General features: G+C 38.7%; 9 protein-coding genes, 1 long non-coding RNA gene and 1 other non-coding gene across 17 annotated transcripts; 6 read left to right on the top strand and 5 right to left on the bottom strand.

Annotated features, from left to right (window-relative positions):
• The first annotated feature begins 1141 nt into the window (after positions 1 to 1141).
• LOC136785191 (AF4/FMR2 family member lilli-like) lies at positions 1142 to 18823 on the top strand. 2 transcript variants are annotated; one of them, XM_066746202.1, is made up of 14 exons: positions 1142 to 1233; positions 1641 to 1677; positions 13387 to 13420; positions 14081 to 14135; positions 14208 to 14260; positions 14658 to 15111; positions 15238 to 15995; positions 16132 to 16921; positions 17081 to 17238; positions 17316 to 17510; positions 17595 to 17672; positions 17757 to 17853; positions 17932 to 18223; positions 18334 to 18823. In XM_066746202.1, the coding sequence occupies exons 1-14, from the start codon at positions 1147 to 1149 to the stop codon at positions 18441 to 18443; spliced, it is 3198 nt and encodes a 1065-aa protein (XP_066602299.1). In that variant the 5' UTR covers positions 1142 to 1146; the 3' UTR covers positions 18444 to 18823. The 2 variants fall into 2 exon arrangements, with proteins under 2 accessions (XP_066602299.1, XP_066602300.1); XM_066746203.1 differs by lacking the exons at positions 1142 to 1233; positions 1641 to 1677 and adding an exon at positions 10165 to 11264.
• A 5198-nt stretch (positions 18824 to 24021) lies between these two features.
• On the top strand, positions 24022 to 27195 carry LOC136785196 (histidine--tRNA ligase-like). The gene is made up of 3 exons (XM_066746209.1): positions 24022 to 24157; positions 25089 to 26025; positions 26096 to 27195. Exons 1-3 carry the CDS (start codon positions 24059 to 24061, stop codon positions 26569 to 26571), a joined length of 1512 nt encoding a protein of 503 aa, XP_066602306.1. The 5' UTR covers positions 24022 to 24058; the 3' UTR covers positions 26572 to 27195.
• Positions 26775 to 38316, bottom strand: LOC136785195 (open rectifier potassium channel protein 1-like). 2 transcript variants are annotated; one of them, XM_066746208.1, is made up of 8 exons: positions 37961 to 38316; positions 35047 to 35510; positions 30979 to 31152; positions 30530 to 30904; positions 29885 to 30147; positions 29660 to 29815; positions 28500 to 29561; positions 26775 to 28434 (listed from the first exon to the last, which is right to left on the bottom strand). In XM_066746208.1, the coding sequence occupies exons 2-8, from the start codon at positions 35186 to 35188 to the stop codon at positions 27289 to 27291; spliced, it is 3318 nt and encodes a 1105-aa protein (XP_066602305.1). In that variant the 5' UTR covers positions 35189 to 35510; positions 37961 to 38316; the 3' UTR covers positions 26775 to 27288. The 2 variants fall into 2 exon arrangements, with proteins under 2 accessions (XP_066602305.1, XP_066602304.1); XM_066746207.1 differs by having other exon boundaries at positions 35047 to 35491.
• A 592-nt stretch (positions 38317 to 38908) lies between these two features.
• On the bottom strand, positions 38909 to 41721 carry LOC136785188 (zinc finger protein 76-like). 2 transcript variants are annotated; one of them, XM_066746199.1, is made up of 8 exons: positions 41678 to 41721; positions 41003 to 41092; positions 40723 to 40897; positions 40293 to 40654; positions 39761 to 40222; positions 39461 to 39664; positions 39282 to 39398; positions 38909 to 39213 (listed from the first exon to the last, which is right to left on the bottom strand). In XM_066746199.1, the coding sequence occupies exons 2-8, from the start codon at positions 41072 to 41074 to the stop codon at positions 39115 to 39117; spliced, it is 1491 nt and encodes a 496-aa protein (XP_066602296.1). In that variant the 5' UTR covers positions 41075 to 41092; positions 41678 to 41721; the 3' UTR covers positions 38909 to 39114. The 2 variants fall into 2 exon arrangements, with proteins under 2 accessions (XP_066602296.1, XP_066602297.1); XM_066746200.1 differs by lacking the exon at positions 41678 to 41721 and adding an exon at positions 41313 to 41635.
• A 3569-nt stretch (positions 41722 to 45290) lies between these two features.
• Positions 45291 to 46118, top strand: LOC136785193 (uncharacterized). The gene is made up of 5 exons (XM_066746206.1): positions 45291 to 45312; positions 45356 to 45445; positions 45513 to 45584; positions 45653 to 45823; positions 45903 to 46118. The coding sequence occupies exons 1-5, from the start codon at positions 45291 to 45293 to the stop codon at positions 46109 to 46111; spliced, it is 564 nt and encodes a 187-aa protein (XP_066602303.1). The 3' UTR covers positions 46112 to 46118.
• A 26-nt stretch (positions 46119 to 46144) lies between these two features.
• On the bottom strand, positions 46145 to 47275 carry LOC136785190 (UPAR/Ly6 domain-containing protein rtv-like). The gene is made up of 3 exons (XM_066746201.1): positions 47144 to 47275; positions 46709 to 46876; positions 46145 to 46640 (listed from the first exon to the last, which is right to left on the bottom strand). Exons 1-3 carry the CDS (start codon positions 47208 to 47210, stop codon positions 46438 to 46440), a joined length of 438 nt encoding a protein of 145 aa, XP_066602298.1. The 5' UTR covers positions 47211 to 47275; the 3' UTR covers positions 46145 to 46437.
• A 345-nt stretch (positions 47276 to 47620) lies between these two features.
• On the bottom strand, positions 47621 to 49700 carry LOC136785192 (uncharacterized). The gene is made up of 8 exons (XM_066746205.1): positions 49401 to 49700; positions 49228 to 49331; positions 49005 to 49163; positions 48856 to 48926; positions 48589 to 48774; positions 48368 to 48501; positions 48199 to 48303; positions 47621 to 47787 (listed from the first exon to the last, which is right to left on the bottom strand). The coding sequence occupies exons 1-8, from the start codon at positions 49549 to 49551 to the stop codon at positions 47621 to 47623; spliced, it is 1077 nt and encodes a 358-aa protein (XP_066602302.1). The 5' UTR covers positions 49552 to 49700.
• Positions 48045 to 48151, top strand: LOC136785197 (U6 spliceosomal RNA). Its single transcript, XR_010824591.1, has one exon. It is a non-coding gene; the product is annotated as a U6 spliceosomal RNA (small nuclear RNA).
• A 437-nt stretch (positions 49701 to 50137) lies between the features above and the next one.
• On the top strand, positions 50138 to 53249 carry LOC136785186 (protein lin-9 homolog). Of its 4 annotated transcripts, none has more exons than XM_066746194.1 (6): positions 50138 to 50227; positions 51052 to 51385; positions 51476 to 51781; positions 51866 to 52633; positions 52720 to 52966; positions 53051 to 53249. In XM_066746194.1, the coding sequence occupies exons 1-6, from the start codon at positions 50209 to 50211 to the stop codon at positions 53240 to 53242; spliced, it is 1866 nt and encodes a 621-aa protein (XP_066602291.1). In that variant the 5' UTR covers positions 50138 to 50208; the 3' UTR covers positions 53243 to 53249. The 4 variants fall into 4 exon arrangements, with proteins under 4 accessions (XP_066602291.1, XP_066602294.1, XP_066602292.1 ...); XM_066746197.1 differs by lacking the exon at positions 50138 to 50227 and adding an exon at positions 50332 to 50388; XM_066746195.1 differs by lacking the exon at positions 50138 to 50227 and adding an exon at positions 50455 to 50739.
• A 22-nt stretch (positions 53250 to 53271) lies between these two features.
• On the bottom strand, positions 53272 to 56944 carry LOC136785187 (nuclear pore complex protein Nup50-like). Its single transcript, XM_066746198.1, has 5 exons — positions 56602 to 56944; positions 56266 to 56443; positions 55290 to 56179; positions 55086 to 55226; positions 53272 to 55007 (listed from the first exon to the last, which is right to left on the bottom strand). Exons 2-5 carry the CDS (start codon positions 56428 to 56430, stop codon positions 54701 to 54703), a joined length of 1503 nt encoding a protein of 500 aa, XP_066602295.1. The 5' UTR covers positions 56431 to 56443; positions 56602 to 56944; the 3' UTR covers positions 53272 to 54700.
• A 278-nt stretch (positions 56945 to 57222) lies between these two features.
• LOC136785194 (uncharacterized) lies at positions 57223 to 60447 on the top strand. Its single transcript, XR_010824590.1, has 3 exons — positions 57223 to 57907; positions 60260 to 60292; positions 60382 to 60447. It is a non-coding gene; the product is annotated as an uncharacterized lncRNA (long non-coding RNA).
• The last annotated feature ends 5159 nt before the right edge of the window (positions 60448 to 65606 follow it).

The following is a 65606-nucleotide window of genomic DNA, read 5'->3' as shown; positions in this document are numbered from 1 at the left end:
GCGTTCGTTTCGAGTACTCAACGAGAGCTTTTGTCTCGCGGTGCTCTTTGTTCGGCGTCGACGGCGGACGTCTCGACGCGACGGGTCAATGAATCGGTCTCCAACGATTCGCTCCTGAAAACGCATTTCGTTTGGCGCGCTGCATTCTCCGTTCTTTCCAACTTTGCATTCTCACGCATTTTATGTCGTCCGTACACAGAAAAATACGTTGTAAACTTATATACCTACCCCCGCCCCTTCAAAATCAATTTCCCCGTGTTTGAAATTTACAAGAAATACAACAACGAGAAAACCTTGGCAGTTGAGTAAGAAAACTAATCAAGCATCGTTTGAATTCCTATCCCGATACCTTCCACAGCCCGTTCTCGTCCTCTTAATGCTGCAATAGTTGAAAGCTCGGTAGAATTTGACATTGAAAAATTAAACGAGCCAACTTACGGAAGAGTAACACGCGTAAGAACGCTGAATGAATATAAATGGATATAAATGAAACAAGAGTCGATACTTGTACAACGCGAGGTGAGAATGAAAATGAAGACGATCGAGGAACGGATATAATTGTTCGTAATTGTTGCTGTTGCGTGCGCGAGCAATTGATATTGTTGTAAGAATTAGTGGTGGTTCTGGTTCGAGGGGGGGGGGGGGGGGGGGTGTCGATCGGGATGATGCACGCTCTTGCGTAAGACCTGCCTTCCGCAACTGGAGCGCCCCGATTACGTCAGATGATTCCGTCCGATTTGTTTACGTCGAGCAAATTCCACGTGTCTGCCACTCTACGCGCTTCTCACTCCTGTTTACATATACATATATATGTACTCCATTTCGACAAGGAATCTTCTAAACTGATATAACTTTATTTTTGTAAAATTTAAATCTCTCTTGAGAGTTTTTTAGGAAATATTTATTGTGCATAAATGGGATTTTAAGTGGGATTTAAATTTTATACAAATTTTTAATGTTCTATAGCTATATTGCTGCGTTTACATGTATTTAAGAGTAGTGCTATATATTAGTTTTTTTGTGCATGGTCTTCCATTTATGTATTTATAGAGAAATTTGTTTAATCGTTCGACGAAAATTTATCATCGTGCTAATAATAGTGTACTTTGTATATCTATATCTTTTTGTTTATTTCAGGAAATGACCATGCCTCCCACACCTTTAACGGCGATCGCTCAAACGCCGAGAAAGGAGCTTGAATCGAAATTCACGTTTAATCCTACATTGGCCAAGGTAATCATATTACACTGTGCTATTTAATTATAATCTATTAATAGTAGCGGTATTTGTCAAACATTTTTTCGTCGGTGCGTGATCCGCAAAATTGCAACTTTACTATTGTTACGTGGAATAGAGTAAACTGTAATATATTCTTCATCAACGAGAAACATGATTCTTTCGAATTGTTTCATTTCGCAAGTCAGCAATCTTCTTCGAATTTAAAGTGAATCGTTAGTTTCATTAATTTTCAGTAATGATCATGGATCTATTTAAAAATTCACGATATTTATAAAATTGTTAAACTCATAGTGTAGGATGATAAGAATTTTTTTTTTGTTAAACATAATGATATTAAATTGACACTTTGTACTATAAACTTTATCAAATGGAACAAACAAAAAAATGTTTTTATTTTACAGCTAACAGAAGTCTCCCCGTCAGAAGTAGCAAAGCCTCGTAAGTAACCTTTTTGTTTTCTCTTTATTGCTGTAGAAACAATCAATCTTGCCTCCCAAAAGGAAATCCTGAACCAATAAAATCCGACTTTTTAAAATTTCACTTTTTGCAATTTAAACGCTCGAGATTTACAATGAATACCTTTAAACGGCTAATCGTTGCAAATTAGTTACATAAACAGTCGTCTGAAAACTATTAAATATAATGGACAAAAGTGATTGTACAAAAAGTGATATTAAACAAAGCTGTGATTTTACGGTTAAATGGATTTTTATTTCTAAAGGTCGATAAAGCTAATTGCGAGTGAAATTTGTACAAAATGCAGGATATGTGGGAAATAATATTTTAGTAAAGATTAACCGATAATAACGATTTTTTGAGTTCCATTGAAACAAATGTATAACACAGCTTGCCAATTATTTCTCCACGCATAAAAATACTTTAATTCGTTAGTGTTAACGATATAGCTATATACAAATGGGCAAATGCGTTTTTGTTCATTTCTTCTGCACATTCGTAAGAATTCCCCGCCACTACCACGATTAATTCCAATGTTCTTCTTTTCTAATTTCTAATTAATTTAGTAAATTATATAATTACAAGGGAGCGAAGATAGAAGACTTTCACACTTCAGTCACTCGTAAAGTATGGAGATTCATTGAAATTGGACATTTTTTAAGCTGGCCTGAGTTTCATGAATTAACCATTTGACAAGGCTCCCCCCCCCCCCCCTCCTGCCCCTAAGAATCAACTGCATTATAACGATAAGATGAGGATGAAATCCGAAATCCCATTTACACGAAAGATTTAATAATGTATGTACCACCAATTTTATCCTATTTTATTCAATAATTTGTTTATTAATTTTTATACAAGTCAAAGTATATTACACGATAAAAAATTAATGTCAACTAATATTATTATTATTTAGAGTATAGCACAACAAAGATGAGCAATTTAAGTCAATTGCGATAAATTCAATTATTTTCTTTCCACTTTTTTACCAAGGACAAAGAATGAATTTACGATAATTATACTTTCTTTCCTATTTACCAGTAATTAAACGAAATGTAATGATTAAACAATTAAAATATTCCCTATACTCCAATTAAGCTAATTAATCCCAATCCCCGAAACGACTGAATTTTCTTAACGTTCGGATCAGCGATTTTCAATCGATGAAATTGCTTTAAAAATCTCCGTGCGTCCAATAAACTTTCCTCATTTTCTCCTGGGATCCTGCACCATTTTTGTCCCTATTATCACCTTTCAGTCAAGTCATTTTATTACCTTGCTTTTTAAAACTCGTTATTTTAACACGCATTGTAGATCAGTTGGTCGTGAAAGGTTACGAAACTTATAAATTGCTTTCTGATCGACGAGTGGTGGGGAAAAAAAAAAAAAAAATTCCTTGTATTTTAAAAGTAGAAATCTAGGCAGAATTTAAAAATAGATGTCAATCGATACCCGACGACGAAACCGCATCGACGTGAGCGGAAACTGGATGAGAAAAAGAAAGAAAGCTAGATCTGGAATTTTCTGTGAATACCGCATATACGACACGTGTATACTGTACTATATATGTACATATATATAGATACACATGAGTTTGCTTTGAGAGCACAATATAGCGATTCATGAATTCTCCGAAGTTTGTTCATCCGTTTTGTTCATTTTTAAGCATATATATATATATATACAATTTGGATATTCCTCTACTCCTCTCTCTCTCTCTCTCTCTCTCTCTCTCTCTCTCTCTCTCTCCCATTTAGAGCTGCACAGCTATGCTATACAGCTTTCATCCTCATTACTCGTTCGAATCTCTTGCTTCAACGAAATTCTAGTGTCGAGCTTTTATCGTCCTTGTCTGACTACAGCATTATGCGCCAGGGCCAGGAATGGCAGTGACTGCGAGGGGGCGATGTGACGAGTAGGTGCTGCTGGTTGTCATGGAAACCAACGAACCAGCATCCTCTGCCAGCATATATCCCAGTTGAACGCCTATCGCCGCTCTAGTGCGCCAGCTCCAGCCAGTCCCAATAGCGAGCACCAACCTCAACAACACTACCACTACCACTACCAAGCGTGTCCTTATAGCTTCTATCACTCCCCCCCCCCCCCCCACTCTCTCTCTTTCTCGTTTGTTTGCTTTGCTTCCTTTTTCCTTCCTTCCTTCCTTCCTTCTCTCTACTCCCCCCCCCCTCCCCCACCATATCACTCCCTTTCCAATCTGCCTCAATTCGCTTCATCCCACGCACGCACGGTGTCTCACCTCGCACCACCAGTGCTCGGATAGAAGAAAATTGGTTCCGAGATTCTTTGCTGCTCTTACCTCACTCGCTCGCTCACTCAGTCAGTCAGTTAGTATAGAAAAGCTACATGAAAACCTTTAAACCACCGGCACAAAACTTTCCACCCTTTTGACGCGTTTTTCACAATTGTTCGAGTCCCGTGCCACGTACTCTTTTTATGTCCCTGTTTGATTATTATACCCCCCCCCCCCTCATTCTTTTGCTTCGTTCATTAAGAATAATTCGTACAGCTGATTTCATTGAATTGAATTTTACCAACGATTCTGGATTAAATTTGTTTACTGCTCGAATTTATGATGTTAAATTTTTTACTCAAGGGGGGGGGGGGGGGTTCAGATATGCTGACAGTATAGAATTATAAGAATGCTCGAAGTTACACGCAGTTTGCTTAGCTTCGCTTTTCCTCCGAAGCATCGATGAAATTTCAGCGAGTAGGTAGTAAGTACGAGCCTGCTCCGAAACACTTAATATTCATTCATTTAAGCACTCGAGTAGCTTCGCGTGAAGCGTATTGAGCAAACGAAATCGATAAATTCAAGTTTGCTGATAGTGCCTTTGGCAAGTGTAACGATGACGAAGTTAATGTTCTTGATAGTAAATATTTCTACGTAACAGAAAGGGGAGAAGAAAATATTTTACAATCCTATGCATCTCTTGTTGTTCAGCTTTAAAAAAAAATCTGAAAACTTTTCCATTCAATTCTCCTATTTATAAACCTGACGTTTCTTCTGGCATTGAAATATACACATTTTTATTATATAATTTGGCAAATGAGAAGGATATACTATATATTAAAAATTTTACGCTCTGTCGTGGTTATTTTAGATTAATTTTCCATGGAATAGATCAGCTCGACATAATTGCGTCGTGCAGTGTGTTCCTGAATCCCACGTATATATGCATTTACGTGCACGTGTGCGTTTATGTTTGAAATATGCAGAGGCTTTCAAACTAGCTCGAAACTCGAGGAATTGGTAAAGTAATAACGAGGTCTAAAAATATACAGCTGAATTTTGTATTCCCATTGATTTGTTTGTGATCCTTGCTCGATAATGAGTAATCCTACAGCGATTAATAACGAGACTACCCTTTGACGCCAAACTCTCTCGATATCTCTTTCTGTTCTGTAATATCGATTAGAAAGTGGAGCAAACTTTCACTGATTCGCATTTTAATAACTACTCACTTTTTAATTAAACAGTCTTAAAGATCAAGCGAATAGACTCTTGCAAGAGAGCAAACTCACCTTCGACATTGACTCGTTGGGATAAGAATCTTACAGAGTAATAATTTATTTAAATATGCAGTTTATAATATCGTTTTATCATTACTAATGCTAATTAAATCCCTCGTCGAATTTCGTTAAACCGATTCGTCAAACGCTGATATCAAATTTATACGTTCAATCTGCTATTATTAATTTGCATGGAACGTGGATTAATCCAGTCGAGTTAATTTTGCTCTATTTGGGGATATTTCTGATTTTTCACTCGGTTTCTTCAAAGATTAAAGCAGACGAGGTTTTTATAGAATTCATCAAATTTTCACAACGCAAGTGAAATAACGTTCAAACTCCTCGTTTTACAGGCCCTTCTCGAAGAGCTTTATAGAATGTCGCTTGAAGTCGATCCAGAAGCCAGATTTTGTAACTCGATTAATTAACTCGATAATCCTAACCGAGTCGTCGCTATTGGCTTGTTTTACACACGGTACATTGGATTTTCATTTAAGTATACATAGCAGTACGGTGAATAGTGTGTCAAAGGAACTCGGAAAATCCCTTTATCCGATAAAAGGGACGAAAAAACGAGTGAAGGTTAAAGGATTTTTCCCAGTGACATATATATATTAATTCTCTCATCACGACTCTCAGATTGTTGCTTTTGTTTACAAAGTTAGGATTTGGAATATAGACAAGGTGGAGAAAGATGCACTATACATATAGTAATTATGGATCGCGCACAGAATTATTGTTTACCTTAAATTCGATAAAAAGCACTAGGTTATTTTTCGACCAATCGGAGAATAGCTTCTCGGATCGCACTTGGCCAATACTTCTATCAACCGAATGGCATCTGATCATCCACCGTCTGCCAATTTAATAGCGTTCAATCACATGTGCGCTGACACATTGACGTGCCCCAGGCGAAGCGAGTCGATGCAACCGACTGACGACAAATGACGTCTTGATTTACTTTCTATTATCAAACGCGAAACACAAGAAAACACTGCACGCGCGGAGACAGGCGTTCTTCCTGTGTATGGATCGATCCAATCAATAGCTTCCACCCATCAGGATATATCCCGTTAGCCCCCAATCAATTTTCCGTCCATTTTCATATTCCAACATTTCCTGTACCTCGTCTGATTAAAAATTCAAACCGTATTTCATAGTTCCGACAACTTCAAACCAGACGAATTAGTCTTTTTCGAAATTTACTCTAAACATTTTGTTGGAAAAGCACCGGTTTCCCAGTGCCACACTGCAGGATAGGGGTCAGCGCGGATGATTATTTATAAGACGGTAGTGTGCCGTTGGACAAATGCTAATCAACCGGAAGTCAGCGATGAAGCGAAATGACAATTCATTCACCGCACTTATTTTCTCCTTTGGAAACAAAGCAAATGATTCCAACGACTCGATTAAAGCGTTTTATAGTTTCTAAATGCTTCCACTCTCACTCTCGATTAGGAAATTGGATTGTACACCAATAATCTGCTGTCAAATAACAAAAGTAAAAATAGAAGTTGTTGTCGTGTGTGTGTGTGTGTGTGTGTGTGTGTGTGCGCGCGAATGTTTTATAAATATATTTTGCAAGAATTAATAAATATATGAAGTTGGAATATTTTTGGTACAGTCGGTTAGGAAATTTGCAGCTGGTGCCTCGATTGTCTCTTCAGATTTGTCTATTGGGAAAATATCAATGCGACTGAGAATCTGGTCGATGCGAAGCATGCGATGCATCGCATATTCGATTCGCTGTGAGCAAGCAGCCAAAAATAGAGAATTAGAAGTATAGGATGGGAGGCAAAGGCAGGCATGATAGGAAACCCAGTGGGATGCCTAATCTATGACGAATAGACGAACAATAGGAAAAATAAACGAATGCTAAAACTCGGGAAGCTTGTACGGCCTTCACCGAGTATCGATTGATCACAGTCTTAACCGTATAACTCGACCTAATGCTAACCTACTTGTGTACTGAAAATTTGCATCTCTACCCAATCATCCCTTTATTAAATATACAAGTAATTATACAGGGTGTACTACTTAAAGCGCCCCAGAACATAGATACAAAAACACGCGTATCTTTTTAACTGTAAGAGATATTCAATTTTTGCATAGGACCTTTTCGGAGTCTCTTGTTTTTTGCTTTGGAAAAAGTCATGCAAAAATTGAATATATCTTATAATTAAAAAAATACACGTGTTTCTGTACTTACGCTCTGGGGCGTTTTAAGTGGTACACCCTGTATAGTTACACTCTCTGCTACGTAGCTGAATTATCCTGCTTAACCGATGACGAGTCAACGTGAAATTGCTGAAAACAAACATTTAAGATAAAACAAAAAATAGCTATTACATAAATCAGTGCAGTATACCGAGTTACATCAGAGATGTAAGATTAGTTGGTGGCCGAACGAAATAAAAGGAGACTTTAAGAAGGAAGCTTATAAAATTTTTAATTTACCCCACAATTGTAAAGTTGCGAAAGGATTAAAAATTCTATGTTTCGACGAATCCTATTAGTCTCGACGAATTTATTCTCTAGCCAATGTTTTCCACTCAGACTCCATTTCCCCATCCAGAGGTCTCTCATTGGCGGGAGTTCTTTTGTGGAAGTTTAAACGAGTCTTACTGAAAACTGCAAACTTACTCCAAAAGAGATAATAGGGGGGAGGGGGGATTTACCAGTGGTGACATCAGTTTTGTTCATTTTAATAAACAATAACTCTGAATAGCAAGTATATAATTATAAGAAATATTTTTACCTTAAATAGTTAAATAAATTGAATATTTTATGCACTCGGAATATAAATAAATTTGAAACGTAATAAGGATGTGCACAGAATGATGAAAATAATGAGGAAAGAAAGAAAGGTCTGAGCAGCATGATGGGCTCAAGCTGGTCGGTCGTGTCTGATGAAACAGGTGCTGGTTTGTCGACCGTCTGGCGTGGCTCGTGCACCTTGATAGCCCTACCTAAAAAGGGCTATATGTATTCGTACACATTGCAGTAAAATGTAGAATACGTAAAAAGTTTTGTAAAAATAAAAATAGTAAAGAGCAACTCTACGCACGTATTCCTTGACAACTGGCAGCTTTTCGTGTCTCAATAACCGAGCTCGAATGTGTAATTTACATCGCAGCAAAGTCCGCGCGAGTGAATGAAACGAATCTTATAATTTTTATGTCTTGCGTATAGTAAGAATCGACAAAGTCCCATACGGTGAAAATGATGATAAAGTCACTTTAAAATAAGTATACGAGGACAAAGGCAGAATTATAACGCGTGACACACGATAATGCTGAGCGAAGACGACGCACACAGACAAGCGTGCGCGCGCGAGCGAGTCCGTGCGCGCATACTAGGTTAGAATCGTTTAAACCTTTCGTCCGCGCGCATGATTACAACGGGCAGCATTGTACCGAAACGATCAAAGTCAAGTGTAATAATTTTTCTTTGGACGATTAGCAGCTAACTTTAATATTTATCAGAAATTTCACATTAAATATTATATCTGTACGATAGGATTTTTTCAATTTGTACGAGGATATAGTTCTCTTTAAAATGTGGCTGTTTGTTGTGGAATACTCGAAAATGTCAATCCAGGAGTCGAGAATTAACACAGCTTTTTGTACATACTATTTACCAGTTTTTATCGATACTACTTTTTTTTTTAATGGAGTGTTTCTCGAGGCGTTAGGTTTTAAGCTATTCTAAACCAGCGAAGGATCCTATACGTATCCGGGTTAACGACTACTCGGACGTAGGACAATCCTTCCTGCACGCGTGCGAAGAATTTCTTTCAATAAGTTTAAGTAAAAGAAGAGAAAATTCTAGTTTCGACTTGCACGAAACGCTTCGAGTGTCTCTAGAGCTCCACACTATTCGTAATGGTTAATAATATAATTAATTGCAAAAAAAGTCGTTTGCTCAATCGCCGACTATTTATGTTAATGATCGTTGCACTTTGACACGCTGAGCCAACACAAATTGCCAATCGTTTATTGCTGCGACGGAATAAGATGCAAGCGCTGCTTAATCTTGATATTTTGAAAGAAATACTCCAAATGACAAAGGAGCTTCTAACTTGTATTTATAACGTTCGCGTTTATCATAAAATGTTATAGTCAATAGAAGAAATTCTATATTTATCAGTGTTTATACCAAGCAGCAATTATGCCTTCGCCTGCGAAAGTTATTACGACACACGTAAACATTACCGGTCATTGAAAAACATCCATAGCATATAGAAGCACAAAGACGCGTATATCTCCCTAACCATAAGAGATACGAAGTTTTTTCACAGGACCTTTTCGAATGCTCCAAGCATTTGCTTTCGAAAAGGTCTTATAAAAAATGTCAATATCTTTAATAGTTACCGAGATAAATGCTAATGTTTTCTTACGTGTATTCTTCGGAGCGTCTCGAGCGTCGAAGCCTGTATAGGGAGAAGGGTTATGAGAGAGAGAGAGAGAGAGAGAGAGAGAGAGAGAGTGGTGTAGTAGGGAAGTGGCAGTAGAATTCGGGAAGGGTGGGTAGCGGCAGTTGCACGAGGAACGAATCGTGTGTGTTTTGCGGGAAGAGAGGGAGAAATAGAGAGGGGCGCGGTGGGGGACAGAAGCAGGGCTGTCGGCGAGTGTCGTTAGCAAAGCTGGTAGAAAAGTAGGCAAGCAGGAGGCGAGGAACAAACGATCGAGCGCACGAAGCGAGATCGCCGGTTGGCGGTGCTGTATATACAGCTATGGCAGCCATGCACTATGCAGCAGCAGGCATGGAAGGAGGAAGGGTATTGGGGGGTATAGTTGAGTTCGAGACAGAGAGCAAGCGGCAAGTATGTACAAGTAGCAAATGGGCCTGCTCTCCTCTGCTGCTTGCTTGGCTTTCTTTGTCAGTACGTTTACTACGTAGAGAGGGGGGACTTGGCCGACTCGGCAGAGCCACACCGGGCACCAGAGGCGCACGAGGCAAGCGGCGCGGCGTGCGGCGGCCCTCACCTCTCGGTTAACTCAGTCTTCTCACCAATCTCGCCACTACCGGCGGTGACCACCGGCTGGCTCGCGCTCGCCTTCGGACAGCTCGGTCCTGTTCGACCTTAGTACCTTACGGCTTACACCTCGCTTCGTCGTCGGCCAATCGAGCAGTCTCGCTGCGAGCACGACCGAGCAACTCGGCGCGTTTCCTCCTCGCAACGCGCAATTTCCTGCACACTGGTTTCTTCCCCCAACGACGACAACCACTCTGACCAACGCAAAACAAAACGCCTCGATTCCACTTGGCCGAGCGTTCTCTACACAAACCTACCTCTCCCCTTTCTTCGCCGAATCGCGTCGTTCGACTCAACCACAACGGAATGCCAAAGATTTCCAGGAAGCGTAACGTAAACCGTGCACTCGCTGCTTAGCCGTGTGTTTTGGTTATTGGAGAAGAACGTACATATATTCGGTATGAGAGTGGATTGCTAGGTGGATCCAAGTGAGAATGGTTAATCGTGGATTGCGTAAGCGTTTGTTCGAGCGAGTGACCTTGGATATCAGAAGGAAGCGCGTATGTGCAGAAAGGAAGAAAGAACAAGGGAAGGAGCGAGGAGGGGATTACTAGTGTGTGCGCGCGTGTGTGTGTGTCACGTGTGCCAGCAGTTGTAACGTGCAAACGTTGAGCCAGTGCTATAGCTATATATCGCGCTGATGGTTGATTGGTTGGTTGGTTGGACCGTTGCTCGACTCGAGGAAGCCAAGTGGTTGCGTAGATGCGTCTGCGCACAAGTTTTGTGTATTCTTTCTCGCTCGTGTGCGACTCGATTCAGTTGCCCATGTGCCGTGATGCGTTAATGCCTCGTTCGGGGCTCGTCGTCTCACCTCTGTGTGTGTGTGTGTGCAAGAAATGTGGCTTTGCGTAAGCGCGTGTTAGCTATGCTGCCACCAAAGTGATAACGCAGCGGGGAGATCTCGCGTGTCGCGTCGCGGTGACAACCCAGTCAGCGCGTCCGTGAGTCATGTACAGCAGATTCGAGCTCCTTCAGGGTGCAGTTAGCTATCTCCTCCTATCAGGTTCGTTCCATCCACGTCCAACGCACGCCACGCGCTCGCTCGATCGCTATTAGCGGAGGGCACGAAACTTGCAAAATATATAACGTTTAATTCCCATTGGGAAAAGAAATATTTCTTCGGTGAATTACAGTCGGACACTTCTCCTCCCATCCGCCATAAACGGAATCATTAAAAGCAGCTGAAAATTCTCTTAAACTCGGTTATTTTCTTTCAAAAGTTTCTCTTCTGTTTTTTCCTCGGTTTTAACTCTGCCAATTGCACCTCGCAGCGCAAGGTTATAAAACTAATACTAGTTATGGCTTTTATAGCTCGCGGACTAACGATGCTTAATTGATAAGAAAAATGGAAGAAAAGGGACGATACAGGCTGTGGACGCAGCTTGTTTGGAAGCGTTAGGAATCACCGGAGTATCGCCACAACCTTGTTTTCTCAAGCGGGCTAAAAATTATTCGATTAAAAATAAGTTGCGGCGAATCGATTCGCTTGGCTAAATAACTCTTAATACGTACTCCCTGGCTCGCTTCCCTCTTCTTTAAAGCGACTAGCGGTATAAAATCCGTTTCCTTTCTGCATACCCTTCTCTTTCGCCTCTATTCACTCCTTCGAACCTAAACGCAACGCTGCCTTTCACATCGTTCCTTTTTTATATTCCATCTTAACCCTCTTCTTTTAAACCTACCCCCCCCCCCCCCTAAATATTGTCAATTTCAAACTCTTCCAAAGCAACAGGTGCAAGTTTTCCTTCAAACGCGTCGCAGTTGTCGATGAAATTTAAACTTTATAATAATTGAAACACTGTGTAAAGTGTGGCTATAAAAAGCTCATTTTTACGTTCGTAGGAGTCGTTAGCAAAGATGATCGGTATGGCTATTAAAGGGTCTCCATATACGCGCTTTTTATCCCCCCCCCCCCCCCCCCCCCTTTTTACAAATTTAGCCTCTCTTCGCTCATTAGTCCCGCACGGTAGTAGTTTCACTGCGAATGACCGACCGTGTGACGTAAGAGTTGTTTCGGGATGTTATTGCGGTGTTGCAAGGGTCTCTTTTAAGCTAACGATTCTATTCGTTGAATAGAACCCAGCACCCTTAGCTTAGTCAACGCTAGAGCAGAGCATCCCTTTCAGAACCGTTTCTCATTCCACCAACGTTGACAATGCATTTCGTTTGTTAATTCTTCCAAACTACCCGTGTTATATATATATATATATATATATATATATACTCTTTTGTGCCAGCTCTTTTATTTTTTACCCCAATTTCGATCGTTTTTTTTTCTATTATCAATTATACATTTATACTTTATAAAATAATTCAACGAGGGATAATTAGGATGCAAAATAAATCCCACGACGCTAATCAATAAAATATGCGGATAATTTTCATTGACAAACTCGGTAATTAAATATGATTATGGATTGACTAGTGGAGCAATAATGCGACACCTTTAATGTTTGCTTAAACCAGCTTATTATATCCATCGCTATATCGTCTTTCAAATGCATATTTGCGTGGATGCAAATATGTATATCTATATTCGTAGCTGCACGAATCAGCTATTATAAATTTTAGTCGATACTACACTCTGTATATTTTAAACAAACGTAACTTCTTCGAGATATATGCTTATTCGATCAATAACGAAATTACTTGCACGATTATGACACATTTTCAATGAACCAATATTGGGGTTGGAAATTTTTACCAAAAGTTTAGCAACGTCGTGATTCATCAGCACGCACAAAAATACTTCAGTAGAATAAGTAAACCATTCGATCACCATTGCAAATTATAACGTTAATACTACTTAAAAATACTTTTTTTTTCTCTCTAAATTTATCATGCTTGGCGGAAATTTCTAAAAATTCTTGGATACATTTATAGGAGCTAGTGAATCGTTACAAAAAATTGATGGATTTTTTTAAGTTCTTTTTTAACCCAAATTTTCAGTTATATCGCCAGTAAAATCGAGGTTGTACTACTTTTGGTAAATTTTTAAAGTACAAATAATTGTGGTTTAAAATCGATAGGAATTTCCTTTGTATCCTTTAGAAACTTCAGCTATACTTTTTTTATTGGCATTGACTTGATTTGCTAATTAATTCCATTATTTTTCTTTGTTTCAGAACGAGAGAGACATACTGCTACGAGGCCATCCGCGTAAGTAATTATTCATTCGAATCGAAGAACAGCAACTTATATTTTTTCAAACTAACATTTGAGAAACCCTCGAAATTATTTCCATGTGGCAAAACATTGTGCTTTGAGAATGAGTTAGAGCTGACCGCAGCGCTTTGTGAAATTGCTCAACATAGATTTGGCACACTTTAGCGCCTTATGTTTCATGTTTTTGCTCTTTGCTGGATCAAACTCGCTCGTTTTCCATTCATCAACCTCACATCTGAATAATTTGACAAATAAATATCAAAATTAGAATGACTTAAATCGATGCTCCTTTCATTACTCCTTTTTTAAGAAACGGAGAAAAATGTTAGAAATCAATTTGGTGCTGTATTATTAACATTAATAAAAAACGCGTAAATTATTATTGAAAGGTTTTAAAAGATAGAAAAAGAAAATACTACTCGAGCATCACATCGCTGTTGTCCTTAATTATATTTAAAATCTTAGCTTGTCATAAATTCTAATAAGTAGTATAAGCAACTTTGGAGAAACGTTCGCGCTTGGCGTCTGACGGGAAACTTGATCAACGTTATATTCACTTTCGATTTAAAATTTAATCCATATACTATAATTCTCTGGAGTATCCTATCCCTCAAGGGGTAAGATTAATTATTGTTTGTTTTGAATCTGTTGCAGGGACTTGGAACGAGATTTAAGCTTATCTGAAGATAGCGAGGATGAAGAGAACAAGGTAAAATGATTGGATTCATTATTTATTGGTATAATGATGAATGCTAATATTTCTATCGCTTAATCTTTACAGGGAATATCATCAAGATCAGCCGAGGAAAACAGGAGTCCTGATTTTACGGTTGAGTAAGTATTAAGTTGCCGCTTCGTTATTTGTTGTTTTGGTCATTCACTGTGGACTGTCAGTTTTCTATAATTAACATGTATGGCTTATTGTCTCTTGATGGCAAATATATTATGCTGGGTAAAATATTAATTTACACCTTAGTCCTGTTTATTGATAATCGGTTCTCGTTAAACAATAATATTAAAATTGTTTAACAATCCCCGAATACAGATAATATTGTAATTATCGATAAACTCGATTGTCTAAATTTCAAGATGAGTCTGTCATTGTATCGATTTATTAATATTGTGGCTCATTTGGAGCAGTGGTATTTGTTGCCAGTAAAAGTACTATAATAAACAAAAGAAATTATTCAAATGATAAAAAGTATTAATAATAACAACGATTCATTTGCAGTTTATCGACACCGTTGATACCAGCAATGACTCCTGCACCTCCACCGTTAGCGCCTATGTCACCGATGGGAATGTCACCTGTTAGATTGACACCAGCCCGAACTTCACCACTCTTGAGGTTATCGGAAATAGGCGACGCAGGCATGCAATCGCCAGACTTTCCACATGGCTGGGAACCAATCGTTATACCCCCTCAAAGCTCTGGTAGCGCCTCCTCCAGTTCCGATTCAGGATCAGACTCTGGGTCGGACAGTAGCGATGATTCCGACGACGATGCGACTGAACCAACTGAGAAAGATCCGGCGACACCGTCCATGGTTTCACCCAAAAACACCATTATCGAAGATCCCGTACCGGCTGTTGAAGAGTCCAAGACAAGGTGGAACCTTAGCTCTTTCTTTAACAAAGCGGCGGTACCTCATGGCGATTCAAATAATGAAAACAAGACAGCTCAGGTAAGTTGTAGTGTTTAGATTGTGTAGCTTGTACTCTGAGAGTAATTATATAGGATATATGCAGCAGTATACGTGCGATCAGTTAATTTTTTATTATTTTATTGATATTGGCATTATTAATTTTAGGATGGAAATCGCAGGGATGTTTCCGTGGAAAGTAAGACCGATACCAGAACGCATAGAGAGAAGGGACGAGATTGGCAGTTGGACGAAGCATTGAAAAGGAACAATACAACCTTAAGTGGCAGCGTGATCAGTGATAGTAATCACAATTCCGATCACAGTAAAACTCAAATGACCGAGGAAGGTCGTCCTCAGATGGAAAAACCAAAGGTACCTGATGCCAGGAAACGTGGTAGACCAAGGAAACCTCCGGCAAAAAGCCCGAAAGGAAGTCACAGAACGGCAGACGAAGGCTTGAAGAATGGGAAACCACGTAGTAGAGTGCGCGCAGCGACTAGTCCAACCAAAAAGAAACAATCAATCTCGAAGTCTGTAGTGGCAACTAGCGACGATGCCAGTGATCCGGGATCACCAGACATGTGGAGTGATACTTATAGCGATAAATTAGTTTCCAACGTTTTACCATTGCCTATTGCTGACGAAGTAGTGGAAATGATAGGATTAGACGTCTCTTCTAGTGAGGACGATTACTCGCAGAACGCAAAGAATAATAATCCGTCAGAAGACGAAGCACATTGGAAGAGGACTTCTTTTAAACGTACAAAGTTGACTGATTCGCCCAAGAAATCGGAGAAAAAGAAAACGTCGGCTAAAGCCAAAACCCGAAGATCCAGACCCAGAGTAGCCAGTGTTGCCGATAATTCGGAATCCGAAAGCGAAACTGAAGTCGCAGTTAGGAATAATAGGATTCAAGTAGCGAGGTTAGTGTGAAATATTTAAAGTCATTATACTTTTCAAATGCAATATTATACTTTTACATTTTGCTTCTTCCTTTACTTGACTATTCTTTGCTTTAAATGTCATTTAATGATTGTTTATTTTCTTCATCTTATTTAGAGTTCCGCCTAGACCAAGAGCTCCACCTACCAGAACTACTTCTCCCGATAATTCGGATAGCGATAACAGTCCCGCCCCAAAGCTGCAAGAGGACGATGGGGGCAATGTACAAGATAAGAATAAGAGTGATACTTTACGAAAACTATTTTCATCTTCTAAAGGTGGTGGTAAGGGAGGTGGTAAAGGTGGAAAGGGAGGCAAAGGCGGTGGAAAATGTGGAATCTATGTGGAGGAATATACGAATTCAGCTAATACACCTGCAGGAGGTGATAGCCCGTACAAAAGGCCATCTTCGCAGGCATCAAATGTACAATCCTTCCCAGCAATTAGCTATGTCAACGGTGTACCAAGTCTCCTTTGCAGACTTGATTTAAACAGGCTGCCTCATATATCGCAGCTTTCCAGGGGCCAAGAACTTAGACAACGAACTGAACTTCCTAATACGAGGCCATCCTCCAGGCAAAGCTCGAATCTGCAAGTTCTTAGACCACCTACGCCCGAAGACGGTGAAATTGTAGATACCTCGCCACCACAGCAATGCGACACTCTTTCGATAGAAGATTTGACTAAAACTCGTTCAATGGTTAAAACAGAACTCACCGCTGATTTGAAAGACAGCTCTGCTAATACTTCAAAGAGGAAGCGTAATCCTAGCTGTAGTTCGGTTTCTAGCGTAACCACGATTTGCTCTGCTGACTCAAAAGTTAAAAGCGAGCACAAGGAGAAGAAGAAGAAAAAGAGAAAACACGCAGAAACTGATGATAGTACACCTAGGCCTTCGTCCAGTCAGGTAAATTCAAATATGCACTAGTCGGTATCTCAAATTGTCTTTTTGCTATAGGCTCGACACTCTTTCAATAGTTGTTTCTGTTAATTTAAGAACTTTACTGCTGTCTCACTGTTTGATATCAAAATTTTGTTTATACATAGTATTCTTTTAAAATTATAGCACGGTGAAGTACAGCCCACGAACCATGAGCGGGAAGAAAAACCGGAAGCGAGTTTGTTTCCACCGCCACCTCCGCCTCAACGTGTCTACTATTCTTACTTTAATCATCAAAACAATTTGATCGACGATGTGGATAAAATGGTAGACGGTGTAGATAGGTAGGCTGATTTCATTTCAGAAAACTCTTTTAAAAATTGAATATGCTGAAAGCTAATGGACAATATTGTAACGACAGGGACCAGAACCAGTACCTGACAGAAGCAAAGCGACTGAAACATAGCGCCGACGACGAATGCGAACTCACAGCACAATGCATGCTGTACCTCGAGGCTGCTCTGTATTTTGTACTTACCGGTCATGCCATGGAGTCTGACCCTCTTACAGAGAGAGCGTCGTTCACCATGTACAAAGATACTCTTAGTCTCATCAAGTAAGTAAAATTCCAGCTTACTATCGGTTAAACCAAAAGTAAACTTTAATTAAAGCAATGTCTAATTGTCACACTCTTTTCAAGATACATCTCCTCGAAGTTCAAGAGTCAGCAAAACAACTCGCCCGAAAGCACTATACATAATAAGTTAGCCATATTGAGGTGAGTCAGTGTTTAAAAGAATACAAGATTTATGTAATATCGGCAGTTGTATTCACATCTACATTTCTATTTTTGCTTTTTTAGTTTGTGGTGCCAATCTCTTATATATATGAAACTTTTCAAAAAGCGGAGACACGAAGTCAAAGAGTATCAAAAAATTCTAACCGATTATTATCAGAAAGTGAGTGAGGCCAGTTTTTGGGATAAACCAATTTTGTACCTTGTAATAAATTTATAATGCATTTCTTTAACTTGATAGCCTGCACAAGCAGCGCCAGTACAACAGGAAGGTCAAGGAACTCCCTCTTTGTCCCCTACGCCTTCACCCGCTGGTTCCGTTGGCTCTGTGGGGAGTCAAAGCTCTGGGTACAGTAGTGGGGAGTTAGCAAACAGGGGAGTTATAGCTGGACAGCCCCAGGTTGCTCCTTATATCACTGTGCCTCTGCACGTTCATAATGCTATGGCAAAGCAAAATCAACATTTTAGCTTATTACTCAATTGCCAGGATTTATGGGACCAGGCCACAGCTCTAGTAACGGATAAGAATCGAGGTATCTATAAGTTTTGTTTCTTCTTAAAATAATAATTAAGCCTTTAATCTTACCACTGATAATATTTACAAGTGTTAATAGTTAACAGAAAATTTTAATATTTTTTACAGATTTCTTCATAGAACTCGATGAAAAATTGGGGCCTTTAACATTGAAGAGTTCCTTGTGCGATCTTGTACGTTACGTTAAGGCCGGCATAAAAAAATTACGTGCCCTCTGACCACAGTGGCAGAGCCCCAGACCACCCACCCCAAACTATATTACTTCTCTTCCTCATAACATAGCTACGTACCCAACGATATTTGCATAGCTTTTTCGCACTTGAAGATTCTTGCAATTTTTCACGGGTGTATAAAATTTATATAGCATCTTGGTCGATAAAAGGCGAAGGAGAGGGAAGTTATGAAAATATGAGGACTTGTTTAAAGTGGGGATTAGAGTGACCCTGGGAATTGTTACATAATGCTGAATATACTTATTATTCTTGAAGAATTGTACATGCATTTGGAGAATGAGAATCAAGAAATTACTCCTGCACTTGAGATTTTCTTATTGGTGCATTATACTTGTAATCACAAAATAGAATCATGTAATAGTCAATTTTATCTTAACTGTCAAAGTTTATGACAGCAGAATAGAAATTTTTCCACATTTCTCGTAGACGGCTATAATTTTCGTTTTAAAACTAATGCAAACTATTATATTGGTAAATCGATTAATGAAATTTTATTGTCACGAGGAAAGAAAGGTATAAGCTTAGAGCTGGGGTGAGGGGAGAGTAAATATTAAGTTATAATCGAAGTGAATAAGCTCGACAAATAGAATAGAAGAATATAGGAATAGTAGACGAATAATAATCTATCTCTATTTTTCTGAGATATCAGCTTTTGTAACTAAATGCTTTTAGACGGAAAAGCGAGGACATTAACAAAAAAGCGTTGACTGTGCAAATATAGGAAAGTAACATTGAAAAATGTTATAACAACGTGAATAAGGTGTGTTAAACAGAAATCAGGTGTGCCACACAAAGTGGTACATCATGCAGTCAGCGTTACCTGAAGTATGGTTTCTACTTGGTAATTCGAGTGCGATAAATATATAAGGATATATTAATATATTTAGTTTATTACTTATACAATAAATAGATAATAAATATTTGAATTTCAACGCGTTTAAGGAATAATGTGAAATGATACGTTGCATTTTATGCGTAGAACTTCTGGTTTTTAAATGATTTTTAGCTGATCATTTCAAACCAAAATATAAAAAATTAAAATTACGCAAGACAGTGATTGGATGAAGAGGGAGAAAAAGGTAGGAAGGAGAGGGGTAGTCAAGTTTTAATGTGTTCGTCGCAGAAACACAATTTTCTGTAGATATCTGAGAGAGTATATTATAATAGAAGATTCGTACACAATAACAGTAATAATAATAAAATTAGCGTATATTGTTTACGAAAATTAAATAAAAGGTTTTAATGAGAATAAAGCTGCAAGTATAGTGCTTACATAAACATATAACATAGATCAATTTCATAGAAAATCAGTTGAAGCAATGAATGTGTAAAGAATAAATTGTATTTACACAATGCATAAGTGAGCATTTCATAACGGATAAGTAAGTTGCTCATGTATATATTTTTGTAAATAGCTATTTGTGAGTGCAGCCGCCTTGAGGGCGACTTGTCGTAGTAAAACTTATGACAAATCGGCCCGTCCCAATTTTTGCTACAACAGATCTTATTAAGAGTCAACCCCTATTTAAAAATGAAATTATTAAATTTACACTTAATTGACCCAGTTTTACGAAATATCTCTATTCTGTTTTCCTTATTTTTTTTTATATATATAATTATTTAGTAGCTTTAGCACCTCTTCTCTATGGTTTAATTTTTAAATATTTTACACTTGGTACATAATATTTATAAAAATCAACAATAAATGGAATATTTTCCTTAATTGATAAACGTCTTTTAAGTGATTGGGATTTTAAAGCTTGAATGCAATTTTTTTTAATTAAGGAGGTTTAGAAAAGCATTAGCAAACGCAATCAATAACATGTTTTTATGGAACAGTTTAGCACGATTTTTTAATTTATATACTACTATATGCATAGGTTACACACAATAGTCAAAACATATCTAAATTAAATAGAATTTGTATAGTAAGGCAATAAACTTGTTGCTATGGATCAATTTTAATTAATTATATTATTCTTAACTGGTTGGACCAATCTTCATTGTTAGAGATATACATGTGTATCGCGAATGTTATTATTTTAATTTGAAGGTTTTGCTAATACTTTTCTTTTAACGGGTCATTGTTTCACGAGAATCATCGTTTTGTAAGGAAGGCAATGATAGTAAGGGGGAGGGTATATAAAATGGTGAAAGGGGGCCTGCAAAATTATGAATGCCCATAAGTTACTAACGAAGAGCGGTCCAATGGTTTATGGGATACAACTTTACACAAATATTGCGCGAAAGTATGTTGCATACTAAATGGCTAAATGATACGACAAATTTAAATGAACCGTTTTATAAAATTTCGATATTTTCGAGATACATATTTATAGAAGAAAATAATACGTAAATATTAGGCTCATTCGACTAAACTGTATTAAAAAGAAGAATAACTTGTTGAAAAATGTCTTTTAATATATTTTTTATTAGTAATTGTATAAGTTCAAGCTTTCTTAAAGAAAACACACTTCTCAAAAGTATCCCATTCATGCGATTATAAAAACAACCGAGATAATTATTTCTCACCGATTTAACAACTAGCCTACTGCCTCATTATAAGAAATTTTATTGTATACTTTTAATGATGTAAGCTGGGGAAATTTAGTTAATGTCATATTATTGTATGTTTCTCTTTGGCTAATCTATGTTCCTACTGACCACCAAAGAATACAGAAATGGGTGCTGTCGGTGTGGATATCAATAGAAAAGACATTAGTTTTTATAACTCGCACGCTTCTGTCCCTATGTTTCCTGGTCTCCCTCATATCGATTGATCAATCGATAAATTTAACAAATTGTATTACATGACTTTAGTTACTTTATGAATAATTATTGATATTAATTATTAATACTGCTTTTACTACGACTACCGCTACACTATTACTACTACTACTATTACTACTATTACTACTACTACTACTATTAAGAATAATAACTAGTACTACCACACCACATTATTATTATTATTATTCTACAATCATCTCTCATCATCATTACCGTTATTATTATATTCTTTATTAATGTATAGCCCCTATTACGTTGTAGTTAATATACTTAATAATTATTTTTTGAAATATATTTATATTTGAGTGAGAGATAGATCAGATTCAGGAAAATAAATATTACATAAATAGGTGAAAAATTAGTTTTATGCAAAATCAATAACTATTATTAATGCGGTCAATTATATCTACCTTGTTAAAAGATTTGGCTACCCATATCCTAATTCAATTAAAAGAATTTAATAAATTCTCTTCCTGTTATGTTTTAACGGTTACATTATTGTGTAATTATATTCATTATGAGGAAGTATAAAGAGTTAATAATAAATAACGAAATAATCAGTATGTTTGAAAAAAATATTTCATGAAATGATCTTGTATACTTGTATATTACAAACTCGCAGGAATCCAATTGCTATGGTTTTTATTTGTCTTCTTTACCCATTGTAAGCCGTACTTGTAATATATTTATAAATATACCTGGAATAGAAGAAAAATATACCCATGTGTTTATAAATACAGCGTTTTGGAATATTCTGGAAACATTCGAATGTCTCGGAAACTAAGCGTTTTACGAATGATATCCGTAATGAACTTATTTTTATTACTTGAAAAACGTTTCAGATTTTGGATATGGTTTAATCTTCTGTGCGCACTTTTTAACAACCTTTCCATAAGCCCTTTAAGAGTACTCACAAACACATACTTAATACTGATTTAATGTATATAGCGCTTATATACAAGTTGCCGAAATATTTGAGTGTTTCCAGGCACTTCTGACACCCTGTATGCGTGGACATAAACTTGCAATCTCTTTATAATTGCAATGTTATTGTTATTATGGCGCATGATTACACTTTTAATTAAATTACAATTATTATATTTTATTAGAACAGGTACGTAATGTACAATTCCATTTGCGATAAAATATTTATTAACGTTAAGGAACTCTATCAGTTTTATTTGTGCCAAATCACTGATAGCTGTTCATCAATTAAATTTTTTTAATAAACATATATTTATATATGTGTTTTATCTTTAATTAGATTTTTTAATCAGGGCGCATATATATTTTATTTCTTCTGTAAAATTAAATAAATTTGTACAGTCAAGGCACAAATTCATAATAAATTAAGTGTGCTGCAACACTATAGTTTAAATGATTTTATGTGATTGTAATTAATTTTTAATAAGTATCGTTTATAAATAGCTCAATGCACAAAATTAAGTCGTAACCATATAATTTAATTTTGAAATCAGAGAATTAGTTTCTTTAATTTTTAAATATGTTAGTTTTAATTTTTACTTTCATTAGTTTTATTTTACTCTAGATTTGAGTTGAAAGTTGAAATATATATTTCATTATTATCGAAACAAATAAAGCATACAATCAATAAATTAATAGCAAATACTCAAGTTTTTATTATAATTATTGTAGGTATACAAATATTTTAAATGTTTCCACTAATGTAAGAGCTGGTAAAAAGATGTAAATTTAAAGGTACAAAACGGAAAGTTGATTCGTGGATATATACAGTTTCTGTTTGCCCAATAATAGTATTTAAATTGCTGAAAATGCGTGTGAAGACCAGTATATGACTGCTACATGAATGAGGACCTTGTGAATCCCGGGGAGGTACTGAGAACATACCACACACTGAAAATAAATTGTCTTCACGTTCATAGTTTATTTAAATAAATTAAATTCTGAAAAAATATCTTTATTATAGTTAAATTGTTTTTTTTTTTTTTACTAAAATTACAAAACGATCTCTTGGTGCAATAATGGATAAATAATCATACAACTTTAACATACTTCATGATTTATATAATCTTAGGGAAAAAATTTACAAACAAAACATTTAAAGCCATGCGTACCCACTTAATCACTAGCAGCTTTTAAATAAAATCTTACTGATAAAATTAAAGCTCCAATTCATATAAGACTTAGACTACTTCTCAGTAACTCAAGTTATTAACTTCAACTATTTCAGGGATTAGCACAAAATTTTGGAATCATGTAATTCATAATATAAATAATTGAAAAATAATTTATTAATATAGCTTCAATAATTGGTAATTAAAGATAATACACATTATCAATTACTCAGATATACTGTTATTAAATTGAACTCTATTTTCAAATTCGTATATGGATCTACGGATGAGTCACTCGATTGTGTGATTATTGTGAGTATTGTGACTGAGACCAGTCAGATCAGTGAGTCCTCCTCAGCTTGAAACTTAATTGAGTGGAGGAGGAGAGTCATATTCACACGGATACGGATTTATCAAATGTGTGTAGTACCCCCACCACCCTTACGCTACAATAGCTGATGCTCACACGGATAGGCTACACAATAGTGTGTAAGTGCTGACTCAGTCTCGGCATATTCAAGTATGTTGGGATATCTCGATATCTCCGGGTTGGCTGGCGGCTGGCATCACTGCGGTGATAGATTGTCGAGAAGTACGGAGTGAATTTAGCTGAAATGGGAGCAGATCAATTTGGCTATTTGGCACAGTGTAGAACGTACGGAATTGGATGTTTGCTGTTCGCGCAAGAAGACCGCGTGGTTCACGACGTTCACGATGAATGACGACAAAAGTCGAGAGGAACTGTTTCAAAAGATTAAAGAGCAAGGAGATCTTGTGCGAAAATTGAAGGCTGCCAAGGCTGAAGGATCCCAGGTGAGACACTTACATATTTTACATTTTTCAAATTTCATTCCAATTTTCTATCGAATTCTCACACATAGTAAACTTGTCAGTGTTGTGTCAGTGAGATGAGGCAAAAACTGAGATATCGTTGCCTGATACCCATTACCATTTAACTTTCACCTCGACTTTCCATCAAATTTCCATTGTTCGACACAGTTTCTTTTATTCGAAAGCGTGATAATATTGATCATAGTTCCAAAGCATGGGAAGCTCTCGTATAGGTTAGGATTGTTAATGTTGAAATGTGGTTAAATCATGTATTTGATCTCATGTTATATTCGATACTATAGGGAGTTAAGAAATCAGCAGATCTTACAGCTGTACTAACAACTAATAACGAAATACCAGGTGACATTAGCAATACGTGTAGATAAATTCTAACTTTTAAAAATAAAGATTTTTTTGACATATGTTCTACTTTCTTGAATGGAGAGCTTGCTTATGTAGTACTAGCAGATGTAAGGATTTTAGGATTCAGCGCTATCCACAACTTTACCCCTACTACCAATGATCGGATGTTCACCTACACATCGGTAGCTTCACTTATCCATGTGTAGGTATAGCCCTCTCAGGTTCCGGTTGGTAATGGTGGTAAAACTGTGAACTGCGCCGAATCTTAAAGTCCTTTCATTTACCATTACCACAGCTATATCACCTTCTACAGTCTACTTGCTGGCTGCTGCCAGCAGTGGTCCCTAGTTGCTCTTTTTTCGTAAATCGTGATGTTGAAACTGACACGTGCTAATTTCATCGTTGCCTACAAAAAGTATTACACTGCATTAACTACCTCAACTAGGCAGGTATAATAGTTGCAAAGGTGCTCCTTAAAAATTTAAAAAGATTTCCCCCATAGTAGTCCACATTACAATTTAATCATAACAATTCTCTGTGTTTCTCACAGTTGTCTATGGAAATTGCAACCTTGTTAAAACTAAAGGCACAAATTGAAGAAAATAATGCAGTTCCACACAAGTTTGTTCTCAAAACTGCAAAGGGCACAAGGGATTACAACCCAGAACAAATGGCACTACGCCTGGGAGTGTTGGAAAAGATAATAGCAGTATTTAAAAAGCATGGTGCTGAGACAATAGATACCCCTGTATTTGAGTTAAAAGATGTACTAACAGGAAAGTATGGTGAAGACTCCAAACTTATCTATGACTTGAAAGATCAAGGAGGAGAGATTCTTGCTCTTCGCTATGACTTGACAGTACCTTTTGCAAGATATTTGGCTATGAGTAAAATATTGAATATAAAAAGGTATCATATTGCAAAGGTTTATAGAAGAGATAATCCTGCAACGACAAAGGGAAGATACAGGGAATTCTACCAATGTGATTTTGATATTGCTGGTCAATATGATTTAATGTTACCAGATTCTGAATGTATACGTGTTGTTTCTGAAGCTTTATCAGCTTTAGATCTCGGCCCTTATCAAATCAAATTAAATCATAGGTGCTTGTTGGATGGAATTTTTGCTGCCTGCGGTGTCCCTCCAGAAAAATTCAGAACAATATGCTCAGCTGTGGATAAATTGGATAAAAGCCCATGGGAAGAGGTGAAAAAGGAAATGGTTGATGAAAAAGGTTTGGATGATAAAATTGCTGATAGAATTGGGACCTATGTATCTAAAGCTGGTGGTGTAGAGTTAATAGAAGAATTGAGAAAAGATGAAGAACTTATGAAACAAAAGTCAGCTGTCGAAGGGCTTGAGGCTATGGAGCTTTTGCTCAAATACTGTCAAATCTATAATGTAATTGATAAAGTAAAATTTGACTTAAGCCTTGCAAGAGGTCTTGATTATTATACAGGAGTAATTTATGAAGCTATATTAACTGGTAGGAATTGCATAAGAGATTTGTACTGTAAGTAATAAAATAATCAATAATGACAATAAATTTGTTTCAGGAGACGATGTTGGAGTGGGTAGTGTGGCCGGTGGTGGGCGCTACGACAATTTAGTCGGTATGTTTGATACCAAAAAGAAAACCGTACCATGTGTGGGAGTATCCCTTGGGGTTGAACGTATTTTCAGTGTATTAGAAGCAAAACTTTCAAGCAAGGGATTAAAAACGAGAACGGCGGAAGTCGAAGTTTTCGTAGCAAGTGCTCAGAAGAATTTATCGGAAGAAAGAATGAAACTGTTGTCAGAACTTTGGGATGCTGGAGTGAAGGCTGAACATTCTTATAAAAAGAATCCCAAGTTACTGGCCCAATTACAGCATTGCGAGGAAAATGGTATTCCTTTTGCTATTATCCTTGGAGAGGGGGAATTAGCGAGAGGCGAAGTCACACTGCGAGAAATTCCTACTCGTACAGAAACGTCAGTAAAACGGGACTGTCTCATTCAAGAATTACGAAAGAGATTATGTAGCTCATCTTAGTCAAAATACAATTTTCACGCACCTCTCTATTTAGCATTAATAATTTTATTTATGAAACCATAAATGAGCAATGCATTTATACATATGACTCACCTCGCATTTATTAAATGTCGTTTTTCATTGTGGTTTTTGTACGTTTGAAAGAAATAAGCAAGAGTTTTACTGTTGCTCGAAAGATAATATTTAAATAAAAAAACATGGCAAACGATCATTGATGATTTATTCAATTACATTGTCAAATGTCTAGCATCGTCATATTCGTTACAACAAGTTCTCCCAGAGTTTTGACTAACAAGAATCTTACGCACCTTTTGTATTCTATATAATCAATAGTAATTTGTTAACATTTATTATTGCAACAACACAAGTTTCTGACGTAAGCTAAAATGCTATTAAAGGAATCAAAACGTGAGTAATGAAATTTTGCTCGGTCCGGCCGAGCCTGTAGATGGCGATAAATATGTAATGAACCTACTTATGGTACTATCACAGCGTTCAGGATTTTACGTTTCATACGAATTATAATTAGTTATTACGATGAAATGTCATCTAACGTAAAATGTATAATTTTTATGAAATGCGAACGTCACGCTTCGTCTTGAATAAAGAAATATCTTAAATTAATATCAGCGTGGATCCACAAAATTTTCCCGGGGTTTCATTAAAAATTAGCACCGAGCTTAACATTAATCTCAAGAGAACAATGGCTATATTTGGTTACTGCTCCGTCTCTTTAGTTTCCGGTGGAGTTTTCCTTCGAGGTAAGCTTCTGTCAGTTTTGATATCTGACAAATTGGTGTCCTCCGGCTTATCAGCACTCATAGTGGCTTTGTACTGTTCGAAAGGATTAACACTGGGTTTTTCCACCTTTATTTCTATGAGTGGCTTATAGGAATCTATGGAAACTCTCGGTTTATCATTTGGTGACTTGGCGGTTGAGCTTTTTCTACTGCTCGCTGAATTCTGGCTCTGCTGGGAAATTGTCGATACTTTCCTGCTTCTCTGAGAATCTGCCCACGTCCCAATGGAAACCGCAGAAACTTTCCGCTGTTTTTCCTCGCTTTCGCCTTGCCTCGGTCTCTCTACACTCTTATCACTCAAAGGCAATAAACTATCCTTAAACTCCCCTGTACTGTCTAAGTTTTGGGAAGCACAAGTACTATCTTTTGTATCACTAATATTAATCTTAACGCAACCATCGGAATAGCCCGACTGATCATCCAGATTCTTAATTCTACCATCCGTTTCCTTGGAGCTCGAGTCAATCGCTGTTGCTGCAGCCTCAGGAATTACTTTGTCGCTCGAATCAACGAAGGAATTGGAGAAAGGATTCGTAGGAATATTCGTCCAACCGTCATTTTGCTCGACCGAATTATTAACATTAGATTGTACATCCGCAGGTTTCAAGATCTCACGTTCGGGCGATGCAATCGTAACGGTTTTCTGACCGGAAGTTAAAGCTTTCGTGGACTCTCTACCACCGGAGTTTATTGTTTTGGAATTATCCAGCGCCAAAGGACTGATTCCCCGGTCCTTCTCTCTCGTGTCTGCTTCCACGTCGCTCAGACTGAAAGCTCGCACTCGACGCTGGATACTCATTTGTCCTATTTGACGCTGCAGCATTCCAGCTTTCCATCGAGGAATGGCCTTGATGTGAGGGGCTTTTGGAGTGGCCGGTGCTGGAGGGACGCCGATTTGAGCGGGTCTCAACGAGAACCGTCGCGTATTCTGTGGAATCTTCACCGGGGACGAGACACCAGGTGCACCTTCCATCGGGACCAAAGGCTCCTTAGGCGAATCCAATATAAACGCGTTGCTCGTTGGATAGGAAGTGTTACCAATGGTCGTGGTCCTTCGTACGTTCTGCAAGAAGAAAGAGACGAAGTAAAGAAAAATTCTAATTTTCTCACCTAGCAATGAACACTCACGGATAAATAAGGTGAATCGTATCGTGGTGGAGTACTCGAAGGAGTGATTACCGGTCTCAAAGAGAACCTTCTGGGTCTCGTGGTCACTGCATGATTGTCCCTCTTCGCGTAATTCGTCGAATTGTCCGAATTGTCAAAGTTTCTTAGCGAGTTTCTTCGATCAGCCTGTGCAGCCGTTACAGTCTCCTGGCTGTTCTGCGATCTATAGGGTGGGGAGAACAAGGTGAGGAGACTGGGAAGTTTCGGAGGGGTGAGACTGGCGGTACCCATTTTTCTTTGCGGCTTTCTCACAAATTCATCCGGCACTGCACCCACCCTCGTGTGCAGAGCTGTCAATGCCCTCAGGAAGTCCGCCAATGACGTCTCTTCCAGCAAATTGTTCCCCTCCAAATAACTCGGTAAATTAGCTCCGGTGTGAGTGAAGTAGGGTCTGTTGAAAATTTCCGTTCTGTCGTTCTCGGTCTGCGAACAATAATTATCACCGTTCTCCAGATCCGTCACCGAGGCGGTCTTGGACGGTTCTTCGGTCTTCTTATTGGAGAACTGCTTCATCCACTTGGGGAAGAGAGTCTTCGGGACGGATTTCGGTAGAGTGATCGACGGGAATTTGGATTTGGCGTCCTTGATACCGGACAAACCAGTTCTACGCGCTTTTATCAATTCCTGGAGCTTCTTGGATGCCGAGGGACCGGACCAGGTCCACTCTCCGTTTTGCTGATTGATGTTCGCTTCGTTCTTGAACTCCAATCGCACCTCGCTGGCAGCCCTCGGCCTTGGCTTGCCGAAGAACGGTCTTTCGTTACCGATCCTCCAAGTGTTTTCGTTCCAAGTATTCTCGTTCCCCAGGATCTCTTTGTCGGTGAAGCCTTGGACACCGGCTGGTTCTTCCTGTTCCGGAACTTCCGGATCTGGCTCATTATCGTCAAGTGGTGGAATGTAACCGAGGATGTTCACCAGGCGAGCCAGGAGCTCCGCTGGTTGTACCATGGCGTGTGTGGCGAACGTTGCAGTCTTGTCTATACGCTGAAGGTCAGTTTCCGATACCACTCTGGTCACCTGATCCTGAAAACAACGAGAGAGCAAATTGAACCATTGATCTTGCAGTGTTTCTACCACTAATGCGTATCGATATGTGTACATAGATATACTATATGTATTACCATTGGTACCACTTCGCTATTGGCTCTTCTTCGTGGATGCGGAGGCTGAGGAATCTCCAAACCGCCGTAAACCAGATCTCTCAAGTCTGGAAAGCTGCTGCTACGAGAGTGCTTAGTGATTGGCGTATCGTAGTTAAACTCGTCCACGTAAATTCTCTGCGATAATTCATTTAAATTTATCAATTAGCGTTGGTCGTTTATGCGAGGATCCGTTGGTTCACTTACCTTGACCTTGGAAAGTTGAAGCTCGTTGAAAACTCTTCTTAAATAATTGACCTCCTTGTTGAACTCGTTCCAGATCTTGCTTTGCGTGTGTTTTAAATTCATCGCCAGCTTATGCTCGATTCTAGTAATTTTCTTGCTACGCATTCCTCTAGCAATAAAAGTCATTATCATCACGAGATAGCCCAATCCAAATGAGATCCAGAGAATCAAGAAGGTCTTGTACAAAATGAAAAAAACCCCGCTACCTTTTTTATTATCTTGACCTGAAACAATCATTGATTTTAATGACCGTTATCGATCTAATAGTTCGTTATAGCTTATTTATTCTTTCAAGTGCATATATATAGCACATACCTCGAGTCATCCTTCACCAAACGAAGCATGTACAAAAATTAGAGCGTTTAAATGGATAAATCGATAGGACGTACGGAATGTTATATATATATATTTCATAATAATAAATTAATACCACGGTTCATGGATCAAGATTAATGAGGATTTTGCAGAAAAGAGGACTGATAATTGAGAAGCGAAATCAAGTGGGGTAACGCGACACACTCTTGTTTACCAGTGAGATAAAGCCTCAATTTTTTCAAGAAACAAGAGAGCTCGATAGGAATAGATTAAGATGACATTTTCACCGACCTGCTACGTAATCTCCGAAGCCGATGGTCGTCAGGGTAACGAAAGCATAGTACACGGCTTCCTCGTAGGACCACTGTTCGTAGTGGGAGAAGAGAAAAGCTGGGAAGAAAATGAACATGATAATTCCAGGTGTGAGGTACATGCAAATCTGTGCCGCGAATCCGGCCTTCCTCGTCTCCAGATGCACCAGCTTCTTCTCGTCATCGCATTGGCTGTTCTTGTAAGATTTATATTTCTGATGAGCACGAACGAACGCCAGACTGAAAAATTCGCCCAGATGCGACAACAGGATTCCGTTCATGGGAATACCGATCAGACCGTAGAAAATCATCAGAACTCTGCTGAGCATGTTCGTCGGTGCCAAATTTCCATATCCTTGAACATTATTATTATTATTACGATTTTTAATCATGGCATCATTCAACTGGTCTCTCTTATATATTATTTACCAATCGTGCTGACCACGGTATAGGCGAAATAAAAGCTGTTGTAAAAATCCCATTTCAAATCGTTATCATCCTCAGTGCTGTTGTTCAACGATTTACCACAGTAACTCGCCAGTTTCTTCAAAATGTCATCCTGGCTTTGAGAGTTTATCGGCATGTAATGCTGGTGCAGCAAAGCTGAAAAAGTAAATACCGATTTGAGATGCGCCAGAATGGAAAAGAACTCGATCGGCTCGTGGATTTTTTGCAGACAGTCGTGTCAGCTTTATATATACGCACTATACATATATTTTATAATTTTCCTTGGTCGATATAAAACCGATCGATTAGAGTAAGCCGCTGAATCTTTATTGATCGTCCTCGGGATCCCAGCGAGAGAGAAGTATACCGCGGAGATAACGATCGTGGAAAATAAACAAACGACGAATCGCGAGATTTTCCAGCCCTGATCCACTTTCAACGAGGAAGCTACGAGGAGTACGAAGAACCGATCGTTATTTCGTTAATTAACGATTTCTGGAAGTGCCCGCGCGCTGACGATCGTTCTCCATTTCGAGGAAGATCCAGCACGATCCCCATTACTTCATCTCCTCTTCAAACGAGGCTATCTCTCGGCCAATTGCTAGCCATTATCTTATCAGCCGATATTTACCGATTCTCTCGTTGGCCTACTCAATTGGTTGGACCTTAGGCGAGCGTACAAGGTGCAACTAGCCAGCTTTTAATAATTTTAATTACCATCGATTTATCCAGGAGACCGTTCTAGGCCTCTGGCTTCGTCGACCAACAGCTCCCTCGACAAATCCATCCTATACCTTGTGGCAATAAACCGATTAAACCAATCGTTTCCTAGTTCTAAGCTTAACGATGCTATAATCGTTTTATTGCGTTCTTCACGGCTAATCGGGATGCTTCGCGCAATCTCATCCGCCGCGACAAGAAATCACAAACATTAACGTTTCCTCATTCGTCAAATTTTTCCGTTTTTTGCCCGTTTATTTCCGAGACCCTTTCACGCGTTTAAGCAACTATAGGTAATTACCGATTAATCGAGATCGATTCTTGGTCCGAGCTTCCATCGACCGATCACCGCGCGGGTAAAAATTGTCTTACGGTATTATTATTATCGGTACATTATGTCACGGCTGATACGTGGTCGATAATCGTTGAAACTCACGAGCAAGTGGTCAGGCGATATTGACACGCTGATTTGGTCGCATAATCATTGAACCGTGTTAAATATTGATACACGCGCTTCCTAGTCAGAAAATTTTGCCTAATATATATATGTATATATATATATATAGGTGTACGACTCTCGTTTCTTTCCAATATAACAAAACCGCTCGATTTTTTTCCTCCAGTCCTCCTGAATTTTTCCCCCTTTCCAGGAGGTGAACGCTCGTCAGCAGTGACGTCACTCTGGTCACAAGACTCTCGGCATATGAATATTTCAAGATTTTGCGAGGAGTTTCTGCGAATCGAACTCCTTGAGAAAAACCATAAAGCCCGCAGTAAGAAGGAGCGTACAAGGCTCGGTCAGCTGCATCGAACGTGACAGAAATTTTTGATTCATTCCTTCCCTGCGCTGCATTACAATCCGCGACAATTAAAATCCACCGCGTTTCGCTAAACTCCGTTTCAACTACTTTTTTTTCCTCTTCCAGTCGCGATACGAAAGATACCATCCAGAGTAGGATATAGAGGAATTTTCATGAATTCGAGAATACGAATGGATAAACAAAATTTCTGATTCTTAATTATTTCGTCATACGCTGGTTTTGCGCTTGGAATAATTAGATAACTGGTTTCTATGAATAATGGATAATTGCTCTGATTATTATCAATTGACAAGAATGAGGGGGAGGGGGGAAGGGGTGTGGGACGTGTGCCTGATTAGAAATCCAACAAGAGCAATGGGATTGTGTTTTGGATCGTTACGAATTTTTGGGAGTGGTCCACGTTGATTTTGCGAGCCATCTAATGACACTGACAGTGGTCGTTGTAACGTTAGAGAGAAGGACGCTATGGCCTTCCACAACAATAGCACGGGGCACGGCTCTGCATACAAAAATCAATGCCAACGTTTCCACAGAGCAAATCGCGTTCAGCTTCCTCCTACGATTTCGAGTTTCGATTCTCAGACGTTCGAACGTGAGAATGATGTAACATCGAAGTAACTAAATATCGTTTATTGTAAATATATGTATATATATATATATATATATGTCGTTAGACCGTTTCATTGAGGAAACGAGAGCCATTACGATGCATGGGGGTGACGTGGCGGCTGACCGTGAATGTAATAGAATAAAATTCCAATCTTTTATCGCGCGAATCTTCGGGCTTATCCAGTGATTCTGCAGCAATAGTAGTCGAGTTGTTTCTTCGATACGTGGCACGATGGTTCTGTCATGGATAAACGTTGCTTAAAATAATCGAAAGTTTATTTCTCGAATTAAATTTGGGAATTGATATATTGAAATAAATTTTCTTTATAATTTAATTGTTTCATTAAAAAAAGTATAGGATCTATTATAAGGATATATTTGAATATAATAGAATAAAATTTTAATCTTTTATAACAAGAATCTTCGAATTTATCCAGTGATTCTCCAGAAAAAGTAGTCGAGTTATTTTTTTGAAACATGGCACGATGGTTCTAGCATAGATAAAAACTGTTTAAAATAATCGAAAATTATATTCTCGGATATAATTTGGGAGTATGATATACCAAAACAAACGAGAAATACAATTTAATCGTTTCTTCGAAAAATCAGAAAATCATTACGTTGTATTTGTATATAATAGAATAAAATTCAATTTTAATCGAGAATCTTCAAGCTTATCCAGCGATTCTCGATCAACAGCGTTCAAGTTATGATTTTTTCCAGACAATATTGCACAACAGTTGTCTTATACATAGATGCTGCATAAAATCTTCGATGATTCAACTCTCGAATATAATTTTGGAGAATGATATACGAAAATGAATGAAGAATGATTTATTCTTTTCATTGAATAAATATATAACTATTGCGATACATTAAGTGACGTAGCCAATGATCAAATAAAAATATAATAAAAAAAATTCTAACATTTTCTCGCGAATCTTCCAGTTCATCCAGTGGTTCTTCAGCAAAAATAGTCAAGTAGTAATTTCTTGCAGACGTCGCACAAGATGGTTCTCCAGTGGATGGATGCTGTTCAAAGTCATCGAAAAAATATCCTCCTCGCAGTGGCTACCATGGTTTTACACAGGAATAGAGAGAGGGAGACGAGTGTGTGTGTGACGATATTTCTTGGGAACGATGAAATATTACCAAAGAGCAAACGATTACTTCGCTTCGCTTTTCTATCGAGAGCAACTGTACTATCAGAAGATCGCGCACGATTAATTCGCACCGATCAAACACAGTGCTGAATGATTTACGCTTCTCAACATCGTAGAACATCTGCTGCCAACCCTCCCACTCCCGATAATTAGCATAGCTTACAATTATCGATGACAATTGAAATTTGTCTTATCGATCTATCGTCGTAAATCATTTGAAACACGAACCAATGGTCCTGTTCGAACCGAATCGAACCTGAATTCACAGGGTTTTCTTCGAGGAATCATCCAAAGATCATCGACCTTCTCCCCACGAAAAACATTCGGATAACAATACGTATCATCGATAAAGACTAAAAATCACAGTGCTACACAGTTTTCTATGTGTAATCTTATCGATTAAAAGAACCGAATTACACTTTTTCTTTATTAATAATAATAATAATCAATTAAAGCGTAGAGAGAACCTTGTACCTTAGAAAACTTGTTAATTTTCCTCGAATAAAATCTCCTAATTAAATAATCTTTGCAATTTAAGCGACGAGATTAGAAAGGTAACTAATTAATACATAAAATAAATAATTAAAAGAATCGTAATAAACTATTTTCTACAAGTTGAAATAAAAAACTAATCAAAGATAACTCTCTCTACTTATATATACAGCCTCTCTCCTACAGAGTATGATATTGAATGAAGAAAAGGGTAAGCCAGAGAAGCTTATGTAGAGTACACTCACCGTTGATCTCGATGCGTTCCTGCTTGGCTCTCTTGACTTTCTCGATTTCGAGGGGACTCTCGATCTGATAGAAAATTGAAGCGCCCAGAAGGAGGTAGGTGAGGAACAGCATCAATAGGACCATCCATTGCTTCTTCGACATTCTCTCGCGAGGATTTCAGGGAGAGATCCACAAAGCTGTCGAGGGACGAGAGAAACTCTCTTCGTCACGAAATCATGTTGCTTCCTTGCCGTTCGGACACCAGCGCGTACACTGTGTGACTGATGGACACCAGCGAACTCCGCTTGGCTCCACAGATTTCACGAGTGATTATCGCCAGCGACCAGCTTTTAGCGCGCAACCTTATCGTCAGGTATCTATTCGAGTATTCGATCGTCTTTGCGAACGACTATCTATGTCCAGACCCGATCCGTCCTTCCTCTTCCCGACGTAGTCCTCCGAATCCTGTCAATGTTCAAAACTCCTTCTAATTTTATCGCCGATCTTCCATTTTCTTTTCCATATATATATATATGTGTGTGTGTGTGTGTGTGTGTATAAAATTGTACCAAACAAGCAAAGATCCCTCCCTAAGTCTACCTCGTTCGATCAAGAATTTTTTCAATTTTCCTGCGCGGCTCTCCTATACGAAAAGCTCTTCAGCTTCGAAGATATTTTCTGTCCGTTCGGTGGAACGCGATACGAGAAACTGAGGAATCGTGGGGAGCAACCCCGGTGTCACGCGAAAGAAAAATTAGAGCGTCTGCATTCCCTGCTTCTCTCGCAAAGTGTGTTTGCAAATCGACCCGGTCGCCTTGGAGGAGAGAACCCGAAGAGTCGTCGACCTTTACCTGTCGACCTGTCGAATTATCGCTCCCCACTCTCCCATTCTTTCGCGATTTTTACCCAGATCCGTATTATCCAATCGTGCCAGTCGATCATTCGCGCGATCGTTAATCCGATAAGCTTCCGCGAACCTCCGGGCACGTGGGAATGAAGAAACAAGATTCTTGAAAAAAAAAAAAAGAGTCTGACGAGGAAAATTATTCCAGACGTTTAACACGGTGCAATTTGTTTGTTCTTCTTTTTTTGCTCCGAATGTAATATTTATTTTTGGAGGTTAAAACGTTGACCTTGGGAAAGTGGAGCGCTGAGGGGGGAGGAGGAGGGTTCTCCACGACGCGACAGACCCTTGAAAAATGCGTTACGCCAGAGAGCTGGTTGCATCGGGACGGCATAATATATCCTGTCAGACGCGCTCGATAGAAGGACAAGATCGATCGATCGCAAACCTCCACGCATGATTTATGCCACGGAGAGGATGGTCCCATTTGCCACACCACATTACGATGCATCGTTCATTAACGTTTGTCACTCTGCCACTTTATTTGCGAGAAATTGCTCACGGTCTCTAGCACCCACCCATATATCTATTCATTATTATTATTATTATTATATCCTTAAATCTATCAGGCTAAAATCACTCATCGACGAAAAAGAAGGTGCGTCCTGCTTAAGAATCTGACAATGAAATCAGAGCTGAAAAAGGAATATCCAGCGAGGCAAAAATCGTTTTATTTGTAGCTAACAGACGTCCAACTTTATTTGCTTACATTAGCAATGTGGGCATTACTCGTTGGTACCGGAGACCTGCACTGGATCTCGTCTAGGTGAACAAATTACATAAATGCAGGCTTCTATCTACGCGCAATTCACTTTTCCCTCGATCCCTGTATATATGCTGTTTTACAGCTCAAGATTTTCAATTATTCCTCTCGAAAAGCAGCAACACTCGGGGGGGGAATAACAGAATTATCGGTAGCGACGAGAGCGTCGAGTGCTAAATTAATTACAATTATCTACCTGCAAATTGAGGCATTCGAATCGTAATTTCTCCGCGTTATTGATCGGTATCCCCCAATCTATCGGTATCGATTTGTTTGCATCGATCGGCTTATCCGTTATTTTGTCCTCCGACTCGGCTCTTTATCCTCCCAAGCGTCGCGTCGACTCTCAGATTTATCGCCCGCGAGAGATACTTTACGAGGAGGTTAGCTCCGCTAATTTACCGAGTTATGGCCCGAACGTCCAGTGTCATTGGCTCGTAAATTCGTCGCGATAATTATTTCGAGTCGCTTTTAAAGATCCAATGAACGGGGCGAGTCCATGTTTATCGTTGCTCGTTGCAAAATTCTACTCCTCATCCCTCCCCCTCCCCCCCCCCCCCCCACCCTCGCTTATCCGTGCCGAAATTTACGGCACGATTTTGCAAACAGGTGAATCAGTGTCCTTAGGACTCTTTATTGGAAAAATAAACAACGCTATTGCAAATGTACAGTGCAAAGCCGGTGCGCGTCTGTGTGAGAGGGCGATAAGTGTATCGGGAATGTCGAGAGATAATAAAGACTACTGGATGGTTACAGCCAACCAAATAGACCGTGACACCGTACGAAACGCATGCACGATGGCTTTGAAAATTTTGCCAACCATTATTCGATTATCGCGATTACCCAAATCGTATCGCCATCGGCCGATCGCTGCCAACCGGAGGGAAAACAACAGATTCGCGATATAGATATAGTTTTCTCTTTATCCGGTACTAGATTACTTTAATTAATACGATTTATGAAAAAAAACTTGAGAGACGTTCGAAACGTTCCAGGCACATGCTAGATCTCTTCCGATACCTTATCGATGATTTCTTTTCAGACTCGTCAAGTTTCCATCGATTATCGGTATAAATATTGCATCCTATATATTCAGCCTCTTTCTTTCTCCAGTATTTTCTCGTTGGAAAATCCAACGTCCTCCAAAGAGATGTATATGTATAATATATATAGAATGGAACTCTCTTTATAATGGTACTCGAGGTGTCTCTTTGCAATCACAACGCAATACCGGATTATCAGGAGTTATCAGTTAAAACGATCTTACCTGGCACCACATTTCAATAATTATCGGGACCAAACAATTGATTCTGATCACTCCTCTTCTGCACACGTATCTCACCGATGCCAATGCCGGAAGTGACCAATACAAAATCACCCATTTCAACCGATCAGTTTGATAATTTCGTACGAAATTTTAATCCAATTGGTTTATGTAACACGATTTTTCCACAGATATCAAGCGTCGATCTTAGAAGATAGATATTGGTTACTTGTCATTTTCTTCAAACTCGTATCTCGTAGATTCCAATGGTAGATTCGTTAGAACGATCGTCGATGAGTAATAAATTTTCCGAGTCAACTTTTTGTGACGCACACGAGACGTTCGGAGGATAGATCGGTGTATTTGAGCACTAAGTCGAGCGAAGACTATTCGTGATCAGGCTTGAAACTGGGAGGAAGGGCTTTTCCGGTGGTGGGAGTATAGGACACCAGGAACTTCGATGACCGCAATCACCGTCGAGGAGAAGCTCCAGACCGCAGAATGCCTTTTCAACGTCAGTTCTGTACACGAACTAGAAAACAATGTAAAATACTTCAGTATGCACGTTCTTCTTCCAATATTTAGCTCCTCCAAATAGTTTATGCATATACGAAAACACTTTCATCCGGAATTTTCCAACAGAAGAATTTTTGTCACTTTTAATTAATAAAAATTATTTATTACTTATGCAGCAGCTCCCATTCGCGAGCGTCTGGCGATTGGAATCAGCTGTGCCTCGACTACCACTTGTGCAAGAGTGCTAATTGGGTTTAAGTGCATTATATGATACTAACAATAGATTCTCTTCTTTCTCTTATTTTCATGCGAACCACTTTGTCAAGTGATTCGGTTAAAATATACTCCATACACGAAAATGTTATAATAATTTACCGTGGAATGACTGAGAACTACAGAAATAATACTCTAAATACTGAGATGTTATCAAGTAATTCAACTAAATTTTAATCTTTTAAAGATATGCATTATTCATGGGCAGAAACCATTGTTTCTTACAAGTTTTTTATTTATAAAAATTTCTCTTATCTTTGCTCTATGCATCGAAGACAAAAATCATTGAATAAGTAATTTATAATCTTTTTACAGCCTTTGAATGATATTTAATTTGTAAACATTTAACATTCTCTTAATTGCTACACCTAATTCCAACCAAATTCTATATCCTCTATTTTTATGTTCAATGCTTCCAGGGAGGTATCTATGCCAGGATCATCAAATCCTTCATCCAGGCTGATTTGCTATCAAAAAGGAGATATCATTATTTTTCTACGGTATTAGACTTGTTGCGATCAATAATAATTTTTACCTGTAAAGCTGCGATTTGCGATGGATCTCCAACCAACAATATCTGGGTTTCACTGTCCGACAAATCTTCTGTTGCGTTAGAAATATGCAACTGTCCATCTTTTCCTACAGTTAGTTTCTGTAATAAGAAGCCATTAAATACTAAAAGATTAAAGGAGATCAACGTTTAAATTGGCGTACATTTTGCCTTGGATTGCCACTCTTTCGCTTGGCTTTATTTTGACTAGGTGATTCTAGAGGATCCTGCATAAAAATATCTACACCATCGGCATCATCGCTCTCGACTAAGGCATGAGCCGTTCTTTTATGCATAATAAGCGTGCTACTCTGTCTGTATCTCCTACAGCAAACTTTACACTCGAATGGCCTTTGCTGCGTGTGTACCTAAAAGCCAAGACAATAGGTCAGAAAATAATTTCTTCCAATGACCTTTCTTATTTCAGATTGTACATTCCGCATTTATTAACGTGAATCACGTACGAGATGATGTTTATAAAGACTAGAATACTCTGTAAAACGTCTTCCACATTTTTCTATAGAGCAAACATAGGGCTTTTCACCAGAATGAATGCGTATGTGATTCTTATAATTCGTTGCACTGGCAAATGCTTTTCCACATTTTGGTTGAGTACATTTGTAAGGACGCTCGCCTGTGTGCGTCCTTACGTGAACCTTTCTAATATTACTCGTAGTAAATGATCGACCACAGCCATCAAATGGACAAACGAACGGACGTTCGCCTGTATGTGTTCTGACGTGTTTCAATAAGTCACCAGATGTCTTAAAACTCTTACTGCAGCCTTCCGTGGGGCATTTGTATGGCTTCTCACCAGTATGTGTGCGTAAATGAGCTTTCAGACTATAGCCAGTTGAAAAACTTTTTTTACATTTTGGATTTGTACACCTGTAAGGCCTTTGTCCAGTGTGAGAGCGTTCATGCACCTGAAAAAAACACAATTTTTTAAAAATTACATAGGGGAAAGCTTTATTTGCTAGGTAGTGAAACTTATACCTTCAAATGATGAAGCGTGCTATACACTTTTGTACAACCTTCCCTAGGACAAGGATGCCGTATTTTTGGCACAGTTAATTTACTGATTAAATCCTTAGAATCTTTTTTCTTTAATTTCCCATCCTCTATTTCCCAAACTGAATCAGCTACATCAGTTACCATGTAAGCTGTGCCATTGATAAATTCCACCTGAGGGTAAGTATTCTCAACGTTTTCTATAGTAGCAGCTTCAGTTTGTACAAATGCCTCTGGATCTAACTCAACCTGAAGAGTCTTGCCTTCTGTAAGCTGGGACAAATCTCTCAACAGAATTGTTTCTCCATTTTCTAATTCCAACGTAGCTTCTCCTTTGTAATCAGACTCTGTTCAAAAATTATACATGTAGTTTACAGAAACTCACAGTACTAAAGAGTAGTAACAATCCACTAACCATCATCCTCTAAATTATTTGTAACAAATGCCTGAGTTCCATCTGGTAAAGTTATGGCAGTTAACGTTGTTCCTAGCAGCTGATCGTCTAAAATGAGCTCTTGCACCTGCTGAGTACCAGCACTATCCTCGTTTACCATCACTGATAAACACTCCAAAATATCACTGGAGCTATCCTAAAAAAAATTATACTAATTTTACTATGTAGCTATAAATACAATGAACCTTAATTCATTTATAAAAACAATTCAATATTGTCAAGGCAAGGGAGCCAAGTTTACCTCTAACTCATGTAAAAGTGTAAAATCTTCCTGCTCGGGAAGATTTCTCGTTGATTCTGCATCCACAGACATAATTTGACCGGCATAAAGCTGCAAAATATAGATAGTGTAAGAAAATAACAATCTTAAAGTTCCCCTCCCTCTTCTCTCTATCTTTCTCTCTTATTTAGAAAAGTTTGTGCGGTTTAATGAAAAGAATAATTGAACACCAGGGTCGTCAACAATTAATTGTATATTTTTTCGTAATCTAAGTTAGTTTACATAATCGCACAATTGGCAGAGATGTCAAAAACACAGAGGTTAATTTTACCACTTGAAATTTTCGAAGATATTATAGTAAGATCGCTGTCACTTGGTCACCTACTGTATGTACGATATATAGAACATATTTCGTACTATCCCCGCAATTTCAAAAATTGCAATTAAGAACGTCGATTAATTAACAATTAGGATCAAGGGGGCCAAAACACACACAAACTCGTATCAACGAGACGATTCGCCATTTTCATCGGTGAGTTTGTCAACAAGCCGTGCAAAAAAATTCGACACGTTAAAAACAAGGGATATTAGAATGAATCGAATCAGGATCAAAAGGGAAACCGGGAGTTACCGGTATTGGAAATCGAAATTTCAACGCTTTGTTGTTTGGTACCAAAGAATCTTGGGAAATATTACCCATAAACTCGGCCGCCCGCGAAATCTCCTCGCCACCAACGCGAGCGAACCGGAAACGACCAAGGCGACATCTTGCAGAGGCTTTACCATGATATAAGTTTTAAAATATTCCCGCCAGACCTAATCTACCGCATCTCTTCTGTAAAACGCCAAATGAAAGTTGAGCGGTGATTATTCCTAATGATCTATATAACTCAATATGCAATGGGTCAAACGGTTCTAACAAAAATTTCATCCGGACATTTATCGATGATGCCGACTAATAGATGAAGTAGGAGTTAGTGAGGTACTGACTGGTACACTGCAGAATTGGGAGAACTATATGAGATAAACACATAGAAATGTTGGAAAAGGAAAGTGTATCCTTGGCCTCGGGGAAGTCCTTGCAATCCTTGCTAATAGGATCTACTCTGGTTGGTACGTATGAAGGTGGGATATATAAATAACGGGAAGGGGGATGGTGAGGCTCCCGTGTAACACGACATTCTCCCAAGACGTCCGAACTAGATCAGTTTCTGGCCGTGTCTAACAGAACCAGCACCAATTTTACCACAAACTCCTTAGAATGTGCTCGAATCAGAATTAAATTTTGCAAATTCTTCGAACAACTCAAAATTTTCAACATACCGCAACCAAAAAACAATGGTGAGTTTTTTTCGCTTTTTTAAGAAACCTAAATTTAGCGATAACCGAGAGAAATGTGTTCTCCAGTGTTCACCGCTTTGAGAAGCGAATAGAGACGCGCGATGGAATCGAGACATCGGGCACGTGATTTTCACCGAGCTTTCTGCCGGGTGAAAATAAATCGGCTGAAAATTTGGAAAGGGAGCTCGAGCTCGGTCTCTGCAGCGCTGTGTTATCTGACAGCTGACGATCGGATCGTGCTAATTTAAGGCGCGCTTCGCGGATCCCACGAATCCTTTGGCAGTCGCCGATAAGAATCGGGTCGATGCTGAATTTTACCACTCGCCTGAAAATTCGCAACGAGCGTGACGTACCCCAACCGATATCTGACGAGTCCATCGACTCGTGTTAATTTCTGACGCGCGAGACTCTTGACTTTTCTGCAGCAAACGTTGGTAAAAAACGCCAGGACTTTACGTAATTTCATCGCGTTAATTGTTAATTGACCAGAATTGACAAATCTTTCTTACAAAACAAAAACATCGTTCCCATTCGCACTCATATAGGAATCACACGATTCGCGCGCGATTTGGCAGTTATCGAGTGTCCAATTGCACGCCATAGCTAAAAATCTTGTTGTCAAATGAAAATTTTCCTTCAATTTTTAGTCTCGAAACTTCAGAAAATTTCACACGATAAAAGATTGTATCAATCGGAAAATTTCTTAATGAATTTTTAGTAAATTTAAAAAAATCCGATTAGAAACGATGAAAAAAAGAATCTATAGTCATGCAATTAAATTTAAAATGAAAATTTAGAGGTAGTTTGACCAGAGTATAAAAATCTACCGAGGCTTTATTACCGGTGCTTGGAGCAGATTCGAGCAGACAGTTTTTATGTCGAAATCATCATTGTAAACTCTTGCGCTATATTCCAAGCGCGCGTTAGAGTAGCAAATACTCGACTATATTAGTATAGTGAATAGGATCGGATTATCGGCACTGCAGATGATGCTAGGGCCAATTTTCCATCAATCGCGTTCAATCTCGCCGCGGATACAGATCTCGACTGGCAGAGACTAATAGCTCAATCTCAGAAGCATTTCTGTATAGAAACTGCAGGCGAACGTGATCGAATCCAATCGACCACTAGTTGCTGAGAAAATCTGAAAACCCTGATGGGGGAAGAATAAATTTTCTCTATTCTTGATATACGTGTGTGAATGGTAATTAATAATAATGATAAAATATTTGCAACTTTTCGATGTTTCTCGCGTTACAATTTAATAAATTCGTCTTTTGTTAACTGCGGAGAGTCGTTGTAGAAAGTATTCGACTGAAACAATGAGATCTATATGTAAAAAATAGTATTTTTGAAATATATAAATAATTGACTCGATAAAAAATTGATTACACTTTGGAGACAATATTTACTAATTGATACAACAATAAGCTATTACCGCGCGAATCAACGTAAATTCCTAGTCACTTTTTGACGAACGAGAAGCTATAAAGAATAACTGAACTAATTAATTAAATATTCTAAATGGGTGCAAATAGTGAAAATTATATTGCCAGTCGATACGTGATAAAATATTATCTATTAATTTACTAATTATTGCTATTTTTATTTTTGTACATCCGCAAGATACAAAGCCACCGATTAGCATGGAGAGACGAAAGTATATTATTATTGCGTGGACTCGAGATCGAATCGATGAATTCAGCAAACCGGCTGCGTTTGATGCGAGCGCACGTGCAACTTTTGGTCCCGCGGGCCGCGAGTTGCGAGACTCGAGTCACATGACTCCCATGCAAGTCTGCGAGCGTGTCTTATGGCTCTGGCTGCTCTTGCCACACTCCAGTATACCTCGGATGAATTTATATACATAGATCTGCCTCGCAATCTGCTCATAACAAGCTTTTGGTGCTCCCAGATCTCATCCCAACCGTCGAATAAACTCTGCACAAATTCCACTTTCTTCTTATTTTCCTCCCTGTTTTCTCATTCCTCCTTTTTATACATTTTCTCCTGCCCTCCTGCATAATAAACTTTTGTATACAACAATCCTTTGCACCTTTCGCAATCGTTCGAGTCTTCGTCACATTCCTAAACAAGATTTTCATAAATTTGATTTGTTAAAACGATTTATTACCACACGCGAAAAATTGTGTCACGAGGGAGGCTGATAAGGAGAGATAATGGCGTAGGATTCCTTGCTGGACAACTGCCCACGGGTTTTCATTGTCTCGTCTGGTTTTCTACGATCCCGAGATACTCGCCAAATGTCTTTTTCTTCCCTTATGCACCGTAACACTCGTTTAAGTAACTCTTGATGGATTATTTTTTCAAGCAATCGCCTTGGCCTAGTTTTGGACTTATATACGAGCTTTGTTCCGCTTATGGTTAATTGCACTGCTCCGACGTGAATCATGGAAAAAAGAAATGGCCAGTGAGAGGATTTTTGACCATTACGGATCACCTTGAGGAATTATAGCTAATTGTATTTTCGACTGTCCTGGACTGGATCTGTATATAACTTCTGTAGAAATCTGCCTCAAACTGGCTCTGGAAAAAATGAACCAGAGCGCGAGGATTTTGTTCAGTTTTCTCTTTCTCCGTGTTACCAGGAAATCCGCTGGAAAAAACGCTTAGAATCCCATTTCGATATTGGGATTAAACGCAACCTGATCGAAAACTCGTTATCGTATTTTCCGTATAACGTTTCAGTTGTGACATTAACCCTCGGTTGCAGCACCGTGTTCGAGTTACAATTTTGCGGCACGTGGGTTGGGTCAACCTAGAATTTTTAATTATATTTATATATCGATATAGCGCATCAAGTTTGAAGTATTATTTTTTTTAATTTTTACTCTGGATTCTAAGAAAGGTAAAAATGCTTGAGTCATTCAGAGACTTTGGATATTTTAAAGAGAATTAAATAAAAAAATTCAAATTTAAATTTTATAAGTCAGCACTATATTTATAAATGTTAATTAAATTCATAAGCTGTTGTTTTTTTTCAGATTAAAATTATTACATTATTATCTCTAGTATTGGCTGTTCAATCAGCTCCACTCGCACGTGTTCACGTGAAATTCGTCTCTCCCCCCGACATATTCGAGCACGGATTCACGACTGATGGTACGAGACTAAAGAAAATTTTTATAATCACAGAACTTTAATAATTAACTGCAATACTTTTCTATAGGGGATAGAACGATCGAGCAGAAATCATTCGTTTCCATAGGACGTAGAAGTGCGTTTCCTTTGATCGATTTTGGTAATTAAATTTTTTCATAGAAATAATTTTTTTTTTTTTATTTAAAACTGAACAGTTAAAAATTTTAGGACAACGTCTGAAGCAGCAGAAGCCAAGTAGTAAAAATATATTCGTTAATCCACCAAAGACTCAATTCTTAAGGCCTACCGAATTTTATTCGTCCCATGTCGATGTAAATAATCTTGGATTCAGCTCGAGGAACACGGAGCACGTCACACCTGATTTCTCAAATGGATTAGGTATAAAAATCAATCTTACAGTTGGATCACCTCAATTAATTCTCGAGGATTGAATAGAATCTTAATTTTAATATTTCAGATTATCCCGACCCTCTGCTATTGATCGGAGAAGAAGCGATGCTGGCAATTAAATATCTATATGGCAAGGGAGAGCTCTTTTTCACCGATATTCCTCACGTTCGAGCGATTTTGCAAAACCAAGAAGAGAGACGACGGAACGGTTTGACACTGAACAGACTGGGGAGCCTGAGACGAGCTTCCCCATTCTACCTAAAATCCAAACACTAATTCAAGTACAAATCAACGTTACAACGAGTATATTTTCTCACTTAAGTTGTTTATTGTACACTGAACTCTATAAAAATCTCTCGCTCTGACTAATTATTATTCTAAAAGAAATCGCAAGTATTTCGTCGTGTTCGCTCATCATCAGTCTTTTACGCTGTATAGTTTAAATTATTTTCATCGAGAGACGTTGTTTTTTCTTGAAAATATACTTATATAGGGATTAGTACGACGTGTATGTACAGAAGTGAAGTGGATAAATACTATTACTGGCATTGAAATCTTTTCCTTAAAAAGAGGGAGAGGATCGCGATGGCGCGTTGGAATGTTTATACCAGCCATCTTGCGATACAGGACGTTAAAAATGTAATTATGAGGGTTTGTGGCCCGATCGCCGAACTGGCGTTGCAGAGGTCACCGAAACAAAGGCACATGTAAACTTTTCTGTAGTTCCAAACTGTGTAAGCACACCTCTCCTCTCCATCGTCTGGTCCTCTCTGAAAACACAATCTCTGCGTCGCCGTGCCATACTCTGCAAACGAAAGAATTTCTATATCAACGAATCCAGGTTAAATTAAACGAATATGGCCAGTAACGTACCATTATTTAAATTTTGACTCTCTATTATCTTGCCGCACCAACCGGATGCACAGGGCACGGAATCCACGCCTTTTTCCATTTCTATCTCGGTAGAATTCATCGTGAACGGATCCTTGCAAGATCCTAGCTCCCCCCTCGATCTGCAGTCCACGCATCTTCGAAGAATTCCTGTTGGAAGGTCATAGATTTTTTATTTTCAATTCTAAAGCCGGAAACGTTTCGAATCACAGAGGAAAGTGTAAAATGACAGAATTTTCAAATAAAATTTTAGCAATCGTTAGAGATAAATTGGGTATGGAGATTTTAGTGAATTATCGAAGAGAATAAGAGGCAAGCGTTTGCAGAGTCTCGTGTATATACACGGAACAATAAATGTGTCAACTATGCAGTGAGGAGTGAAAGTGAAAGAGCAAATTTTGCAGGAACTAGACTCACCGTTGCTTTCTCGAGGCACTAGGATACAGGAAAGGGCCAGGATCCAAATGGCACCCTTATGTTTCATTATAAATCGTCGATGCTCCTTTCTGTTCTTTGTTAATCGTCGAGGCAAATTGTGAGCCAGAGAGAACGGAGCACAGCCATTTTGAAACTAACCGAGAACTAACTCCCCGCGAACTGGCTTACCGTTATCTCCTTTCACTCACCTGCAAGGCCTTGCGAGTGAATATACATCAATATTCTCATCTAAGGGACATTGATTCCATATAGGATGAAATCGTAAGTGCAATATAATTGCATTTTTTCTCATTAACATTAAGAATAAAAAATTAAAATAGACAGAATTATAATTTTTAATTGCTTATGACAATAAAATAAAACTTAAATTAGCTTAAATATAAATCATATTGGTTGAGCTGATTTGTTTGTTATTGTAAGGAACAAATTCTTAAGGTCTTTCATCCTTATCATTCGTCAATCCGAGTAAAATGCCACCTTTTCTTCGTTCTTAGCTGCTATTGCTTCATAACTTTTTATTTCGAATTTATCTCTCTCCCTGCATGCCAGAACCAAGCCTCCGCAATAACAAAACGAAGTTAGTAAAAATATGACGGCCAGATACACCATGTGCCGTAAAAAGGCTGTGGAAGAAAATAAAATTTATTTTTAAACATTGTGCCAAATGAGAGAAATGCCGCGTCTGAGGGTTCTCGATCTAACGGACAGATGGCGCTCGCAGCAGTTTAAAAAACCTTGACCGTAACCCTCTCGAAGAAGCGCCTCGAACCGATTAGTTCAGGGACTGGCCGATAGGTGACGAAGAGGATGAAACCTTCTCTCACTAGTGACAGGAAGAGCTGTCGCTTGGTATATATAGCGGCAAAATCTCTTACCAGTCGTACTTGCTTCGGCAGTACATATACTAAAATTGGAACGATACAGAGAAGATTAGCATGGCCCCTGCGCAAGGATGACACGCAAAATCGTGAAGCGTTCCACATTTTTTGCACAACTTTTGCTTGAAATAAAATTAATTTAAGCATATTAATTACCCTCTGTTAAAAGTTTGGACTTGGAGACAACGATGACGGTGACTTGCATCATACTGGCCTTATCCACGTAACAAGTGTAATTGCCTTGTTCGTCACGAGACACGTCTAATTTCAATGAATTTCAACCATTGGTGGCATCGTTCTAATTAACGCCAATAGCGATATATACCTATGAGGTAAAGTGTGGAAAATGTGTCGACCATGACACGTGCCTCCGGATCTTTCTTGCGAAACGAACGACCGGTCCCTTTTTTCAATTCTAATGAATCTTTCTTCCAAATGACATTATTTTCCATAGTGGCCCTGTCAGCATAATTCGTTAGAATTCAGTTTGATCAGTCGAGCGAGTAGGATTTAATATAATATAAAATAATCAACAATGTTTATTACTCAGGGCACGCTATAGTCAAATGTGCTCCTTCGGCTAACACACGCTGCGTCTTGTATTTAAATCTTTGCCGCTTCTTTGTTTTTTTCTCTCTCGGACAGTTCTTACACTTTTCCTCCAGTATGAATTCTGGCAGATATCTTATAGCGCTACTGATACCTGGAAATTCTTGTTTCAGCAACACTGATCTAAAATATTATCCGATTCATATGAATTACGTCACGAAATTTTATATATTTATTTATATTTTTGTTTCATGTAAAACTGACTTGCAGGGGAGAAGTGGAGATTTGCGAAAAAAATCAAAGAGAAATTTATTCTTTGGCTGTATTTCAGAAGTCTACAGTATCGGTAAAAAGTGGGTAGAAAGATATAATTTATTCATGCGAATATTTTTTGTGATTACAATACGGTTTACCGTATTCATTTGACGTTTCAGTCTGCAATAGCCTATCCTTGTTCTAATTCCATGCCGTCGAATGCATTTCTCGCATTTACCCCAAGACCCCCATTCCGAAATCACTTCTAGTATTATACCCTCATTTCTAATATCAACTAGATCGTCCATTCTGGAAACCTAGGGGAAGAGAGAAAAAAATCAATAGCGCATGAACGCACTTGAACAAATTTGGTAAACTTACGGCAAAGCGCGTTGTGACGGACGCCAAATTTATTTCACGATATTTTCCCCAATCAGTGAGATTTCCCCTTTCCGTAAAAATATCAGATTGATCTTTAAATATCGCTAAACAAACACAAGGAACAATAATATAAGCACGGGTAAGCCCACGATAAAGAGCTAGTCTATTCTTACGTTCGAGTCTAAAATTAAATTTGTTTTCAGTTTCCTGGCCTTCCTTCCCGTGGCACCGATAAATACCAGCATCTTTTAATTCGAAATCCCTAATTACCAAAATCAGAGAATCAGTTACGTGGACTCTGTTTAACGTAGCATTATTGTTCATCCCTATCTCCACTTCCGTTTCCGGATTCGTCTGATAACGATCTTGAAAATACCAGATTTTTGGCTGATTCTCGTTTTCCTCATTACAAAATTGGCATTCCAGCGCTACAGTCGTATTGATCACAGCGTTTACAAGAAAATAGTCGTCAAGCTCCTCCGAAGTGACTAATCTCTCCTTATCTCTACAGTATTTCTTAATATCTGGTCGAACATCCACGCAACCTACTACCTTGGCATAGAATATAAAATAAAGTATAAGCCGGAACATTACAGTGTGCATGCGTGCAGCTATAGGTTTTCAAACTTTTTAAATCAATTTAAATAACAATGAGATGTTAGAAACGCGTGGAAATGGACGCTATTTTTCAATTGTGGTTGTATTCGCGCTAGACGCTATGCTGTTTTCTAAGTAACTTTTATGATCCCTTATAAATAGCGTCTGTGATATTTTCAATGGAAATCCCGCTCTGAGAAGGCTTCCTTGTACCGTTATTCAAGTATTTAGTATTGGCTGACGCCATTCTTGGACTATCTTTTCACCTTTAACTTTGGGAACGAAACGGAAAAGAACCGTTTATGAGTGGTAACGAAACGACAGACGGAGAAGCTTGGCGGAAACACGGAAACACGTACCCATGATGCATCAGTAAACACCAACATGGCGAACACGATTGAAAGTGAGTGAAATTCCCAGAGTTTTTGATAAAATTAAAACAAGAAAAAGATACTTAAACATAAAATTGAGTATATAGTAGCAATTTAAGTTTCACGCTTCGATATCACAAGCAAGAATTTGTTTCCTAATCGCGTCAATATCTTTATAGTTGATGTTTGAATTGTTGTAAGAAAGATCTGGTTTAAAATTTCAAAAATGACCAATACACAATTCAAGCGGGACGGCAAATATCTCCATCGAGCAATTTTTGTTTTCTCATGAAATTGTCCTGTTGCATTAGATTTCCGTTAGAGATGAATAGTTGTAGCGTTATTAACTTGTGTTGCTTCGAATTTCATATCAACGCGCGCATAAAACTCTTATGTTTACGGGACAAGATCAAAGTTTGGTTATGTTAGATTTCAGATGTCAGAAGTTGGGCATATATTCTAATTTGTCGTCAACTTTTTTATTTTATGGGATACGAGTTGCGGGAATACTTTTTCGCGAAGTGTAATCTGCCATAAATGGACTGTACGTTCAATTGTTCTGAAAACTTATTTAAAAAGATAACTACAATTTCTGAGTTTAAATGAGTATCAATTTGAAGAAGCTGATTGGCTATATAATTTGAAAATACTCCAAATATAAATACGAATTATCAACATAAGCTACATCCTTCAGCCTAACTAATTTTTTCTTATAAATTCTCTCACACTAATTTTTTTGTGCTTTAAGTCATAATTAGTAATAATTGGTAAAAGTAGAACTATTAGAAAATGATCTGTGAAATTGTAAGTATATATTTGTCTTTAAATGTTTAACAATGCAGTATTTTTTTTGCAGATGAATCTGCTGAGACTTTATTATCCATAAAAAATGGAGGCTACCCCAATGTCGATGAAATTAAAACAGAAATAATGGATGAAGATACTATGGATATGGATGATCAGCAAATGTCAAATCATTCAATGTATTCCAGCATGGAAGCTGAGGAATCTGAACCACTGCCTGAACTTGGGCTAGCGGCTTTGGGTCTGCAAAGAGTGGGAACAAAACCACCAAAACCAAGCCCAACACAGCCAGTGCAAGTTTTGAATCGGAGGGGAATGCCTGCTAGAATAAGGAAAAAAAATAAGTTATTTTATGATGACATTTTAGTTAATCATCCACATCACCGGTAAATTTCCAATTATGTAATTTTTATTTTAAAGCTGTAATTTCATCATTGTATCTAACTAGTGATAATGTTTTGTTTCTTTTTTTTTAGTATTAAAAAAGATCCTTCGAGTATTGACATAAAGCAATCACCGAGGAAAATGCAAAGATTATCTCCAAGTAAGAAGCAAAATAAAATATCAAATGAGCCAAAGAAGAATAGCAATACTTCTACTCATCATTCTCCTCATACACCTACACAACTGAAGCAAGAGAAGGGTGGTGATAAATTAATACAGCCACCTTCTCCTGATAGAAAAATTGGCCAAAAAATAGGCATGAGACTCAGAAACTTGTTGAAACTACCCAAAGCTCACAAGTGGGTCTGTTATGAATGGTTTTATAGCAATATCGACAAGTGAGTAAATACATAAATCCTCCCCTTAGTTGATCCGTAGTATAATTTTTATTTAATTTAATAAATCCTTTTTTTTGCCCACAGAACATTATTTGAAGGAGATAATGATTTCATGATATGCTTGAAAGAATCTTTTCCACAATTGAAAACTCGTAAGCTTACAAGAGTTGAATGGTGTAAAATAAGGCGTATGATGGGAAAGCCAAGAAGATGCTCGCAGTCCTTCTTTGAGGAAGAGAGACGAGAATTAGAAAGAAAAAGGCAAAAAATAAGGATGTTACAGCAAAGAAAAGCAGCTGATATAAATAGCTTTAAAGATTTACCACCAGAAATTCCATTGCAATTAGTGATTGGCACTAAAGTGACAGCTAGATTAAGGAAACCACAGGATGGTTTATTCACTGGGAGTATAGATGCTGTGGACACTAGCAATAATACTTATAGAATTACATTTGAAAGAGCTGGGCTTGGAACGCACAGCGTTCCGGACTACGAGGTCCTGTCAAATGAACCACCCGAAACGGTTAGCGTCGCCTCGTTTGCTCAGAAATTTAGGCCTAGACATGTACAATATGTGCCTTCACCTCCGTATGCTATGAAACTCATGTCACCGAGATTAAATAACGATCCGTTAATTTCTAATGCTTCTGTATCTTTGCCCAAAAAATCCCATATCGGTGGAACCATGAACGGGTATCCATTGAAGTTGTTAGAATTTATGGTGAAAGTCAGTAAAATATTATCTGCTAAAAAGATTAAGATAAAAAAACTGAAGGAAATGAATAGTGAAGCCGAAAGAAAGAGATCCTTCGGCGAATCCCTCACGTCGGATTTTCAACGAAGATATGCGGGGTATGTTTTATTCTCTGGTCGCCTTAATTTGTCAATTGGAATATTTTAGTTTGCAACTTTCTCATATATTTGTTTTTGCTTTGCAGAATTGTGGTAGAGCTGGAAAAAATGAATATTTCGTTGCAAGATTATTTGAATGATGTTCAAGAATTGTGTCAAGAGATGGCACCGGAACCAAGCGTAGCTGCTATGTTAGCACCGTCTCATTTACGCGAAAAATGCAAACAGGAATCTTCTGATATGGTTGCTAGAATTAATTTAATGTCGGAAAAAGAACCTGGAAAAATGAACCAACTGGTTACTGATCTGATGGCTCTATTATTGCAGGTCAAGGTATGTATTCAGATTTTATATATTTGAATTAGTATTTTCTTAATAATTGTCCATAAAATGTTAATCTTTAATTTCTCTTTTCAGAGTCTATCCGATTCAGATAAAAATGCGTATGAACTGAAAGTATTACAAGGTACAATGGAGCAAATTAGATCTAAATTGACTCCACAAAATCAACAAGTATTTCAGAATTGTGTAGAGATTCATATGCAACACATTCAATTAGGCTTAGGACAAATAGGCGCTCTAACACCGTTCATGGCTCAAAAAGCTTAACAAATCACTTTGGATATCAAAATTATTTTTATCACATTAGACTGCAGATTTTATTGTTTTATAAAGAGTCATGTGTATTTGAGCATATGCACATATATTTAGCTGTATATAGAAAACTTTAAAAGATCTCTAATATTGAGGTGTATAAAGAAGTTTTAAAAAGATAAATATGCAAATAACTTCAGTGGCATTAATCATAATATGCATAGAAATCAAACACTATGCAGTTTATATTGCATAAAAATTTGTGTACAGCCGTATGCTTTATAAATTAAGAGATGTATTAAATATAAAATTGGCTATGATATATATGAGAGTATAAAATAACTTAAAACTGATATGGTAGTTAATTATATAAATTAAGTAGATAAAAATCAGAGACTTGAGTGTATATATAAAGTAATGATGAATGCCACTATTGGAAAAATTTGCACCAATTAATGTATAATCAAAGTAAGAGAGATGTGTCACTTTGATGGCATGGATGAATTTCAAATGTACAGCTCTATACAAGTTTTATAGGTATCCAAATTATGCAATCATAACTATTGTACATTGCTTACTTTAATGAATCATTTTTCTTATATAAAAGATAGAACTAGACTGACACGTTACTTCTATTATTCATTATATATATTTAAACGTTTACAATTCAGAGTGTTATAATACTTAAATCTCGAGTTCAGAATAACATGTATATCTATATTACGTAGGTTTTGAGTTTTGTTAAAAAGCAATGAAACTTAAAATTTAATAAATCACATTGTTCAAATTAAAACCAAGAATTTTCATATACTAAACCCTTATAACTGAAAGCAGAATAGCTTTTCACAAATGGTAATTTATTAATTTATATACAAATATCTTATATAATATTGCTTATTACTTTACATACATACAATGGCAACTCTTTTTACGAAAACAGTTCTTTATGCTTTCACAGTACTCTTATCCAGCATTAGTTATATTCAAAATGTAAATTACTACTTTCGTAAGTAAACGGTGTGTATAAAATAAGTTAAATATTTCTAATACCTATCATTATTTCCTATTTTGGAGGAAATTAGAAACATTAGAAACTGTAACAATTTACCATACAACATTAGGAAAAATACAGAGTTTTAATGGACAATGCATGTAGACTGCATTATATAATTTTAATTAAAAATTTAATCAATAGGAGGATATGAAATTTTAGTATAAATGTACATCACATATACAACTTTCTTACCATCATTGAACCTTGATCTTTTCTAAACACTCGATTGAAGAAATAACAGCGAGGAAACATTTAGCAAATTTCGTTGCTAAATTATACCGCTAAATTTAAAAAGTATGAGGTTTAAATTTCTTCGTACTTTTAAAGAATTGACATCAGAATGAAAAGAAAAATGAGTTTGTCGCCATAACAAAATTCTGAGTAAAAGTGAGAGTCTACTCAGTTATAAAATTACTACTCTATTTCTTATGCTTATCAAGTGTTTCCATTAATTCATCAGCCTGCTCTTCAGTTTTTACTCTTAATAAAATAGGTGTAGGTGGTGGATTGGAGTCCGGCATTGGCAGACATACTATCATGACAGTATTCTTATTCATACGTTTCGTTGGGATACTCTCGGTCAATAACGTATTCAATAATATATTGCCAAGCGCTGTGTCCGCGCGCACAATCAATTGTGTTTTGCCGTTCGGTGTTGGCTTCAAGAATAAATTACCTATTCCTCGTTCGCTAAAGCTTGCATCCTTCTTCACAAAAACTTTGCACCTGAAAGAATGTTTGTTTAAATTTTTTTAAATTCTATGACATTTTAAGAAAAATGATTTCTTTTTTCAATTTTTGTACCTTTGTTCGTACACTGCTCCTTCCTCTGTAACCGGCTTAAAATCTGGTTTTGGGGGCTCGTCATCTTCATCTTCATGCTCGTTCTTTTCTTCGGTTTCTGGCGGCTTCACTGCTTGCGCACCAAATGTAAATGGCTTGTTGCTATAGAACAAAATATTTATGAAAAACTCAATATTGAGTAAAATGTTAATATATTATTCTTACCCTCCAAAGCTAAAACCAGCCGCTGTCGTATTAGCGCTCGAGGATTGTCCAAAACTAAATGTAGCTGAGCGTGCCATTGAAAAAATGGGTGCTTTGTTCTCAGTTTTTGCGTCTGCTTCTTTAGCATCTGTTTTTTTGAAGAATGGATTTTGTTCAGAGCTTACATTGCCAAAAATACTCTTTGCCTCAGTATTACCAAAAATGGATTTTGATTGATCAGATTTCTGCTCAGTGCTGAATATTGACTTAGTACTAGCAGCAGGTCCTTTATCCAAATTTGCAAATATTGATGCAGAAGTGTTTACGTTACTAAAAATCGACTGTTCGGATTTTTTTTCAGTATCAGTCACAGGTTTGATAGATTCTTTTGTAGAATCTTTATTATCTAATGTTCCATCCAGTTTTGTCACCTCCTCAACTTCCTTGCTTCCAAGCAAACTTTTAGATGTTCCTAAGCTATTCGAAGCTGAATTTGACTTATTATTTTCTGATTCAATATCTTTTAAATATCTTTCATAATCACGGAATATGGGTGTTAAAATACAAAATGGATTTTCATCAACATGTGTCTTAATCCATTGAGCAACACTTTCATTGAGTCCTTTTAGCTTAGCAAAGTAATCAGAAGACTTTTTAAAAATCTTATCTTCTTTTGGTTCAGATTTTTGTGTTGATACTGTACTGGATGATAATGATGCTTTTGTATTTTCTAATTTTTCCCCGCCATTTTCATTAGTAGTAGTGGTACCATTGCTAGCATTAGTTTTAAATATGTTACTAGATGAAGCATTATTAGAAGTACTGGTATTAGATAGAAAATTAAAATTGGAATTTGTTGCCGGAGTGCTGTTGAAGCTGGCCAATGATTTGAATACATTTTTCACATTGCTCTGGAACAAAAAGAAATAAAGTCATAAATTTAATAGTTAATATAACATTTGAAACCATATGGAAACGACATAGTATAATATCTCACATCTCCTCCTGTGGGACCTGTTATACGACGTTTGCCAAACCTTATCACTCTTTTTTGAATCTCATCATCACTAGCTCTAGCGAAGGTTCCTACTTCCTCGGGTATTTCCTCCTTATGCCAATTATCCTGATTTAACTCAGAGGGTGCTGATCTTTTTGAGGTCATCCTCTATTGGAATCTGCAAATAGGGAAAAATAATTGATTTGTTAAAAATCAAAAGTTTCTAATGCCTGCTAAGCACTAACTAATTTAATCATAATATAACCTCAAATATGAGTGTTACTCGTTGCAATTATGTTTTAAGAAGTACAGAAAAAACTTGAGCAAGAAACTTACAAGAGCGCACGTTGAATATTTGTCGAGGTAATGAAGTTAGCTTAATATATATTACTAATTTAAAGTAATTAACGCCAATAAAGATTGGAATATTTTTGCAGTACAGTACGTTGAGTACAGTCAACACATTAGCGTGCGTTGTGCGTATTGCGCAAAAGCGAGCCGTTTCACCGCGCTTTCAGGACTGTGCAAAGAAATCTCCTTAGCTTTTTTAAAAAAAAATCCTTTAACCGTAAAAATTATCTGCTCAATTCGTAAAAAACTTTTCAACCTATTTTCTAATAAAAGAAGCTTAATTTTTCAGCTCATTTATTCACCCATCATGGAGGACTACGACTTACGAGCAAAGCCCATTGCATTCTATGCATGTACTACGTGTACTACTATGTAGTGTACCAGTATGAAAACTAATATGGAAGCTAATAAATTGTAGAAATGTTGTAGTTTAGTAAAATTTGTACAAGAAAAGGATTTGTAAGAAGAATAAATACATCGGTGAAGCTACGTAGTAATGAACAAAGTTGTGATTTTATGAGGGAGTAAGACATCATATAGGTAGAGTTTTGAGAAGGTTTAGAAACGAAAAAAAGAAAACGCATGAAAGAGGGAAGGGAAGTTTAGTTGACCGGCGCGTAGAATACGCTCCTGGTTGTGATTATTGGTAAAATAGTAATGCTTGATGGAGCTCATCTGCTTGTAATAAGAATCTTAGTAAATCGACAGAATTTATAGCGTGGCTGAACCAATTGTTTAAGGATAAAGGATTTCTAACCTATAGAGATTTATGCGAGTGTTGCAAATTAGATGTCTTATGGGGCACCTATGGCGATTGTTACGTCCTTGTGCGATTTGCGCGCTCTCTTACTTTCGCCAGTCTCACTTGTGCTGTCTTTCTTTAGCTATCTTTTTCTTTCTCGCGGCACTATACTACTATACAACGCTGCTGCGTGCGCTGATAGGGTTTCTTGTGTCACGAGAGTGCGCCCCAGTAGATTGGTAGTCGCATTGGTCGCTTCTGTCGTGCCGCCAGGCGAGCGGAGCGGCTAAACTGGCCAAGTGCCGTGCGGTCGCTCGAGGTGTTCGTATCTGGTGCGCGTGTACGCCGGATCAGGACAACGGCAACAATCCGGGTAACCTAGAGAGTCTCGGTCGTGAAAGAGTGCCTCGTATCATCTTTGACGAAGCTTTCGTTCACAGTGCATCGCTGAAACGGAGCAAATCAGGAAACATGGAGATTTCCAAGAGCCTCCAGCAGGAGATTCTAGCGGTGCAAAACAAGCTGAAAAACGCCATACGCGATCATCAGGTGAGACACCGCTTCATATACTATATCTGTGTAGTAACAGGCCCAGTGCGTGAGTTTCGATAACGATTCTATCCAGCTATATATGCCATTGCCAGCAATGAACTGGTGCGCTCGCGACAAAGGGAGGGAGAGGGGAGGGAGAAGGAGGGAGAGAGGTCTAGCCTCTTCTTCTCTTTCTCTCTTTTTCTCTTCGTTTCCCTACAAACGTCCCCCTTTAACTCCGCTCCTCGTCCGTTTCCCTCCACTGGCAACTTCAAAACTTTCTCACAAATTCTTCCATCGTCGTTCCAAACTTCGCCCTACGATCTCAACGAGCTTCCTTCTCCGCCTCCCCCCCCCCCCGCGATTAATACGTCATTAACAATCCAACAAATTTTGTCCGCATCCTCCGACTCTTCCACCCAATCTTTTCCCTCTTTATCTCTCGCTTCTTCAACAATCAGGATCGTGCGAATACGCGCCGATCCAGTCACGCTCTTTGATTGGTCGAGCGGAAAACCCGCAATACTTCGGCCAAGCTCGGATTAATTAAGCGCGCTATCTTCCATTTAGATTTATTAGAAGAATACAAGATTCGGGTGCGCTGAAGCAGCAGCGAAGCGAGGCTTTCGTGAGTTGTGCAAAAGTTCGCCGGGCGAAAGTTTTGTGGTAAACAAGCGGAAGTTTGGTTATTCGCGAACTTCTGGATCGAATCGATTTTTGCTCCGGGAGAGATTTCCTTGTTTTTTTTTGTTGCCGAGGCCAGGAGATCCCCGCAGGACGAAGGCTAACTGGTGGGCAGACCTTAACCTTCATCGAGTGCTACGACCGATGCGACTGCGACGCGTGACTTTGAGAGAGACTCCATGCTACCCCCCCCCCCCCCCCTCTCCTTCGTTCCATAGTCCTGTGTACACGGCTGGAGTAAACTCGTAAATGTAGATTTCATTACTAGAGGATCCTGCTCTTTGTTCCTTTTGACTGCATTCGCACCGATGCATCGACCTTCGTCAACTTTCCCTGGTCGAATCGTCACCTGCTCCCCCTTTCGCGACTCTTACGATCCTCCCAATCTTTTGCCCGTCGAGAGTCGTCCCCCCTCCCCCTTACTTTATTTACCATAGCGGAGCCTCGAGACTCATCCAGTTTTCCAAACAAATAGAATTCTTCGAAGAAACAAGTTATCGTTGATTAATTAACCCGAAATTCCCCGAACAAGGACCATTTTACCAGAAACGAATTGCACTTTTCGCAGCTCCCACGTATATATTTATATAGGTTCTGATCGAGCCAGAATGTTGCTTCGATAAGTCTCGTGAGAATCGAGGAATCGATAATTTAGGAAAATCGAGATATCGCGCTTCAAGCGAGTCTATTGATATATATATATATATATATACACCAAAGTGTATATAACGCGGACGACGATGAGAAGGTGGAGGAGTACTGCGGAAAGCCCTCCCCCCCCCCCTCCCTCTCAAATGTGTGAGGATCGTTATTGCAGAAAACTGCAGGACAAAACGAGATGCCTCTTTATAGAGAAGCTGCGCGCTCTGCTCGGTTCCCGCCAATAAGCTATAGAGCGATGCTGCTTTACACGCATTCCCCGCTGGGATGGCACCCTGTTATTCAATCAATAACTTAGCGCCGTTGAAGAAACTCCGCAAACTTTCATCGAATTACCCCAGGATCATTTGCCTCGCAACGTGAAAGGTCGCACAGCGCGCTTTTCAATTGGGAGTTTGAAAAGGCGCGTTCGACCTGGCATCATCGGCGTTTTCAGCCGCAGTTACGAAAGCTTCCCCGGCGTGTAACGAGAGCGAAGTCTAGCTGGAGCAACTTTTAAATGGCAGTCCGCGCATTCTCAATGTTATTTTGTGAAAGCAGTCGTGCGCACGTTGCCCGTGCATATATAGAGATCGCTCGCTAAAAGCACGCTAGATCCTTCGAGATAAATTTTTCACGTCGCTCGTCATTCTCCACAACTTTTCCTTTCCCACTTTCATGCGGAAAAACTTTGCTCACCCCCGACTATCTTGTATATTGTAATTAACCAGGCTCGTCGCTAATGAGCCGGACGATTCTCATATTTCCCAAAACTTACCTCAATACGCTTTCAATCACAACGCACCACCTTTCTTCTTCGTAATTTTACAGTTCCTCGCTATGAACTTTTATTGTTCTATATATAATCCCTCTTTTGTATTCGGAAGACTCGTCGAGTTACCTTTTCTTACCTGCTGGTGTATCGATGCGTGGGCCACGCTAGGGTGACCATAAAATCACGGAAAAGTTTAATGAAGGATTGTAAACCCGCGCTAAATTACCGTTAATCTTTTATCTAACTGGTTACTCTATATTTATTGTTCGCAGGCCTGCGTGATGAAGCTAAAGGATGACCCAAGCGTAAGTTTCTTGTTTTATTATTTCACATAACACTGTTTCTTTGAAAACCTATAAAATTATTAATAATACCTTTCTCTATTCTATTGCAGAATACGGATGTTCTCGGGCGGATTCACGAGATCCAACTGCACATCGTGTCGTTGGGGAGGTGCCAGGTAAGTTGATATCGGCTTGTTTATCTCGAAGCGAACCTTTTAATTGATACGAGCGAAGGAGATGAATTAGCATGGAGAAGAGAGCGTTTTGTAGGAATATTCATAATACAAGAGGGTGGGGAGGGGGGGGGGGTAAATACTGGGAATATAAAGTTTAGGAGGAGTCGGGTGGACGTGAAATCCAAGATGGCAGAATCGATAATTCAGGCTGGACTGGTCGAAAAAAGATTCTCGTGGGGAGCGTTTGTATATGGGTATTGGCCAAACGCAAACTAATCGACGTTGTACGATAATTCTACCTGGTGTCTGTCTGTACGTGCGCCAATCGGGCAAGGTCAGGCTAAAAGGCTCATGTTGCCTATATAAATGGGAGCCGTGCTCTTGCTCGATCAAAGAAATATCGATAATTGTGAAAGGTATTGTTCGAAAGGCGTGTAATTGACAGAGTCATCGATTGATTCCTTTCGCATTATCATCGATCACTGATGCAATCCGGTGTCCGATGGCAGCTTCCATGAGCAGCTCTGGGAAACTTTGATCGCCCATACATACCGTTGATAGAATAACAAGAAACGCGCAGAAGCTGACTCTGGTCGCGTCACTCATGTACCACTTACTGGCTTTGCGATAATGGCTTTATTTATAAACGACCACGCCAAATGAAAATTACTCTTCTCTCTTTATCTCGCTTCATTCTCTTTCGATCGGTGAGAAACCTGCGAGCGAAGAGAGCCTCTTGTACGAGTATTAATCAATGAATTTCTAGTAGTTTCGCGCGTGTATATATATATATATATATATATATATAATAAACATACGTATACTTATAGAGGTTTTCTTTATTCTGGATAACACACCGAGTATATTTCGTGGCGTGTTTCTCGATTGTTGGGAGGGCAAGACGCCTGATACGATTCCATTTCACGTACCAATGCGGCAACAAGGTCAGGCATGCGTTTCTTCTGGTCGGCAAGGAGGCGCCCTTCTTTACCGACCGAGGCTCGTCCCGGCGCAGGCGCGACGATTAGAAAATTATAAATAAACGCTCTCCGGGACGAAAGCTCGAGTTAGCATGAAATTGAATGACGTTCGGTTCTCTCGCGTTGATCGAGCATCTCGCACGACTCGTGATTGAGTGAAAGAGAGTTAGGTAGGGGGGAGGGGGGAGTCCCGGCGATTCCCGAAACCCCCGACGACGCATCGCCTGCATCGATCCCTTCGCATTTGTTGCTCCCACCCACCGGTATCCATGCTTATCAATAATTTCTATCTCGGGCTAAATAATTTTCAAAGATTCACCGGTTAGTTGTATATATCGCGTTCTGCAGAGGAAACCCTACGAGAAGTTGCATAATGCTTTTCTCTCTTCCCCCCTCTCTCTCTCTCTCTCTTTCCCTCTATCTTTCATACACTTTCTCTCTTTCTCTCCAATTTCCCACCCCCTCTCCACCCGCCCGTCCGCCGTCTCCCGGGAATCTCCAGGAAACTCCTCGCTGCACGAAAGAAGCTCAATATTTATAGAATTTTCCCCGACGCACACATGCTGGATGATCCAGCAGTGGACGAAACCACGGATGCTCGCGACGATAAATTCACTTGCGCGCGGAATGCAAAAAGAGAGCCGGCGATCAACGAGATTTCATATATTAAAACAAATTGATTCGTGCGGGGTCGCCTATGAGCGCGCGCTCGCGCGACTCGCCTATTTCTCTCTCTCTCTCTCTCTCTCTGTATATATATATATATATATATATACGAGTAACGGATATCGAGAGGCGTTTTAATATCGTCGCTGTCCCGTGAAGCTAACCAACCAGATTGCACAAAATTATTCTCAAATTACAACTACACACAACCGCATAGACTAACTTTTGTAACTGTAAATCTCTAATGTATTTTTTTTGTAACTTTTAAACAATTTTTGTATAGTAATAACTAGTAAATTTCTCAGTTGTAAGAAAATTTATAGAAGCGTATGTTACGAGTTTACGACGATTGTAGTTGTAATGTTACAAAACTTTGTTTACGGTGTATAACTTGACGTGAAAATGTTCCCTCGAGATTAACCAATCGCGTGTGCTTATAAAATTGATTCAGTTGTGCGATTGCTTAATTTTGAGTAAAAAGTGAATATTTTCATGCAAAGTTGTATGTGTACACGCGATCGACCTGCAGGATTGATTTAACAGGCAGTTTCGAATGGAACGTTCAGATCCAGCAATGAACGCGCGTTTAGCGTCGAATTTCTAGATCCCAATGAGGATTCGAAGAATCGACGAAAGTTGAGAGTCACTGGTCGTTAAGATTTATCGAGCAGCTTTGCTTTGTCTACGGTAATTGTGGAATCGACTACTCCTTGCTGGATCAAGGTTGGAGGTTTGATGGAAAAATCATTTTGAAAAAATTCTATAAGACTACGGAAGGACGAGATTCGATCGTCCGTTCGATCTTGGAAACTTCCGGCCGTTGAAAAGTTTCTGGCGGAAAAGCGACGCCTCGCAAGGTCGGTACTCCCCGTACTCCGCCTAGCAGCGGTTCTCAACTTGGCCGAGTTGTTGGCTAAGAGCAAAGGGACGTTTTCATCTCGCAGGACGTTTCCAAAGTTAATTATCGAATTGGTTTCGACGAAAGTTTGGAGCTGAAGGTGTAGCAGAGGGAGAGAGAGAGAATGGTGATAAATGAGAAGCTCGAGAGGAGAGGGAGATTGGAGAGAGGCAAAAGTTGATATGGAAACGAGGCTTGATCTCTTACCAACGCTGAATCGAGGTGCGACTCTTGGCATTATAACGGGGAAAACTCTCCAAATTATACTCGCTGCGAGAAGGAACAATGTTGAAAAAAGGGGCGCGAACTTATTTGATTTCAACGCGTCCCCGACTGGACTTCGAATATAGGTCAGCATTTCCGGCTCGTCCCCGATGATAAAAATGATGATCGACTCCTATTAACGCGTACTTGACTCGACTAATTGAGATAAATAATCTTCATATATTGGTAAATTTAATCATGATAATAGTAAAAAGCACAAATTAGATGTCGAAAGCATTTGAGTTCCTTGTTTGTAAGATTCTTCGAGAGAAAATTGCAAGGTCGGTATTTCTGACCGATTCGGACCATGTTTATGTAGCTTGAAAGCGCGTTGAGGAAGGTCTAGGAAGAGGAGGATTCGAAGGAGCAAATAAGTCAGCGAGGAAGGAATGAGCCAATAACGCGCGCTGTTAGAGCAGCGACAGCCAATCACCGTTCTGCACGCGCCTGCCGGACCAGTTTCTTATTGATCTTTAAACCCTCCCAGTCGGCGATCCGCCGCTTTGCGCAAGCTTCGTTCATTCTGGGACGTTCGAAAAGCCCGCCAGAAAACTTGTCGCGCATGCGCCCCCTCTCAACCTATCAAGCGAGTCGAAGAAACATTCTTGGCGTGGAAAAAATGCAAAATTCAATCCGCTGCTCGTGTGCGTCAAACGCCTCTGCGTCCGAATTACGTAAAACTAATAATTAAAAGTCACGTGATTCGATGATTCCAATAAAACAGGGTAAACACTGAGTTTGGGATACTGTTTTCTATGCGTTCTACGAAATCGTTGCTGCTCGACACTGGATTTCTGCTGTAAACACTTCTCCGAACTTCCATTATTGACAGAAATTTTCGAGGAGATTGGAAATTGTCTGTTTTCTTTTTCTAGAGTTTCGTTCAATGTTTCGATTAATCAGAAAGTTTTGGCTATATAGCGTGTATACAGTAGTCTATTCGGACTATTACATCCAAGTTCTTAATGGACGCAGCAGTGTGCCGCGAAGTTTCGCGCATGCGCGGTTTCTCGCTACGTTCTGCGGTTCCCTCAACTTTTCTCGTTACCATTAAGCTGCTATAGAATTTCGCGTCGCATCCTACACGAATTAACAGTCAAATTGCTCTTTCCGAGCAACGAGCTCAATTATCCGGCCGTAGGGTGAAAAATTATCGTTGCTCTCGCAATGAGAGAACTACCAATATCGGAGGCACTCGATGTATGCTTCTCTAGGCGTGATTAAAAAACGCCTTTGGAATTCTAAGTAAGCTTCGCTCGTAAACTCGAAAAAAGAGAAAACGACGAGAGAGAAATTGAAAAAGAAAAAACGCCTTAACTGTCCGAGAAGTTTCTCGGTAGAAACTCTCAACGACGTTCTATGATGACTCGATAAAGGTGACGCTGGAGGGGGGGGGGGGGAGGGGAGCTTTGTAAACAATGGAGACCTAGCATAATAAATAGTGCGTACCGAAACCATTGAACGATTTATTACTATAAACAATGGTTTCTTAACTTGTTGCAATTGCAATGGGAAAAGAAAATTTGCCAAGTATGTGCACAATTTTATCGTCTATATATATAAATTCAATTTATACCTTTTCTTCGCGAAAAAAGAGACTTCCGATCTTGCCGAAACTCGCATGCTTTTATAGTATCATCAATGCTCCAACCAATTTTATGTCTTCGCTGTTAAAAGTCACAGTGCTGCCGGTATTAAATCCAACGAGAAATCGATTCCGCGCGCGCTTTTTCAGCAAACAAACTTGCAGCTATCCGGGCAAATTGCGACTTTTGTTTCTGCGCTGTAAATAATAGAAGAAAAAAGGATACATATATATAGATATATATACATATAGAGAAAGAGAGCGGAGTTTGGAGGTAGGGGGGGAGTGGGGGGGGATGAAATAAAAGTCCTCTGCCCAGCCTTTATTCTCCCGCTTAATCCTTCTTTTCCGGAAGTTTGCGTTTTGCGGAATTCAATGGTCCTGGCGGCGAATGAATTTTATTCCCCGAGTTGGAGAAGCTAGTATCGATCTTTCGAAAGTTTAATCCGGCGATCCGATACCGGAATCGAACCGGAAGTGATTCACGAGGGGTTATTCCATTCGCATGGCAAAACTCCTATCGGCCAAGCGTGATTCCATCCGGCGCTGTTCCTTTCGCGCGGTCCTTACTCTCTCAGACATTTGTAAACTTCGCTCGCTCTCTTTATCCCCCCGGAATCGTCGTCTTTCGTGCCATCTTTCGCCGCTCGACTGAAAAAAGGGCTTGCGCGGATGGCAATGAGATTTGCTGTATGAAAAAGCTATATATACAGATATATAGATATAACGCTGCATTATAGATAAGAGAAAAGCTGGCAAGACGCAG

Source organism: Prorops nasuta, unplaced genomic scaffold (genome assembly GCF_024137725.1).
Source record: "Prorops nasuta isolate Cenicafe-Biocafe unplaced genomic scaffold, Cenicafe_Pnas_1.2 PNAS00186, whole genome shotgun sequence".
Taxonomy (NCBI): domain Eukaryota; kingdom Metazoa; phylum Arthropoda; class Insecta; order Hymenoptera; family Bethylidae; genus Prorops; species Prorops nasuta.
The sequence above is the reverse complement of the archived record's forward strand: the minus strand, read 5'-3'. Positions and strand labels throughout refer to the sequence as shown.

Bases quoted from the DNA above. Each gene is read 5' to 3' on its own strand.
- LOC136785187 (XM_066746198.1), bottom strand. From the start codon at position 56,430: ATGACCTCAAAAAGATCAGCACCCTCTGAGTTAAATCAGGATAATTGG. The intron at 56,180-56,265 runs GTGAGATATTAT...TTTTTGTTCCAG, and splicing joins CAGGTCCCACAGGAGGAGAT to AGCAATGTGAAAAATGTATT. The intron at 55,008-55,085 runs GTACAAAAATTG...ACATTCTTTCAG, and splicing joins GGAGCAGTGTACGAACAAAG to GTGCAAAGTTTTTGTGAAGA.
- LOC136785190 (XM_066746201.1), bottom strand. From the start codon at position 47,210: ATGAAACATAAGGGTGCCATTTGGATCCTGGCCCTTTCCTGTATCCTA. The intron at 46,877-47,143 runs GTGAGTCTAGTT...ACCTTCCAACAG, and splicing joins AGTGCCTCGAGAAAGCAACG to GAATTCTTCGAAGATGCGTG. The intron at 46,641-46,708 runs GTACGTTACTGG...TTTCGTTTGCAG, and splicing joins GAGTCAAAATTTAAATAATG to AGTATGGCACGGCGACGCAG.
- LOC136785191 (XM_066746202.1), top strand. From the start codon at position 1,147: ATGCCTCCCACACCTTTAACGGCGATCGCTCAAACGCCGAGAAAGGAG. The intron at 14,261-14,657 runs GTAAGTATTAAG...ATTCATTTGCAG, and splicing joins AGTCCTGATTTTACGGTTGA to TTTATCGACACCGTTGATAC. The intron at 16,922-17,080 runs GTAAATTCAAAT...TTAAAATTATAG, and splicing joins CTAGGCCTTCGTCCAGTCAG to CACGGTGAAGTACAGCCCAC.
- LOC136785196 (XM_066746209.1), top strand. From the start codon at position 24,059: ATGAATGACGACAAAAGTCGAGAGGAACTGTTTCAAAAGATTAAAGAG. The intron at 24,158-25,088 runs GTGAGACACTTA...TGTTTCTCACAG, and splicing joins CCAAGGCTGAAGGATCCCAG to TTGTCTATGGAAATTGCAAC. The intron at 26,026-26,095 runs GTAGGAATTGCA...AATTTGTTTCAG, and splicing joins TTATGAAGCTATATTAACTG to GAGACGATGTTGGAGTGGGT.
- LOC136785195 (XM_066746208.1), bottom strand. From the start codon at position 35,188: ATGTCGAAGAAGCAATGGATGGTCCTATTGATGCTGTTCCTCACCTAC. The intron at 30,905-30,978 runs GTAAATAATATA...ATAATGTTCAAG, and splicing joins TACCGTGGTCAGCACGATTG to GATATGGAAATTTGGCACCG. The intron at 28,435-28,499 runs GTGAGTGTTCAT...TTCTTCTTGCAG, and splicing joins ACGATTCACCTTATTTATCC to AACGTACGAAGGACCACGAC.
- LOC136785186 (XM_066746194.1), top strand. The intron at 51,386-51,475 runs GTAAATTTCCAA...CTTTTTTTTTAG, and splicing joins GTTAATCATCCACATCACCG to TATTAAAAAAGATCCTTCGA. The intron at 51,782-51,865 runs GTGAGTAAATAC...TTTTGCCCACAG, and splicing joins TTTTATAGCAATATCGACAA to AACATTATTTGAAGGAGATA.
- LOC136785193 (XM_066746206.1), top strand. From the start codon at position 45,291: ATGTTAATTAAATTCATAAGCT. The intron at 45,446-45,512 runs GTACGAGACTAA...ACTTTTCTATAG, and splicing joins GCACGGATTCACGACTGATG to GGGATAGAACGATCGAGCAG. The intron at 45,585-45,652 runs GTAATTAAATTT...TAAAAATTTTAG, and splicing joins GTTTCCTTTGATCGATTTTG to GACAACGTCTGAAGCAGCAG.
- LOC136785192 (XM_066746205.1), bottom strand. From the start codon at position 49,551: ATGAACAATAATGCTACGTTAAACAGAGTCCACGTAACTGATTCTCTG. The intron at 49,332-49,400 runs GTAAGAATAGAC...GTGTTTGTTTAG, and splicing joins ATTTAATTTTAGACTCGAAC to CGATATTTAAAGATCAATCT. The intron at 48,927-49,004 runs GTAAACCGTATT...CCGATACTGTAG, and splicing joins TGAAACGTCAAATGAATACG to ACTTCTGAAATACAGCCAAA.
- LOC136785188 (XM_066746199.1), bottom strand. From the start codon at position 41,074: ATGTCTGTGGATGCAGAATCAACGAGAAATCTTCCCGAGCAGGAAGAT. The intron at 40,898-41,002 runs GTAAACTTGGCT...AATTTTTTTTAG, and splicing joins CACTTTTACATGAGTTAGAG to GATAGCTCCAGTGATATTTT. The intron at 39,665-39,760 runs GTACGTGATTCA...CTTGGCTTTTAG, and splicing joins GTCTTTATAAACATCATCTC to GTACACACGCAGCAAAGGCC.